The 71171-nt window shown below is 44.0% G+C and overlaps 5 protein-coding genes across 5 annotated transcripts; 3 read left to right on the top strand and 2 right to left on the bottom strand.

Annotated features, from left to right (window-relative positions):
* The first annotated feature begins 19129 nt into the window (after window positions 1-19129).
* Window positions 19130-22848, top strand: LOC125506410. The gene is made up of 3 exons (XM_048671227.1): window positions 19130-19346; window positions 22353-22450; window positions 22556-22848. The coding sequence occupies exons 1-3, from the start codon at window positions 19233-19235 to the stop codon at window positions 22656-22658; spliced, it is 315 nt and encodes a 104-aa protein (XP_048527184.1). The 5' UTR covers window positions 19130-19232; the 3' UTR covers window positions 22659-22848.
* A 5210-nt stretch (window positions 22849-28058) lies between these two features.
* Window positions 28059-29401, top strand: LOC125506409. The gene is made up of 3 exons (XM_048671226.1): window positions 28059-28299; window positions 28755-28867; window positions 29040-29401. The coding sequence occupies exons 1-3, from the start codon at window positions 28177-28179 to the stop codon at window positions 29179-29181; spliced, it is 378 nt and encodes a 125-aa protein (XP_048527183.1). The 5' UTR covers window positions 28059-28176; the 3' UTR covers window positions 29182-29401.
* Window positions 29402-45687: 16286 nt separating this feature from the next.
* LOC125511470 lies at window positions 45688-47704 on the top strand. Its single transcript, XM_048676858.1, has 4 exons — window positions 45688-45958; window positions 46332-46579; window positions 46664-46844; window positions 47336-47704. The coding sequence occupies exons 1-4, from the start codon at window positions 45743-45745 to the stop codon at window positions 47456-47458; spliced, it is 768 nt and encodes a 255-aa protein (XP_048532815.1). The 5' UTR covers window positions 45688-45742; the 3' UTR covers window positions 47459-47704.
* Window positions 47705-47977: 273 nt separating this feature from the next.
* Window positions 47978-51016, bottom strand: LOC125511468 (ataxin-10-like). The gene is made up of 4 exons (XM_048676856.1): window positions 50374-51016; window positions 48677-49581; window positions 48418-48488; window positions 47978-48307 (listed from the first exon to the last, which is right to left on the bottom strand). The coding sequence occupies exons 1-2, from the start codon at window positions 50903-50905 to the stop codon at window positions 48686-48688; spliced, it is 1428 nt and encodes a 475-aa protein (XP_048532813.1). The 5' UTR covers window positions 50906-51016; the 3' UTR covers window positions 47978-48307; window positions 48418-48488; window positions 48677-48685.
* A 6981-nt stretch (window positions 51017-57997) lies between these two features.
* On the bottom strand, window positions 57998-63861 carry LOC125511469 (hydroxymethylglutaryl-CoA synthase-like). Its single transcript, XM_048676857.1, has 13 exons — window positions 63617-63861; window positions 63451-63535; window positions 61467-61573; window positions 60717-60849; window positions 60346-60489; window positions 59800-59958; window positions 59591-59664; window positions 59433-59508; window positions 59237-59292; window positions 59040-59127; window positions 58811-58951; window positions 58574-58723; window positions 57998-58473 (listed from the first exon to the last, which is right to left on the bottom strand). Exons 2-13 carry the CDS (start codon window positions 63523-63525, stop codon window positions 58279-58281), a joined length of 1398 nt encoding a protein of 465 aa, XP_048532814.1. The 5' UTR covers window positions 63526-63535; window positions 63617-63861; the 3' UTR covers window positions 57998-58278.
* Between the last annotated feature and the right edge of the window lie 7310 nt (window positions 63862-71171).

Here is a 71171-nt window from a genome sequence, read left to right as displayed (position 1 = left end):
AACCCAAAGCTAAGCACTTCTCCCATTGCAAGAAAGATCAATTAGTAGGCCAAACCAAACTGATAATTCGAAGAGACTTGCAAAGATAACAAATCATACATAAAATATTTCAGAGAAGAATCAAATATTGTTCACAGATAATCTTGATCATAAACCCACTATTCATCGGATCTCGACAAACACACCGCAAAAAGAATTACATCGAATAGATCTCCAAGAAGATCGAGGAGAACTTTGTATTGAGATCCAAAGAGAGAGAGAGAAGAAGCCATCTAGTTAATAACTATGGACCCGAAGGTCTATGGTAAACTACTCACACATCATCGGAGAGGCTATGGTGTTGATGTAGAAGCCCTCAGTGATCGATTCCCCCTCCGGCGGAGCTCCGGAAAAGGCCCCAAGATGGGATCTCTTGGGTACAGAAGGTTGCGGCGGTGGAAATAGAGTTTCGTGGTGCTCCTGGATGTTTTTGGGGTATATGGATATATATAGGAGGAAGAAGTAGGTCGGTGGAGCTGCAAGGGGCCCACGAGGGTGGGGGCGCGCCCCTGCCTCGTGGCCTCCTCGCTCCTTTCTTGACGTCTACTCCAAGTCCCCTGGATCACGTTTGTTCCAAAAATAACTCTCCCGAAGGTTTTATTCTGTTTGGATTCCGTTTGATATTCCTTTTCTGTGAAACACTGAAATAGGAAAAAAAACAATTTGCACTGGGCCTTGGGTTAGTAGGTTAGTCCCAAAAATAATATAAAAGCGTATAATAAAGCCCATTAAACATCCAAAACAGATAATATAATAGCATGGAACAATCAAAAATTATAGATATGTTGGAGACGTATCAAGCATCCCCAAGCTTAATTCCTGCTCGTCCTCGAGTAGGTAAATGATAAAAACAGAATTTTGATGTGGAATGCTACCTAGCATAATTCTCAATGTAATTTTCTTTATTGTGGCATGAATATTCAGATCCGAGAGATTCAAGACAAAAGTTTAATATTGACATAAAAATAATAATACTTCAAGCATACTAACTAAGCAATCATGTCTTCTCAAAATAACATGGCCAAAGAAAGTTCATCCCTACAAAATCATATAGTTTGGTCATGCTCCATTTTCGTCACACAAGAATGCTCTCATCATGCACAACCCCGATGACAAGCCAAGCAATTCTTTCGTACTTTAGTAATCTCAAAAAAAATTCAATTTTCACGCAATACATGAGTGTGAGCCATGGATATAGCACTATGGCTGGAATAGAATATAATGATGGGGGTTATGTGGAGAAGACTAAAAAGGAGAAAGTCTCACATCGACGCGGCTAATCAACGAGCTAGGGAGATGCCCATTGTCGGTGTCAAAACCGGCGGATCTCGGGTAGGGGGTCCCGAACTGTGCGTCTAGGCCGGATGGTAACAGGAGGCAAGGGACACGAAGTTCTACCCAGGTTCGGGCCCTCTTGATGGAGGTAAAACCCTACGTCCTGCTTGATTAATATTGATGATATGGGTAGTACAAGAGTAGATCTACCACGAGATCGGAGAGGCTAAACCCTAGAAGCTAGCCTAGCCTATGGTATGATTGTTGTTGTATGTTGTCCTACGGACTAAAACCCTCGTTTATATAGACACCAGAGAGGGTTAGGGTTACACAAAGTCGGTTACAATGGTAGGAGATTACCATATCCGTATCGCCAAGCTTGCCTTCCACGCCAAGGAAAGTCCCTTCCGGACACGGGACGAAGTCTTCAATCTTGTATCTTCATAGTCCAGGAGTCCGGCTGAAGGTATAGTCCAGCTATCGAACACCCCCTAATCCAGGACTCCCTCACTCAGTAGCCCCTGAACCAGGCTTCAATGACGACGAGTCCGTCACGCAGATTGTCTTCGGCATTGCAAGGCGGGTTCCTCCTCCAAGTACTTCCTAGAAGATTTTGAACACAAAGATAGTGTCCGTCTTTGCAAAATAAGTTTCCACATATTTCCATAGAGAGAATAATATTTACACAAATCTAATCTGCTAATGTATTCCGTAGTGTGACACACCACGGCCGAGCCTTTATCCGAGTCGTTTTATTATCCCACCTCAGCGCGTCATGCGAGGCGGTTTCCTTGGCACATCTTGTTAAAGCAGAGATCGTGTCCCCCTATTCCGGGATTCTCATCAATACGGGCGTGGGTAACCCAACCGCTTCTAGGACTCCTAGATTATAGGCAAGTTCAAACGGACACGGAGAGGACGCTTGATATTCACCCTCTTTATAAAGGGACAAGGCTTTTATTTTTCCCTCCCGTGCTCAATCGAATCCTTCCCCCACCTCAAGCTCAAACGCCCAAAGTTCAGGTCAGGTGCTCCGAACCTTCAGTCATGTCCAGATCTAGCCTTCAAGGCCGATGGGTGCCTTCCTCCGTCACGGAAGAAGACATCAAAAAGTTGAGGGAGGCCAGATATCTGACCGCCGAGATTTTGCATCGGCTGCCTCCCCGAGGGCAGGCCGTCCCCTCCCCCGAACCCAACGAGAGCGTCATGTTCGTCTCTCACTTCCTCCGAGGTCTAGGCCTTGCTCTGGATCCTTTTGTCAGGGGCTTGATGTTTTATTACGGGCTAGATTTCCATGATCTAGCTCCGGACTCCTTTCTTCATATCACGACATTTATTGTCGTCTATGAGGCCTTCCTCCGGGTTACCCTCACTTTGGCCTGTGGCTCAAGACCTTTGAAGTAAAGCCGAAGATGATCGAGGGGCAACATGCAGCGTGTGGAGGTGCCTCAATACGCAAGATGACGGGAGCTCCGTGGCCCAAAGGTTCCATCCCAGAGGTGTCTGAATTGTGGCAACAGGAGTGGTTCTACATCATGGCTCCTAGAAGTGCCAAGTGGGCGGCCGCCCCTATTTTCCGCTCGGGCCCTCCACCACAACTGATGTCATGGATCAGCAGAGGTCTGAGCTGGGGTCCAGCCAAGGACGTGCCTATACTGCAAAGCCGCATTCGAGATCTCTTCAATGGAGATTTCAGTTTGGTTGCGGTAATACAAGTTATGCTGGTTCGTCAAGTCCAGCCTTGCAAACGCCGGCCCCTTCACTTGTGGGAGTTCAATCCCGAGGGACCGCGTGTCATTCAAAATTTTCTCGGCCTGACGCACGAGGAGATGTAGAAGTCATTCTTCGGACCTCAGGTAGAGTGTCCGGAAATCACCGAGGACGTGGGCTTGAGTAGTAACCGCGCCGCCAAACAGGTAAGGAATCTTCCGGCTGAACATACTATCTCTCCTTTGTTATGAAGTTATTTCTGAGAGTTTGCTTTTTGACCAGGACTGGCTAACAAAGGCGAAGTTGATTCGGTGTTCGGCCCCCCTCCCTGAGGGTTTGGAAAATCCGGTATTGGAAAAGATGCTCCAGACCGCACCTTGTCCGGAGCCCTTGAAGGAAGATACTGTGGAGGATAATACGAGCGGACGCGGGCCCCCAACGCTGCCCATTCTAACCGAGGGAGCGAGCGTCTCCATGAAGGAAGATGACCAGAAGAGGAAAAGGACTGTGCCCGGGGATTCGGAAGCCGAAGCTTCCAAACGGGAGAAGAAGTCTCCCACAGAGGGTCCTACCTTGGGGGGTGCTGCTGCCGCACAAAGTCCACGAGGGGGATCAATTCTCCCGCGAGTCGTAAGTGACCCGAAATACTTTAATAGTGTAGATATGCCATCTTTTTCTTCTGAGAAAATAACCACCGCATATATCTTTGCAGTTCGGGCCTTAGCCCCTCTCAAATGAGCTCGTCTTCGGGGGATCTTCTTCCAGAGATGATGGAGAGCGAAACGCCTCCTCCGGACTCCTCCGCTTCGGAAGCGGGCGACCCCGAAGTGTCGTCGCGGAGGGCCTCTCCGAGTTCGGTGAGGCCAGAATATAATCCCATTGACCCCCGAAGCTCCCAGTGTCCAGCTCCCGAAGAGAGCAGACAAAAGAGTCCGGCACCGTCTAGTGTGCGATCGTATGTTCTGAGGGAGTTGGTGGGGCGAGCGGCCATCTCAGATGAACACTGTGTGCTGATGAATACGGTGATGAAGAGAATCTCGTCCGCCGAAAGCGGATTGCATGAAGCTTTTATGAGTCTACTGACAGGCTTTGAGGTACGTAAAAGAATGTATGATAGTCCTGCACATGCTAGGTGTGCCCTGTGTAGATAGTAGCCCCTGAGACTCTGGTTGTCGTCGGAAACGACGACGAACAGAGGATCATATTCCCAGGTAATAACCATACTGCCTCTATGTGCAGGTGATGGAAGCTCAGGTGGCTAGCCGGACTAGCGAGTTTGCCCATTTAGAATGGCAGTTGGATGCGGCAGACGCCGACACCGAGCTTGTTAACAAAAGGCTTGACGAGGCACAGGGTAAGTGTCATTATCTGGTAAACGCCACATAGGAAGAGCAGCATGATGCCAGTATCTTTAATATGTTGTGACTGCAGATGGAGCTGCCACTGTTGAAGCCTTGCGGGCAGAACTTGCCCGAGCCAAGGAACAAGCAAGGTTGGGTAATGCGGCTGCTTTGAAGGCGGCCAAAGAGTTGCAAGCCAAGAAGACCGCGCATGGCGAGAGCCAAGATAAGATGGCCAAGATGGCCATAGAATTAAAAGCTGCCGCCGACCGTTTCCGGGTTCTTGAAAAGGAAAACCAAGCGAAGGCATCGGACCTTGAGAAGGCTGCTACGACGAGAAAAGACCTCCGCTCTGCTATGAGGGCAAATAAGGAGGAGCTGCGGGAAGCCGGGGATATTGTAGCTGGGAAATCCTTTATGCTGCAGAGGAAGTTTGGAGATCCACGGTATGCCCCTCTGGATCGGCTATGGAGTTCGGAGGATGTGTATATGGATTTGGCGGCGAGCGTTGCCGATGCGGCCAAGTACTTCCAGGGTCAGACGGACCGTGAAGTAGACCAACTATTTTGGAGACAATTCCATTCTCCCGCACGTCCGCTTTCATTGACTAACCAATTAGCCGAATGGGCCGAACTGAATAGGTTGTCCGGACTCGCCATGAGGTCTGTTGTGGATCAACTATGGCCGGAAAGGCCAAAACCGAACAGCTATTTCAGCTTGGTGCAGCAGTTCCTTGACGTGGTGCCGCGCATTAATGCGATGAAGAGGTCGGCGTGCATAGAGGGCTCACGGATGGCCTTTGCCCGTGTTAAAGCATACTGGGCGGAGATGGATGCTACCACTGTTGCAGCGCGGGATTCGGCCATAGGTCGAATGGCTGCTGAGCACTACTTTGAAGAAGTTCTTGAGGGTGCTCGTTTGATAGAGACCCAGTGCTCAAAAAATATTATGTTTGAGTGATATGTAATCTCATTGTAAGCGAAATGCTTGTATAAATTTTTATAAGGCTATTTTTATACTTTTGCCTGAAAGTAATATGATGCCTCATGGGCGGCCGTTTATGTATACATGTGTATAACCTGAAAGATTGCAGTCTTCGGCTTCAACCCCCACGCATATAATGCGGAGGTGTTCGCAAAAACACGTGTTCACACTTAACCCAACGTCTTGGTCCTATTAAGGAGGTGATAGCGGAGCGAGCGAGGCAACTGGACTATAATGCTTTAGCACTTTCACTTAGCCATAGGAGTTTGACAGTGGGGCTACTAGATAGCCCCTGGTGGCTCCGCACTCTCCTGATCCCGGGGTGCGTACATGCCTGGCTGGAAAATGGCCCTTCGTTAAGGCGGAGGAATTCTAACATTCCAACAGGTCATCGAGTGGTTGACCAGTCTCACGCTATATCATGACAGTCAGTTTTTGGCTTTCTCTACTGAGGTGCTCGTCCGGATGAACCAGGGCACAATCACAGTAGTTCTCCTAGTGCTACCTTAGCCGGTAAAGCGGAACGTAAGGCACCAAAACACAGGAGCCGGGAAAACCCAACATTTGACCAAAGACAATGATTCGGAGCTGATGCATATAAGACCAAACTCGCGACGCCAAACACACCCTAAGGTATTCGGTCTTTGTGGTATAAACCGGGCCTAAATAATGGCCTTTGTAAGAAGCCCCTTGTGTCCAGGTACGTGCATTGTTCTGGCGTGGCCACATGCCAAGACGTCAGCATCCTTCTCAACGGTGGATATGTATCAACAAGAGACAGTAAAAAAGGTTTACGCAGGGTCTTAATCTAAAAAGAATCCTTGGAGCGGGTCCCTGCTGCACGTCTGCGCCTGTGTCTCCGTTGTGCCGTTTCCTGGACGGGTGTAGCACGATGATCGTCTGTAAAAGAGAGGAATTTAGGTGAAAAAGTTGTCGTGCAAAAAGATAGTTTTTAAAGAAACCATGTATAATTCAAGATGAGAAGAAATTGCCACTTGTCTGCGCGCGTTGAGCCCCTTGTATTGACAAATAGGGGTGTGACCGTTTATTCGGTATAAATAGCGGCGTCGGACTTGATTAGTTGTGTCTGAGGTCTTGACGACCTATTGGATGCTTTCACTGGTCCGGGCGCCTTTAGTGTGCGGCTACCAAGGCAGCCGCACTCTCTTCGGCGCGCAGAGATCGCTTGATATTTCCGTTCACTGAAATGATGTCGCGTGGACCGGGCATCTTGAGTGTGAGGGAGGCGTAGTGTGGTATTGCATTAAAGCGAGCGAAAGCTTCGCGTCCGAGCAGTGCTTGATAGCCACTTTGGAACGGAGCGATGTGGAAGGTTAAATGCTCGCGACAGAAGTTATCGGGGGAGCCGAATATAACTTGTAGTAGGAGGGAGCCCGTACAACAAGCCCCTGGGCCTGGCGTTACTCCTTTAAAGGTAGTATTGATGTGGCGAATTTTTGTTGGGTCTAGCCCCATCTCGCGGATTGTATCCCGACATATTAGGTTTAGATTGTTGCCACCATCCATCAAGACTCGTGTGAAGTGATATCCGTCAATTACTAGGTCTAATACCAGGGCAGCCCATCCTGTGTGTCGGATACTAGCTGAGTAATCGCGATGGTCGAAAGTGATCGCTTGAGACGACCAGTGGCAGGACTTCGTGGTGACAGGCACTTGGGTATGTTTTCCTTGGAGTGCCGCGTTGTTTTTTCCCTTGATCACGTGTAACGCGTTTACTGTTTTGACTTCTGGTGGAAATTTCTTTTGTTCCCCATTGTCTTGCTTGGGAGGCTCGTCCTCTTCTTCACTTGGTGTATCCTCCCCCTTGTGTACGGCGTTGAGCTAGCCGGACTGCTTGAAGACCCAACATTCTCTGTGGGTATGATTAGCGGGTTTACCAGGGGTACTATGGATCTGACATACCTGGTCCAGAATTTTGTTGAGGCTGGACAGTTCATCCCTGGTGCCTTTAGAGGGCGGCTTTTGACCTGGCCGAGAGCTTTTGAATCCGGCATGTACTGTCGTGCTCTTCGTGTTGTCTTCTTTACTCCGGCGTTTGTTATTGTTGTTGCGCCATGATTTCCCGTTTCCATCTCTAACTTCAGATGTACTGGGGTCGCTGGTGCTGAATCTAGCTAGCCAGCTGTCCTCGCCCGCGCAAAAGCGGGTCATGAGGCTTGTTAATGCGGCCATCGTTCTCGGCTTGGTTTGGCCGAGGTGTCTGGCGAGCCATTCATCACGGACGCTATGCTTAAAAGCTGCCAAGGCTTTGGCGTCCGAACAGTCGACAATTTGGCTCTTTTTAGTAAGAAACTTGTTCCAAAGCTTTCGGGCTGACTCTCCGGGCTGTTGAGTTATATGACTCAAATCGTCCGCATCCGGAGGTCGGACATAAGTCCCTTGAAAATTTTCCCGAAAGGCGTCTTCGAGCTCTTCCCAACTTCCAATGGAGCTTTCGGGGAGGCCTTTAAGCCAGTGACGAGCTGTCCCTTTGAGCTTGAGGGGTAAGTACTTAATGGTGTGGAGATCGTCTCCTCGAGCCATATGGATATGAAGGATGTAGTCCTCAATCCAGACCCCAGGGTCTGTGGTTTCGTCGTATGTCTCTATGTTTACGGGTTTGAATCCCTCTGGAAATTCATGGTCCAGCACCTCATCGGTGAAACATAGAGGGTGTGCGGCGCCCCTGTAGCTGGGTGTACCGCGTTGTTCGGATGTTTGTTGTGTTGCATTGTATGCTGGGGCGCGCTTGCGTGGTCCATAGATGGATCTTGTTGCGCCGTCCTTTGGGTGCGAGCCCTCGCATGGGTCGCGTGTTGTATTGTGAGTGGCGTTGTAGCCGCTCTGTGTTGGTAGAGGGGTCGTCTATCCGGCCAGGTGGCTGCTTTGATATTTGGTTGTGGGGGGTCTGAGGCCTCCTCATCGAATTCAGGTAGCAGTTTCTGCTTTGGGTAGCTCTTGGAGGGGCGATTGTTGCCGTACCTCGCTGCTGTGTTGAGTATTTTACTCCATCTGATTTGGAGTGTGTCTTGCGCAGCCTTGAGCCTTTGCTTCTGCTTTTTAAGACTCCTCGCGGTGGCAACAAGCCTTTTACAGGCATTCTGCTGCTCCGGGTGCCTGTCCGACCTTATGTCGTCCGGACCATTATCCTTGATAGAATTTGTTTGTTTGGTTTGATTATCCGGATTGCCGTTGTCCGGCAGCGGTTCGCCTTGCTCCAGCGCTGGGTCTGTGTGATCGTTATTTCTGTTGAGGCGGGATTTGGGGCGGCGCTTGCATCGCCGCTTTGACTGCTTCTCGAGGGAACAAGCCTTCGGTGCGTCCTTCCGCTCCTCGTCGTCATCTTTTGGTGCGTCCACCATGTATACGTCATATGACGAGGTGGCTTTCTAGGGCCTAATAGGCGCTGGTTCTTCATCCTCTCCTTCATCGGCATCCATACCGTCGATGTCTTCGGAGTCGAAGTCGAGCATGTCGGTTAAATCGTTGACAATGGCTACAAAGTGGGTGGTGGGTGGGCTTTGAATTTCTTCATCGTCAGTATCCCAACCTTGTTGACCGTAGTCCGACCAGGGCTCTCCTGATAAAGAGAGAGACTTTAGTGTCTTCAGAATATCGCCGAAAGGCGAGTGCTGAAAGATGTCTGCGGCAGTAAACTCCATGATCGGCGCCCAATCGGATTCGATCGGCAGGGGTGCGGAGGGTTCAGAGTCCGGAGAGGAGTCCGGCTCCTTGGAGTCACGAGTCTCGCGGAGTGCGGGGCTGGTGTTCAGCTCGATTGCCGTTGGGATCGCAGCCCCCGAGGCGGCGTCCAACCACCCGTCCTCGATCGGCGCAGTTGGCTCCGAATTAAGGGTCGAAGCCGATGCAGGTGCGGCCTCCAGGGCACTGTTCAGCGGCAGAGCTAGATCATGCTCGTCGTGACAGTGCGGCGCGCTCGGCAGTGGCTCGAACCCGTCGAAGATCAAGTCCCCGCGGATGTCGGCCGTGTAGTTTAAACTTCCAAATCTGACCTGACGACCAGGGGCATAGATTTTGATCTACTCCAGATGGCCAAGTGAATTGGCCCACAGTGCGAAGCCGCCAAAGACGAAGATCTGTCCGGGGAGGAAGGTCTCACCCTGGACTGCATCGCTATTGATGATCGTAGGAGCCATCAAGCCTGACGGCGACGACACAAAGGAACTCTCAATGGAAGAACCAATGTCGGTGTCAAAACCGGCGGATCTCGGGTAGGGGGTCTCGAACTGTGCGTCTAGGCCGGATGGTAACAGGAGGCAAGGGACACGAAGTTTTGCCCAGGTTCGGGCCCTCTTGATGGAGGTAAAACCCTACGTCCTGCTTGATTAATATTGATGATATGGGTAGTACAAGAGTAGATCTACCACGAGATCGGAGAGGCTAAACCCTAGAAGCTAGCCTATGGTATGATTGTTGTTTTGTATGTTGTCCTACGGACTAAAACCCTCCGGTTTATATAGACGCCGGAGAGGGTTAGGGTTACACAAAGTTGGTTACAATGGTAGGAGATCTACATATCCGTATCGCCAAGCTTGCCTTCCACGCCAAGGAAAGTCCCTTCCGGACACGGGACGAAGTCTTAAATCTTGTATCTTCATAGTCTAGGAGTCCGGCTGAAGGTATAGTCCGGCCATCTAGACACCCCCTAATCCAGGACTCCCTCACCCATCAATTGATGTCAATGCAAGGAGTAGGGGTTGCCATGCAACAGATGCACTAGAGCTATAAATGTATGAAAGCTCAAAAAAAGAAACAAAGTGGGTGTGCATCCAACTTGCTTGCTCGCGAAGACCTAGGGCATTTGAGGAAGCCCATTGTTGGAATATACAAGCCAAGTTCTATAATGAAAAATTCCCACTAGTATATGAAAGTGACAAAACAAGAGACTCTCTATCATAAAGATCATGGTGCTACTTTGAAGCACAAGTGTGGGAAAAAAGGATAGTACCATTGTCCCTTTTTATTTCTCTTTTTTTGGGGACTTTTTTTTACCTTTCCCCTTTTTTATTTGGGATAATGCTCTATTAATGATTATCATCACACTTCTATTTATTTACAACTCAATGATTACAACTCGATACTAGAACAAAATATGACTCTATATGAATGCCTCCGGTGGTGTACCGGGAAGGGCAATGAATCAAGAGTGACATGTATGATAAATTATGCATGGTGGCTTTGCCACAAATACGATGTCAACTACATGATCATGCAAGGCAATATGACAATGATGAAGCGTGTCATAGATGAAACAGTGGAAAGTTGCATGGCAATATATCTCGGAATGGCTATGGAAATGCCATAATAGGTAGGTATGGTGGCTGTTTTGAGGAAGATATAAGGAGGTTTATGTGTGATAGAGCGTATCATATCACGGGGTTTGGATGCACCGGCGAAGTTTGCACCAACTCTCAAGGTGAGAAAGGGCAATGCACGGTACCGAAGAGGCTAGCAATGATGGAAAGGTGAGAGTGTGTATAATCCATGGACTCAACATTAATCATAAAGAACTCACATACTTGTTGCAAAAATCTACAAGTCATCAAAAATCAAGCATTACGCGCATGCTCCTAGGGGGTAGATTGGTAGGAAAAGACCATCGCTCGTCCCCGACCGCCACTCATAAGGAAGACAATCAAAGAACACCTCATGTTTCAAATTTGTTACACAACGGTTACCATACGTGCATGCTACGGGACTTGCAATCTTCAACACAAGTATTTCTAAAATTCACAGCTACTCAGCTAGCACAACTCTAATATCACCATCTTTATATCTCAAAATAATTATCAAGTATCAAACTTCTCATAGTATTCAATGCACCTTTTTATGAAAGTTTTTATTATACCAACCATGGATTCCTATCATATTAGGACCAATTTTATAACCAAAGCAAATTACCATGCTGTTCTAAAGGACTTTCAAAATAATATAAGTGAAGCATGAGAGATCAATAATTTCTATAAAATAAAACCACCACCGTGCTCTAAAAGATATAAGTGAAGCACTAGAGCAAAATTATCTAGCTCAAAAGATATAAGTGAAGCACATAGAGTATTCTAATAAATTCCGATTCATGTGTGTCTCTCCCAAAAGGTGTGTACAGCAAGGATGATTGTGGTAAACTAAAAAGCAAAGACTCAAATCATACAAGACGCTCCAAGCAAAACACATATCATGTGGTGAATAAAAATATAGCCTCAAGTAAAGTTACCGATGGACGAAGACGAAAGAGGGGATGCCTTCCGGGGCATCCCCAAGCTTAGGATTTTGTTTGTCCTTGAATTTTACCTTGGGGTGCCTTGGGAATCCCCAAGATTAGGCTCTTGCCACTCCTTATTCCATAATCCATCAAATCTTTACCCAAAACTTGAAAACTTCACAACACAAAACTCAACAAAAAACCTCATGAGCTCCGTTAGTATAAGAAAAAAAACCACCACTTAAGTTACTGTAATGAACTCATTATTTATTTATATTGGTGTTAAACCTACTTTATTCCAATTTCTCTATGGTTCATACCCTCTGATACTAGCCATAGATTCATCAAAATAAGCAAACAACACACGAAGAACAGAATTTGTCAAAAACAGAACAGTCTATAGTAATCTGTAGGTTTTGAATACTTCTGTAACCCAAAAATTCTGAAATAAATTGGTGGACGTGAGGAATTTTTCTATTAATCATCTTCAAAAAGAATCAACCTAATCACACTCTCCAGTAAAAAAATGGCAGCAAATCTCGTGAGCGCTAAAGTTTCTGTTTTTTACAGCAAGATCGCAAAAACTTCCCCCAAGTCTTCCCAAAGGTTCTACTTGGCACAAACACTAACTAAAAGCATAAAACTACATCTAAACAGAGTCTAGATGAATTATTTATTACTAAACAGAACCAAAAAGCAAGAAACAAAAATAAAATTGGGTTGCCTCCCAACAAGCGCTATCGTTTAACGCCCCTAGCTAGGCATAAAAGCAAGAATAGATCTAGGTATTATCATCTTTAGTATGCAATCCATAGGTGGCTCTCATAATAGATTCATAAGGTAATTTAATTTTCTTTCTAGTAAAGTGTTCCATGCCTTTCCTTAACGGAAATTGGAATCCAATATTCCCTTCTTTCATATCAATGATTGCACCAATCGTTCTAAGGAAAGGTCTACCAAGAATAATGGGACATGTAGGATTGCAATCAATGTCAAGAACAATGAAATCTACGGGCACATAATTCCTATTTGCAAAAATAAGAGCATCATTAATCCTTCCCATAGGTTTCTTAATAGTGGAATCCGCAAGATGCAAATTTAAAGAAAAATCATCAAATTCACGGAAACCTAACACATCACACAAAGATTTTGGAATCGTGGAAACGCTAGCACTCAAATCACATAAAACATAGCATTCATGATCTTTAATTTTAATTTTAATAGTAGGTTCCCACTCATCATGAAGTTTTCTAGGTATAGAAACTTCTAATTCAATCTTTTCTTCATAAGATTGCAGTAAAGCATCAACGATATGTTTGGTAAAAGCTTTATTTTGACTATAAGCATGCGGAGAATTTAGCACGGATTATAACAAGGAAATACAATCTATCAAAGAGAAATTATCATAATTAAATCCCTTAAAATCCAAAATAGTGGGTTCATTGCTATGTAAAGTTTTGACCTCTCCAATCCCACTTTTATTAGTTTTTGCATCAAGATCTAAAAACTCCAAATCATTGGGACGCCTTTAACTAAAGTTGACTCATCTCCAGTCCCATCATTATCAAGATTCATATTGCAAAACAAATATTTAATAGGAGACACATCAATTACTTTTAGATCTTCATCCTTATTATCATCAAAACTAGAAGAACACGCTTTTATAAAGCAATCCTTTTTTGCACGCACCCTAGCGGTTCTTTCCTTGCACTCATCAATGAAAATTCTCATGGCTTTGAGAGACTCATTGATATCATGCTTAGGTGGAATAGATCTAAGTTTCAAAGAATCAACATCAAGAGAAATTATATCCACGTTCCTAGCCAACTCATCAATCTTAGACAATTTTTCTTCAATCAAAGCATTGAAACTCTTTTGCGAACTAATAAATTCTTTAATACTAGATTCAAAATCAGAGGGAATCTTATTATAATTTCCATAAGAATTGTTGTAGGAATTACCATAATTATTAGAGGAATTACTTGGATACGGCCTAGGATTAAAGTTTCCTCTATACGCGTTGTTACAAAAATTGTTCCTACCAAAAAAATTCACATCCATAGATTCATTATTATTCTAAATCAAAGTAGACAAAGGCATATCATTAGGATCAGAAGAAACACTATTACTAGCAAACAATTTCATAAGTTCATCCATCTTTCCACTCAAAACATTAATTTCTTCTATAGCATGAACATTTTTACTAGTAGATCTTTCGGTGTGCCATTGAGAATAATTAACCATAATATTATCTAGGAGTTTGGTAGCTTCTCCTAAAGTGATTCAATCCAGCATAAAAAATTTGTATGATCATCCATAAATTCAAACCATGAGTAGGGCAATTGCGAATCATTAATTGCATCCTCTCCCAAGATTCTGCAACATGCTCATGATCTAGTTGCTTAAAGTTCATAATATTGTTTCTAAGAGAGATGATCTTAGCGGGAGGAAAATACTTAGATATAAAAGCATCTTTGCACTTATTCCATGAATCAATACTATTTTTAGGCAAAGAAGAAAACCAAGTTTTAGCACAATCTCTAAGCGAAAACGAGAATAGCTTCAATTTAACAATATCATTATCCACATCTTTCTTCTTTTGCATATCACACAAATCAACAAAGCTGTTTAGATGGGTAGCGGCATCTTGACTAGGAAGGCCAGAAAACGGATCTTTCATGACAAGATTCAGCAAAGCAGTATTAATTCCACAAGATTCAGCATCGGTAAGGGGAGCAATCGGAGTGCTAATAAAATCATTATTGTTGGTATTGGAAAAATCACACAATTTAGTATTATCTTGAGCCATCATGACAAACAATCCAACACAAAAGCACACAAGAAGCAAGCGAAAAAGAGGCGAACAGAAAAAGAGGGCGAATAAAACGGCAGGGGCGAAGTGGGGGAGAGGAAAACGAGAGGCAAATGGTAAATAATGTAATGCGAGGGATAAGAGTTTGTGATGGGTACTTGGTATGTCTTGACTTGTGCGTAGATCTCCCTAGCAACGGCGCCAAAAATCCTTCTTGCTACCTCTTGAGCACTGCGTTGGTTTTCCCTTAAAGAGGAAAGGGTGATGCAGCAAAGTAGCGTAAGTATTTCCCTTAGTTTTTGAGAACCAAGGTATCAATCCAGTAGGAGACTACACGCAAGTCACCTCGTACCTACATAAACAAATAAGAACCTCGCAACCAACGCGATAAAGGGGTTGTCAATCCCTTCACGGTCACTTACGAGAGTGAGATCTGATAGAGATAATAAGATAAATATTTTTGGTATTTTTATGATATTGATTGGAAAATAAAGATTGCAAAATAAAATAGATTGGAAACTTATATGATGGAAAATAGACCCGGGGGCCATAGGTTTCACTAGTGGCTTCTCTCAAGATAGCATAAGTATTACGGTGGGTAAACAAATTACTGTTGATCAATTGATAAAAAAGTGCATAATTATGAGAATATCTAGGCATGATCATGTATATAGGCATCACGTCCGCGACAAGTAGATTGAAACGATTCTGCATCTACTACTATTACTCCACACATCGACTGCTATCCAGCATGCATCTAGAGTATTAAGTTCATAAGAATAGAGTAACGCATTAGCCAAGATGACATGATGTAGAGGGATAAACTCAAGCAATATGATATAAACCCCATCTTTTTATCCTCGATGGCAACAATACAATACGTGCCTTGCTACCCCTGCTGTCACTGGGAAAGGACACCGCAAGATTGAACCCAAAGCTAAGCACTTCTCCCATTGCAAGAAAGATCAATTAGTAGGCCAAACCAAACTGATAATTCGAAGAGACTTGCAAAGATAACAAATCATACATAAAATATTTCAGAGAAGAATCAAATATTGTTCATAGATAATCTTGATCATAAACCCACAATTCATCGGATCTCGACAAACACACCGCAAAAAGAATTACATCGAATAGATCTCCAAGAAGATCGAGGAGAACTTTGTATTGAGATCCAAAGAGAGAGAAGAAGCCATCTAGTTAATAACTATGGACCCAAAGGTCTATGGTAAACTACTCACACATCATCGGAGAGGCTATGGTGTTGATGTAGAAGCCCTCCGTGATCGATTCCCCCTCCGGTGGAGCTCCGGAAAAGGCCCCAAGATGGGATCTCTTGGGTACAGAAGGTTGCGGCAGTGGAAATAGGGTTTCATGGTGCTCCTGGATGTTTTTGGGATATATGGATATATATAGGAGGAAGAAGTAGGTCGGTGGAGCTACGAGGGGCCCACGAGGGTGGGGGCGCGCCTAGGGGGCAGGCGCCCCCCTGCCTCATGGCCTCCTCGCTCCTTTCTTGACGTTTACTCCAAATGCCCTAGATCACGTTTGTTCCAAAAATAACTCTTCCGAAGGTTTTATTTCGTTTGGATTCCATTTGATATTCCTTTTCTACGAAACACTGAAATAGGCAAAAAAACAGCAATTTGCATTGGGCCTTGGGTTAGTAGGTTAGTCCAAAAAATAATATAAAAGTGTATAATAAAGCCCATTAAACATCCAAAACAGATAATATAATAGCATGGAACAATCAAAAATTATAGATACATTGGAGACGTATCAGCTAGCCCTACTAGCAAATGCATCCATGCCACTAAAATTTTGGGATGAAGGATTCTTGACTGCCACATATCTTATAAACTTACTTCCTAGCAGAGTCATCAAGTTTGAAACTCCTATCACACAACTTTTTGGCATCACTCCTGATTACAAATCACTTCGTGTATTTGGTTGTGCATGTTGGCCCAACCTTAGACCATACAATGCACATAAACTTGCCTTTCGTTCAAAGCAATGCGCTTTTCTTGGATATAATCCAATTCACAAAGGGGTCAAATGTCTAGATATCTCAAAGGGGTCAAATGTCTAGATATCTCCACTGGTAGGGTCTACATATCTCGTGATGTTATTTTTGATGAGTCTGTCTTTCCCTTTGCATCTCTTCATCCTAATGCCGGAGCCCTCCTTAAAAAGGAAATTCTTCTTCCGTTTAATCTTCGTGATTTTGATCATGGGGGCGACAATTGTACTAACCAAAATGATGATTCTACTAGTACTTGTCCTGTGTCTATACCTGTGTAGGCTCATGGAGAAGACACAGAAGAAAACACTGCAGAAAACGGTGAAGAAAATGATCAAAATTTCATTGAAAATGATGTTATATTTCATGCACAGGAAGGAGATGGAATAGGCGCTGGACACGAGGAGGATCCCGCATCACCTGGAACTCCTGTGCGTCAGGATCCCATGGATCGCGTGCGGGGATCTGCACGGGATCACGTGCCTGGCAGAGCCCAGTCCAGCCAGCGGGCGGGCGCCACATCATCTGCTGCAACGGCTGGCCCACGACCCACGTGCCTGCATGCGCCAGCGGCCGGCTCGGGATCGCCGCAATCCACGTGCGAGCGAGAGGCCGTGACAGCGACTGGCTCAGGATTCTCTGTGGCTGCTGATTCAGGAACAGGGGCCACAACGCATGCTACAATGTCCAACTCCAGATCTGTTGTGCAAAGTGGATATGATGTTTCTCTAGGATCAGGATCTTCTGCGGCTAAATCTGCATTGCCCCCTACACAACAAATGACACTTCCTGTTGAACCGGTCATCTCGTGTGTTTCAACTCGATTACAAAAAGGTATAAGAAATCCAAAAATCTGAACTGATGGAACTATACCATATGGCATGTTGTGTATTGCAGGGGAACCAACAAGGTTAGAAGATGCACTCAGAGATCTGAGGTGGAAAAATGCAATGGATGAAGAATACTCTGCACTTATAAGAAACAAAACTTGGCATCTTGTACCTGAACAAAGAGGTAAAAATATCATTGATTGTAAATGGGTTTATAGAATAAAAAAGGGCAGATGGCTCGATTGACATATATAAGGCACGACTAGTTGCAAAAGGTTTTAAGCAACGGTATGGTTTGGATTATGAAGATACTTTCAGTCCTGACGTCAAAGCTGCAACTATTCGGCTTGTGGTAGCTATTGCTGTGTCTAGGGGTGGAGCTTGAGACGGCTAGATGTTCAGAGTGTGTTTTTGCATGGTGTTCTGGAAGAGGAGATTTACATGAGACAACCACCTGGGTATGAGAATAAAAAAATACCCCACTATGTGTGCAAGCTTGATAAGGCTCTTTATGGCTTGAAACAAGCACCGAGAGCATGGTACTCAAGGTTGAGCTCTCAGTTGAGGCGTCTTGGTTTTATTGCATCCAAGGCTGACACATCACTCTTCATTTATAACAAGGGAAAATAGTTATATTTGTGCTGATATATGTTGATGATATTATAGTTGCAAGTTTTTCACAAAGTGCTACTAATGCTCTTCTGCATGATCTAAGTTCAGAATTTGCTCTCAAAGATCTGGTGATCTACACTTCTTCCTAGGCATTGAAGCTAAGAAGGTTCAAGATGGCATAGTACTGAATCAGGAAAAATATGCTACTGAACTTTTAATTTGTATGGGGATGAAGGACTGTAAGCCTTCACCCTCTCCATTGTCCTCTTCAGAAAAAACTTTCAGCATTTGAAGGTGAGCCACTCAAGGAAGAAGAAAGCACAAAATATAGGAGTGTTGTGGGAGCTTTGCAATACTTGACGTTGACATGACCAGATATATCCTTTGCAGTTAACAAGGTTTGTCAGTATTTGCATGCACCTACTACTGCACACTGGACAGCTGTTAAAAGAATTATAAGATACATAAAGCATACTGCAAGTTTGGGTCTCCAGTTCAGACGTTCTAGTTCTACTCTTGTTAGTGCATTTTCTGATATTGACTGGGCAGGATGCGGTGATGACAGAAAATCAACTGGAAGCTTTGCAGTATTTTTTGGCTCTAATCTTATCTCCTGAAGTATCAGAAAACAAGCCACGGTGTCGAGATCAAGTACAGAAGTTGAGTACAAATCCTTAGCAAATGCCATTGCTGAGATTATTTGGTTGGAATCACTTCTTCATGAGCTAGGAATTAAGCAACATTATATATTTTGTTTATGGTGTGACAATTTAGGAGCAACCTATCTTTCTGCTAATCCAGTTTTTCATGGTAGAACCAAACATATTGAAATTGACTTTTATTTTGTGAGAGAAAGGATTGCAGAGAAGAAGTTGGACATACGGTTTATTCCTTTCAAAGATCAAGTGGCAGACAGGTTCACCAAAGCCCTTCCAGCAAGACCGTTTGAGGAGTTCAAGAGAAACTTAAATATAGGATAGTTTACATTAAGGGAGAGTGTTAAGATTCAGTTTAAACCACGTTGTAATCTCAAACTCTCCTTATCTCTATTCCCTCTCGTGTTCCTCTTGTTCTCTATATGTACCACTGTATCCTAGCGATCGGCCTCAACTTGTACGCCACGAACAGGGGCTCTTCCTGTCACATATAAATAAAGATCACGCGGCTCCTTACGAGGAGTAGGAATGTTTCCAAAGTTTACAAGGTAAGGAGGCTTTAAAAAAATAAAAAAAAGCAAGGCGATGGATTCTGATTGTATCCCATTAAGGTGTGGAAAGGCCTCGAAAACATAGCGAGCAGAGAGAAAAAAAAAAGGAGCGGAACGAGGCTTGGAGAGAGAAGAGACCAAACCCGATCGATCGATCGATCGATCGCCGCATCTCACCTCATGGCGCTGCGTAACCTTGTGACCAGGATGGGGACCCCGGCCGCCGCCGCTCTCCGGCCGCCGTCGGTATCCCGCGGGGCGCAGGCGGCGCGCTCTCGGCCCTTCTCCCGTCAGGTTCGTTCCCCGCTCCCTGTGCCCGCTCGGAGAATTCGCATTGCGTATGTGTCGATATGCTCGTCCAGTCAATCCGGATCGAGGTCTCTTGATTTTGGCGGCGCTCCTCGCCTGCCGCGTAAAATACACCGTGCTCTGAAGCGTTAGATGTACACAACACCCTCTTTGGATGGATCCTCAGTCTAAGGCCATGTTCGTCTCCTGGGAATCAATGCCTCTTGCCACCCTTTTCCCATAGCCTGTTCATCCAATTCGATCTGGCAGTGATATAGTCGCTGATCATCTTAAAAAGTATACTTTTCGTCCCTCAACTCTTGGTGAAGTCTAGATTTGGTCTCTCAACTCCGAAATCGGACAACTTGCACCCCCAACTAACGAAACCGGACAAGGTTTGTCCCTGGTCTCGATTTTGACCGGTTTTGGTGCTGACTGACCCCGGTTTTGACCGGTGCCGACTAAAATTCGCGTAATTTTTTCATATCCTTGAACTTTTTAAAATTCACATACTCTTTTCAAATCCACATAGTTTTTCAAGGTCGTGCAATTTTTTCAAAAATAAACATACCTTTTTCAAATCTGTGAACTATTTTGAAATTTGTGTACTTTTCCAAATCCATGATTTTTTAATTTGCGTAATTTTCTCAAATCAGTGTATTTTTTCAACTTCGTGTAATTTTATCGAATCCAAGTATTTTTTTTTCAAATCCATCTGTTTTTAAAATTCGCGTACTTGTTTCAAATCCGCATACTTTTTAAAGTTCGTGTATTTTTTTCAAATCCGTGTTCCTTTCCAATCCATGAACTTTGTTTGAAATTCACATACTTGTTTCAAGTTGACATAAATTTTCAAATCCACACATTTTTTTCTAATTCGCGAAGATATTCAAATCCGCACACGTTTTCAATTTCACATAAAATTTTCAAACCCAAAAAAATATACGTGAATAGGAATAAGTATGTCAATTTTTAAAAATTACATGAATTTAAAAAAAACCACAGGAACTTTAAAGAAGTACGTGGATTTAAAAAAAAGTACGTGAACTTGGAAAAAGTACGCAGATTTGGAGAAGTACACAAATTTTTAAAAAGTTCACGTATTTGAAAAAAATACCCGAATTTGAAAACATTAAACGGACTTGGAAAAGGTATGCGAATTTGAGTCGGCACGGTCAAAACCGGGTTGGGACAGCACCAAAACCGGTCAAAACCGTGACCAGGGATGAATCTTGGCCGGTTTCAGTAGTTAAGGGCGCAAGTTGTCCGGTTTTGAAGTTGAGGGACCAAATCTAGACTTCGCCAAGAATTAAGGATGAAAAGTATACTTTTCTCTAAATTTTCTAAAAAAAAGTTGCAGTAATGGAATGAACCATAACATTCTTATGGTCTGTCAGACAGGATAATGAAATTTCAGTTAGTTCATTATTACTACATCCAAATTCATTGTTAGGTATTAACATCAGATCAATACGGTACTAACTAACAAAAAGATTTATGAATGGGTGTGTCTTGATTGTATCTGAAGAAGCACTGTGGATTAAGGGCTTGTCTTCCAGACAATAAAACTGCTATCATCACCACATCCAAGCAGTTTCATGTGGAAACTTTTCTGAAATATACGAAAACAGAAGCATAATAAAGCGAACACCTTCCCTTTATAAATGATGCAGATCGGGATGGGTCAGATTTATTTATCCTGCAAGTTAGGATAATATACTGCTTGAGAAAACGATTTAATAGTATAAGATTTCGACTGATATATGGTGTGCTCCTTGAATGACTGCAGTCATAGTTAATGCTGTTGGAAATTCTAATTAATAGATTCGATAATGAATTACTATGCAACACATGATATCTACAAGTCATAAATCTGTAAACTTGAATAAACAGAAGAACATAATGCATTGAAAATTACCCTCAGGTAGCACAGATTATCAGTGAACACCAGATTACGTAAGACTCGTCACACATCATTTTTTTTTGTCCTTGCAAAAAGGAGCTAAAGGCTACCGAGGAACAGTACACCCGCTGTAGACTATATCATCCTTGAGTGCAAAAGTAGGTGTTTCAAAACAAGGGAGGGGGGAGAATATTTCCATCACAAAAACAGGCCTGTGCTCTCTCTTGGATTGTCCTTTTAACCTGCATCCGTATCTTTACGAGGGGCATCTTTAGAACTGAGTGGCAACTCAAGTTAGACCATGTTGTAATTGATGTTAGTTCTTACTCGCTTGAATGCCTTTCTGAAGCAGTGAAGCATCTAGGTTAGTTTGTGAGATGAATGGGTACTTGGATAGGCTGACAAAGTTGCTATTAAAGATGTCAGAAAAGGTTAAATGTTGATTAATCCCCTTCTTCTGTCCACTGAGATACCATACCATTTGCTGTGTATTGTTGCAAAACAGTACCAAATCAGCAATACATAGGAAGGCAAATACTACTTGAGCCACCTTTTAACATGATTGCAACATCCTGTGATTACCTTGGCATAGTATGGTTAATGATAAAAGCATCTTGGTAGTTTTTCAGAAAAATGGGTACTTGAGTAGAGTCAATAGACTGACAAAGCTGCAATTATATAAAGATGTGAGATGCGGTCAAGTGGTGATCAGTGCTTTTTTTTTTCTACTGACTTGGAAGCCTTCTGCATGATTGCAAATTCATACACAAAGGATAAAGAATAGAATTAAAACAGATACAGGTTAAACTGAGTATATTAGGTATAACAAGCATTTCATTCTTGTAGAATAAATAATTGATTTTGATTAAGTTATTTTTGAAGGGAAAGAAGGTACTACCTTTGAGAATGTCTCAGCACCCTCTGTTGGTTTTAGCATACTACTGTTGTTGATGTACTTGCGTGATATAAGCAGATTCAAGATAACACTATTGAATGATATATTTCGTGGGACTTGAGCAAATTCAAGACGGCATTGCTTGCAAAATTTTGTCATCATTTACACTGCACGTTGACATCCGAGCTTATATCGTGTTATCACTGAATTGTAGGTTGAACACGAGGATATTTCCAAGATACGTGCTAAAAAGAAGTATGAGTTCAGTCTGTTCCTCCTTGAACGGTCAGAAAAACAGCTGGAGTCTGCGAAGTATGCGACCATAATTTATTCGTCAGATGCTTTTGGCTACAATTAGTATTAGATGATTTGAACTGAGACCCTAATGCTATGGTTTCTGCACTCTTTTTCTTGAAGGGTCTGGGCTCAGAGGTTTCAAAGGGCAGACAAGTACCTGGGTTGGACTCTCAAGGTGGTCATGCCTGCTTCTCTTGTGGCTGTGATAGCAGGGTCCAAGTAGGCGATCAAATGTCCATTCGCTGTTTTGTTTATTGATGATGGCATGTGTTATGTACGGGCGCTCTACTTATGGCTCTTGTGCACTTTGTCTATAGCATGTTATGTAAGTCTCGGCTTATGGCGGTTCGAATATGATCACTATGATGATGATAACATTACCTGGTGAAAGATGAGCCGGGCAGTTTTATTAATGCAGCAGAACATATTGTTGTCCTGAAAATAAATCATATGAGACTTGGGTTAAAATCAGATTAGACAGATCCTCTTGTGCACATGACATGGTCTATTGAAATTAGAGAACATATTTAAATTGCTAGGACATGATCTAGAAGAGCAGGGTGGGACTATTAATCACAAAAGTAGTATCTAATTTTAGCACATGGAGCGATTTTTTTAGTAGCGGCCCATAACAGAAATATAAATTCTGGCCCATCTAATCTCCAAACCACACGTACGAAACCGAACGGCAACGTACGAAACTTTACGGACCGAAAACGAACGAAATTACGGTGGCAAGAAGCAATAGCTCTTTCTTTTATTAGTAGGTATAGATATAGATTAGAGGGAGAACTAACGATAGGACAGGTATGGGCGTGCTCACCCAGGCCTCCATGGGCCACGCACATCAAGGTGGCGGATGAAGTTTTATTTTGTTTTGTTATTTTTTTCCTTTTCCTTTTTTTCCTTATATATTTTATGAAATATTCGATATATTCTATATGTATCATAAAATTATTAATTTAACGATTGTATAAAACCGGATAAAAACATTAAAAAGTGCCAATTTTGTTTATGTGACTGAGAGAAATGTTCTTACATTCTAGAAAAATCATTTAAATAGAAAAAATACACACACATTATGTAATTTAAATTCTTTGCGCATAAAAATAAATGTTGATGTAATTCAAAGTGTTCACACATTTTAAAACGTGTGATTTTTAAAAGATTCACAAAATTTAGATTTTTTGTACTCGCGTTTCAAAAATGTGCATGGCATTTTAAATATTGTCCATGTTTTTTATATTTATTATAATAATTAAAAGGAAAAAGGAAAAAAGAAATATGATTGAAAATAGAAAATGAAAAGGAAAAGGAAAAGGAAAACTAATCCACTGTCGTTCCACACAGGAAAACCAATGGAAGAAGAAATGTTGTGCGTCGGAAAACCGAAAACACTGCTTGTATGCTCGCAACCAACAATATCTTCAAATTGCGATTTTTTCCTCGATGGTCATGGAAAAAAATACGAGGAAAAAGAACATCAATGTGCCAACCAACATTTGCTGGAAACTGATAGAATCCAGTACTAAACGATGTTTCAAAGTTTTGAAAAAAATCTAAGAAAAAGTGGGATATTAAGAGTGCTATGTTCTATTGTCTTGCGGAAGTTCAAGTTGAAACACATTATGGAATGCGAGCTATGAAAAAAATTAGCATTGAATTGTGTTGAATAGTAACATCACTGTTAATTTTTTATTTTTCTTTCATAGCTCGCATCCATGTGGTGTTTCAACTTGAAAATTCGGCATATTAATAATCATCATCATCATCATCTTAACATCTCGTACTTTTTCAGAGTTTCTAAAACTTTTAAACGTGGTTCCATGAAATTTCTTTGAATGTTGGTTTCCATGTGATATACTTCCTCCGTTCCTAAATATTTTTCTTTCTAGAGATTTTAACAAATAACTATATACGGAGCAAAATGAGCGAATCTATACTCTAAAATATGTCTATATATATTCGTATATGGTAGTTCATTTGAATTCTCTAAAAAGACAAATATTTAGAAATAGAGGGAGTATCTTAAAAAAGAGGATAAGATGCCTATGATTAATTATGCAAATTTATGAGCCTCAGAGTATCCTCGTCGGCTGGATCTCACCCGACTGAATGCACACACAATCAAAACACTCGCCCGCAGACCAGTTGATCGATCAAAACACATGCATGATGATTGGAACCGTGCGTGCGTGGGTTGTTTTTTGTAGGCGCAAGATCATAGGGGGTATTGGATTGCACGCGGGGAGGTTACTTTTATGCCGATGGGATGGGGAGGATGGGAGCTCGGTCCATGGTGAGTATTGCCGCCGGCAGGAGGGCTAGGGTTAGAAGGAAGAGAGAGGTGCGGTTATGTTGGCCGGTTAGGTCTGGTGTCGGGCTGTTGCTGCCCCCTTATCAGGAAACCGGATAAAAAGGTCAGGTTTTTTTTGTAACATGTCATGATTGACCAAATCTTTTTTAGTTAGTACTTCCTTCGTTCTGAATTACTTGTCACATGTATGGATGTATCTAGATGTTTTTTACTTTTAGATACATTCATTTTTGCGACGAGTAATTTCAAACGGATGGAGTAGATAAATAAATGTATAATTGCCGAGCGTTGCATTGTTGCCTATGGTTGTCCCCACTCACATTGATCCAATCCACTGCCCCACTGTCCGGTGAGAAGCACGGTCGTGGGCTTGCGGCGTCGAGAGGCGACAACCGTCGTAGAAGAAGTTTTTTTTTCTGAGGGGTCCGTTGTAGAAAAGGTTTTGTTTTGGGAGCCACTAGTTAACGAGCGCTTCTTCGGTGGCCTCGCAACGATCAGCGCCACTTGACACGCTCTCAGCCATTCGCCACGTGCCGCGCTCTGGGCGCTCTTTCTGGATTTTGTTTTTTTATTTTTCCGCACGCGTTTTCGGCTATTTAAACGGGTTTTTTCTAGGGTTTTTTTTTGAGGTTTTGGTTTTTCACCGGTCTTCCTTAGCTTTTCGACAAAAAAAATAAAAAAATGTTGCATGAAAAAATGTGTTTTCTTTTTTCTTTCCTTTCGCGAGAGGCACGGTTTTGCTTTCGAGACAATCACGGCCGTGCCTCTCGGAAACAAAAAAAAGAGGTTTTCTGTTTTTTCCTTTCGTAAGAGTCACGGCTTTGCTTCCGCGAGAGGCACGGTTATGCTTTCGCGAGAGTCACGGCCGTGCCTCTCGGAAACGGAAAAAAATGCGTTTTCTGTTTTTTTCTTTCACGAGAGTCACGGTTTTTACTTCCGCGAGAGTCGCGGCCGTGCCTCTCGGAAAGAAAAAAAACTCATTTTCTGTTTTTTTTTCCTTTCGCAAGAGTCACGGTTTCGCTTCGCGAGAGGCACGGATGTGCTTTTGCGAGAGTCACGGCCATGCCTCCTCGGAAACGGAAAAGGACGCATTTTCTCTTCTTCTTTTTCTTCCGCAAGAGTCACGGTTTTGCTTCCGCGATAGGCACGGTTGTGATTTCATAAAACGAAAAAAAACCAGTGCTTCCGGATCGGTTTTTTCATGAAAAAAAGTTCATCAAAATCTATCAACATGGGATCTAGTTTTGAAGATCTCGATACGAGGAATCCAACGATGAAAGCGGTTTAAGATTTGGATGCACGATTTGAGAGATAAAATGTTTTGAATAAACGAATCTATGAAAAAAGGAAAAACTTCCAAGTTGCAACAAATAATGCACTGCATGTGCATCATTTGTCGCAACATGGAAAGTTGGAGTGATCTTTGCAACAAGCACTCCTCGATTAGTGATTTCGTGTTTTAGGGCTCCGTCGTAAGTGATTTTCACCACCGGGCTGCGCTGAAATCCCTGGCCTGCCTTGCCACCAAACGGGCCGGGCTGCCAGCCCATGTGCCAAAGTCTGTTTAAGCCCGCGGGACGACGAGAAAAAAGAAGAGATAAATACACCGGGAATCTTCAAACTTGCACGCAACGGTCAGTTTGGTGCATAAACTTATAAAATACGTGATTCTGGTCATCTAACTTGTGCGGACGTGCAAATACGGTCACATATCCCGTACATGGGCGTATCCGATGCTTGGCTGCCTGCTGTCAGCAACAGATGGCGCTCAGCGCAGAGTGTTTTTGCACAAAACCCCATAGCCTTTTTTATTTGTGAAAAAATAACAATTGGTGGGTCTCACTTATCAGTATATAGCGAAATTTAAATACGAAGAAGTGTGTCGCCCAGTCTAGAACACATGCCTAAGGCGAGGACACAATCCGGCCAAGCCACTCCAACCCAATCCTGTGGACGTTTACGTAGTATAACTTTGCTTTACTGTACTATAACGAAGGAGCTCGTGTAGCAGAAATGGGTTCCATTTTGTGCGGCCTATTTTGCATCTGCTCTCCTTTTTTTTACAGATTAATAGATATGTAGTATGTAAATTATAATCTCAATAATAAAATGACTTTCAAATATTGTTCATTTATTATTTTAAAATAATATTTATGAATTATAAAAGATATTTGCATAATTATAATACAAATATTTTTTAAATATTCATAATTGTAAAAACATTGTTTTCAAAATTTGTAGAATAACTTTAAAAATAAAAATAATAATTTTAAAAATAGTAATAATTAAAAAATGTATGTATAGTTGCACCTGTTCGTTTTTTTGAAATTTTTGAAGCAGAAAACTTTGTTCATGTATTATTTTAAGATAATATTGTTAATTAAAAAAATTGTGTCATAATAATATAAGTATTTTTATAATTACTATTCATAAATAGTATTTTAATTATACAAGAATTTCAATAATTATACACACGTTTTTAAAATCTTATGTTTGTATAAGTAAAATATTCATAATATAAAATCTAAAGTCTTGTTATGAATATTAATCGTGTCTAATATGTAAATTATATATTCTTTTTGAATATAAATCATGATTAAAAATTATACACAAGTGAATATTCATAAATATTTAATAAATATTGTATTCATCATTCTGTATAATTTAAATATAAGCCACGAGTGTATAATTCTTTTTGTATTCATCATTTTTTTATTTAATAACATTTTAAATGTCTGTATTAAATAAATATATTTTATGTAATACACAAGTTTATATTTCATAAACTGTTGACTCTACATTTTACGCAAGAACATGTGTCGAACATCATATGAAGTCACGTCATGTGCACGACACATATTTAGTTGATAATCCCGGACGTTTTCGGTATAAGTGAAATTGTATCTCATGTTAGACACGTAAATGTTCCTGTTACAATGATTGGGTCTTTTTTGTGCGTACCTGAACTAGCTAGACCGAAGACCCACCACTCGCGCTTCTGTATTTCGCTCCTCGCTGGAACGTGTTTTTGATACCAATGATGATTGTTTTTCTGCAAATAAACAAAGACGAGGCTGTTTTAAGCAAGAACATGTCGCACCGAGTGCCATCTTGTCATTGACAGTGGGCCTTGCACCCTCTGACCTGCCAAGCAAGTATCGGATACGTCTGCGTACTGGATATGTGACCGTATTTGCACGCTCACGCAAGTTCGATAACCAAAATCACGTATTTTATAAGTTTGTGCACTAAACTGACCGTTACGTGCAAGTTCTAAGACTCCCAATGTATTTACCTCAAAAAGGAAAGAAAGAAAGTAAAGGAGCAGGAAGAAGAAACTTGGAGAGAGAAGAAAACCGAGATCGAACCCTAGCCGCCGTCTCCAAGCTCGATCGATCTCGGCCATCTCATCCCATCCCATCCCATGGCGCTGCGTAACCTGGTCACCAAGGTGCGGGCCCCGCTCTCCGCCGCTCTCCGGCCGCCGTCGGTATCCCGCGGGTCGCCGGCGGTCCGCTCCTGGCCCTTCTCCGCAGCCCCCCGTCAGGTTCCTTCGCTCCCCACCTCCCTTGCCCGCCCGCTTGCTTGAAGAACTGGAATTCCTCACCGGCACAGCAAGCCTCAGCCGCGTGATTTCGCCGCGTAAAATACATGGTCATCTGGTGCGTTAGACGGATGCCATGCCCCTCTGGTCTGGCCTGGTGGATCCTCCTTTGTAGGCCTTGTTTGGCACACCGGGGTTTCAAGCCCCAAAGCGGCTGGGCTGGGGATTATGGGGGGATTTGGTGAATCCCTTCCATTCACCAATCACCGACTTCCCCTCCCACCCCAAATCCCTGTATATGAAATTGTTTCTTGTCTGGCATAGACCGGCAGAGCTGCATTTTCTATGAAGATGTTTGGATTTAGACGTATCTTTCTTTTGCAATATTAATTATCAACACTTGAACAGCAAGTTTGCATTTCGCATTGCCTGCTTATGTTGGTTTACTTGGCTTGTAGGGTGAACAGCATGGGAAAAGAATTTTAGATTTTGAGTCAGCCACTGAAGAGGAGGTCATTCGGGAGGCAAGATTGCTAGACAAACAGATTAACAAAAATTTGTCACATATCAGGTAAGATCATTACAGTTTGTTGCTTTATTTTACACAAATGACGATCCTGAGTACATGAAGTCCTTTTTGGAAATGTGGAATGTCCAAGATGGCATTTTACCCTTTGTAGTTATTATTTAGTGTAACTTCAGCATCTCTCTGACTTAACAATTTGTCCTCTTTTCTTTTGAAGGGAGTACAACGAGAATGTCATGCCAAGAGTTTTGCAGGGTATATATGGAAAAGTGAAGTGGTTCTTTGGTGCTGGCGCCGTTGTCGAGCTTGTACGTCTGGGGATTTCGGCACGTCAGGCTAGTGTTGGACATTCAGAGTGAGGGCACTCTGTAGTTGATGTTGTTGGATGTCTCATGATGGAGCTCTCTGTTTATCCCCTAGTCTCTGTTATCTGTCTCTGATGTGTCGATTATTACTATGCTTATATATGGCCTGACTACCAACCAGCCTTCTGTGTCTTATATACCAGCACTCTGCTAAGCAACTCAGTTTATATGGTCTGACTACCAGCTTTGCGTGCTTGATGTTTCAGCACTCTCATGTGTCAACTGTCAAGTATTACTACTCATTCTTTATGGCATTCTTAGCCCCTCTCTGGGAGGGCTGGAATATATACAGAATTGAGTTTCTGCTCCCGGATGAACAGTAGAACATGCCGAAATAGTAAAAAAGGAAAATCGTTTTTAGATTAAAATTGAGGAGAGTTTCACATGTGCCAAATCTCATGATGGAACCACATTTGTGAAGGTTTGGATAAGGAAAAAAATCGATGCCCTAAAAAGAATAATATTGAAAGTATTTGGTTTTTTACCACACATCCATGAATGTCGTGTCTTCACGGAAAATTGCACGCAGATGGAAAGCTATGCAATGTTTGTTGTAAAGAAAAAATTAGGTATGTTTTGATTTTCATTATATTCTTCAAAAATTACTGCTATACCATGTGCATGTGAGCTTGCTACTCGAAGCACACTTCAATTTTACTGGGCACTATAATGTGTTCGTACTTGTTCCTGGTTGTAAATTTGTTTTTGGTTGTTGTATTTTGGTCACGGAAATGAGAAGAGCTTGTTCGGAACCTCTCCAATCCAAAAAAAAACCGCTCTGCGCTGTAGAGGAAATGAGCAGCTCGGTTTAAGCCATTCCCTGAAATTGGGAACCGCAGTTGTGGAGCGGAGAGGATCCAAAATTTGCACGGCATCTGTCGCTGCCGTTAGGGCATGGGCCACCCAATGCAGCGCAACTGCTGCAGCAGAGCTTCAATACTTCGTGGTATGCCGTTTCCCCCCTTTGCAAGCATGTCCATAGTTCTCCTTTTACGTGTGGTATGAACCACGTTGTCGCGGCAATGAAGTGACCCCCTTCTCATCATGAGGGCGTGAACCTGGGTAAATCGTTCTCTCATGTGTACCCGATCTGATCCTCTATGCATGCCGACCCATGATTATAATTCGTTGTATGCAAGTCGGCAGATTGTAGGAATTTGTACTACCCGCTACACTTAATTGAGACTATTCAATCACAGTTAGATTCACCTATAAATAATAAAGTGTCGAGAGGGTGATTCTCCAATAAATAAAGGGAAACGTTTAGCCCCCGCGTGCCGGCCGAAGCGTTAGCACCGGAGACGCGCCGCGCGTTCGATCGGTCCCAATTCTGCGGACGCACGTTTCCGGTGGCCCCACCCCACGTCCCTTTCCCCGCAACCTTCGTCTTCTCTCTCTCTTTTTCTGCCCCCTCCCCTCCCGACCTTTTATGCCATGGAATAGCATAAGCTGCATGCTACCGGCCACGTGATGCTCGCTTGTACTCCTCCCGCGCGCCCCCGCAGCACCGCCATTGAATCCGCTCCCTCCATCCATCTACCTCCACTCCGACGAGCGAACATCCATCACTGGGAGCTGCAACCATCCATGAATTTTGCTAGTAACGGCGATGGATTTGCTACATCCGTCACGGCGGAGCTGCGACCTACTACGTGTTGGAAATATGCCCTAGAGGCAATAATAAATTGGTTATTATTATATTTCCTTGTTCATGATAATCGTTTATTATCCATGCTATAATTGTATTGATAGGAAACTCAGATACATGTGTGGATACATAGACAACACCATGTCCCTAGTAAGCCTCTAGTTGACTAGCTCGTTGATCAATAGATGGTTACGGTTTCCTGACCATGGACATTGGATGTCGTTGATAACGGGATCACATCATTAGGAGAATGATGTGATGGACAAGACCCAATCCTAAGCATAGCACTAGATCGTGTAGTTCGTATGCTAAAGCTTTTCTAATGTCAAGTATCATTTCCTTAGACCATGAGATTGTGCAACTCCCGGATACCGTAGGAGTGCTTTGGGTGTGCCAAACGTCACAACGTAACTGGGTGGCTATAAAGGTACATTACAGGTATCTCCGAAAGTGTCTGTTGGGTTGGCACGAATCGAGACTGGGATTTGTCACTCCGTGTAAACGGAGAGGTATCTCTGGGCCCACTCGGTAGGACATCATCATATGCGCAATGTGACCAAGGAGTTGATCACGGGATGATGTGTTACGGAACGAGTAAAGAGACTTGCTGGTAACGAGATTGAACAAGGTATAGGGATACCGACGATCGAATCTCGGGCAAGTACAATACCGCTAGACAAAGGGAATTGTATACGGGATTGATTAAGTCCTTGACATCGTGGTTCATCCGATGAGATCATCGTGGAACATGTGGGAGCCAACATGGGTATCCAGATCCCGCTGTTGGTTATTGACCGGAGAACATCTCGGTCATGTCTGCATGTCTCCCGAACCCGTAGGGTCTACACACTTAAGGTTCGATGACGCTAGGGTTATAAAGGAAGCTTGTATGTGGTTATCGAATGTTGTTCGGAGTCCCGGATGAGATCCCGGACGTCACCGAGGAGTTCCGGAATGGTCCGGAGGTAAAGATTTATATATAGGAAGTCCTGTTTCGGCCATCGGGACAAGTTTCGGGGTCATCGGTATTGTATCGGGACCACCGGAAGGGTCCCGGGGGCCCACCGGGTGGGGCCACCTATCCCGGGGGGGGCACATGGGCTGAAATAGGAGGGAACCCAGCCCATAGTGGGCTGGGGCGCCACCCCCTATAGGCCCATGCGCCTAGGGTTCCACCATGGAAGAGTCCATGTGGTGGAAGGCACCTCTAGGTGCCTTGGGGGGAAGGGAAACCTCCCTTGGGCAGCCGCACCTAGGAGATTGGATCTCCTAGGCTGGCGCACCACCCCCCTTGGCCCTCCTATATATAGTGGGGGAGAGGAGGAACTTCATAGACCAGCCCCTGGCGCCTCCCTCTCTCCCCGTTACGTCTCTCTCTCGTAGTCTTAGGCGAAGCCCTGCTAGGATTGCCACGCTCCTCCCACCACCACGCCGTTGTGCTGCTGCTGGATGGAGTCTTCCTCAACCTCTCCCTCTCTCCTTGCTGGATCAAGGCATGGGAGACGTCATCGGGCTGTACGTGTGTTGAACGCGGAGGTGCCGTCCGTTCGGCACTAGGATCATCGGTGATCTGAATCACGACGAGTACGACTCCATCAACCCCGTTCACTTGAACGCTTCCGCTTAGTGATCTACAAGGGTATGTAGATGCACTCTCCTTCCCCTCGTTGCTAGTTTCTCCATAGATAGATCTTGGTGATACGTAGGAAATTTTTTGAATTTATGCTACGTTCCCCAACAGTGGCATCATGAGCTAGGTCTATTGCGTAGATTCTATGCACGAGTAGAACACAAAGTAGTTGTGGGCGTTGATTTTGTTCAATATGCTTGCCGTTACTAGTCTTATCTTGATTCGGCGGCATCGTGGGATGAAGCGGCCCGGACCAACCTTACACGTATTCTTACGTGAGACCGGTTCCACCGACAAACATGCACTAGTTGCATAAGGTGGCTAGCGGGTGTCTGTCTCTCCTACTTTAGTCGGATCGGATTTGATGAAAAGGGTCCTTATGAAGGGTAAATAGAAATTGGCATATCACATTGTGGTTTTGCGTAGGTAAGAAACGTTCTTGCTAGAAACCCATAGCAGCCACGTAAAACATGCAAACAACAATTAGAGGACGTCTAACTTGTTTTTGCAGGGTATGCTATGTGATGTGATATGGCCAAAAGGATGTGATGAATGATATATGTGATGTATGAGATTGATCATGTTCTTGTCAAGGGAATCACGACTTGCATGTCGATGACGAGACAACTTCAAGAAGACACGATGATGGAGATCATGGTGTCATACCGGTGACAAGATGATCATGGAGCCCCAAGATGGAGATCAAAGGAGCTATATGATATTGGCCATATCATGTCACTATTATTTGATTGCATGTGATGTTTATCATGTTTTGCATCTTGTTTACTTAGAACGACGGTAGTAAATAAGATGATCCCTCATAATAATTTCAAGAAAGTGTTCCCCCTAACTGTGCACCGTTGCGACAGTTCGTTGTTTCAAAGCACCACGTGATGATCGGGTGTTTTATTCAGACGTTCACATACAACGGGTGTAAGACAGATTTACACATGCAAACACTTAGGTTGACTTGACGAGCCTAGCATGTACAGACATGGCCTCGGAACACAGAAGACCGAAAGGTCGAGCATGAGTCGTATAGAAGATACGATCAACATGAAGATGTTCACCGATGTTGACTAGTCCGTCTCACGTGATGATTGGACACGGCCTAGTTGACTCGGATCATGTAATCACTTAGATGACTAGAGGGATGTCTATCTGAGTGGGAGTTCATAAGATGAACTTAATTATCCTGAACATAGTCAAAAGGATTTTGCAAATTATGTCGTAGCTCACGCTATAGTTCTACTGTTTAGATATGTTCCTAGAGAAAAATTAGTTGAAAGTTGATAGTAGCTATTATGCGGACTAGGTCCGTAAACTGAGGATTGTCCTCATTGCTTCATAGAAGGCTTATGTCCTTAATGCACCGCTCAGTGTGCTGAACCTCGAACGTCGTCTGTGGATGTTGCGAACATCTGACATACACGTTTTGATAACTACGTGATAGTTCAGTTAAATGGTTTAGAGTTGAGGCACCAAAGACATTTTGAAACGTCGCGAAACATATGAGATGTTTTGAGGGCTGAAATTGGGATTTCAGGCTCGTGCCCACGTCAAGAGGTATAAGACCTCCGACGATTTTCTTAGCCTGCAAACTAAGGGAGAAAAGCTCAATTGTTGAGCTTGTGCTTAGATTGTCTGAGTACAACAATCATTCGAATCAAGTGGGAGTTGATCTTCCAGATGAGACAGTGATGTTTCTCCGAAGTCATTACCACCAAGCTGCTAGAGCTTCGTGATGAACTATAATATATCAGGGACATATATGATGATCCTTGAGATATTCGCGATGTTTGACACCACAAAAAGTAGAAATCAAGAAGGAGCATCAATTGTTGATGGTTGGTGAAACCACTAGTTTCAAGAAGGGCAAGGGCAAGAAGGGATACTTCATGAAACGGCAATTCAGCTGCTGCTCTAGTGAAAAAACCCGAGGTTGAACCCAAACCCGAGACTAAGTGCTTCTGTAATAAGAGGAACAGCCACTAGAGTAGAATTACCCGAGATACTTGGTAGATGAGAAGGCTGGCAAGGTCGATAGAAGTATATTGGATATGCATTGTGTTGATGTGTACTTTACTAGTACTCCTAGTAGCACCAGGGTATTAGATACCGGTTCGGTTGCTAAGTGTTAGTAACTCGAAATAAAAGCTATGGAATAAATGGAGACTAGCTAAAGGTGAGCTGACGATATGTGTTGGAAGTGTTTCCAATGTTGATATGATCAAGCATCGCACGCTCCCTCTACCATCGAGATTGGTGTTAAACCTAAATAATGGTTATTTGGTGTTTGCGTTGAGCATAGACATGATTGGATTATGCCTATCGCAATACGGTTGTTCATTTAAGGAGAATAATCGCTACTCTGTTTATTTGAATAATACCTTCAATGGTCTTACGCCTAAAATGAATGGTTTATTGAATCTCGATCGTAGTGATACACATGTTCATGCCAAAAGATATAAGATAGTAATGATAGTACCACCTACTTGTGGCACTACCACGTAAGTCATATCGGTACAAAACGCATGAAGAAGCTCCATGTTGATGGATCTTTGGACTCACTCATTTTTGAAAAGTTTGAGACATGCGAACCATGTCTATTGGTGTATATGCATGAAGAAACTCCATGCAAATGGACCATTTGGACTCACTTGATTTTGAATCATTTGAGACATGCAAATCATACCACATGGGCAAGATGACTGAAAGCCTCGGTTTCAGTAAAATGGAACCAGAAAGCAACTTGTTGGAAGTAATACATTTTGATGTGTGCAGTCCAATGAGTGCTGAGGCATGTAGTGGATATCATTATGTTCTTACTTCACAGATGATTTGAGTAGATGTTGAGTATATTTACTTGATGAATCACGAGTCTGAATTATTGAAAGGTTCAAGTAATTTCAGGGTGAAGTTGAAAGATCATCGTGACAAGAGGATAAAATATCTATGATATGATCATAGAGATGAATATCTGAATTACGAGTTTGGCACATAATTAAGACATTGTGGAAATTGTTTCACAACTAATACGGCCTGGAACACCATAGTGTGATGGTGTGTCCGAACATCATAACTGCACCCTATTGGATATGATGCATACCATGATGTCTCTTATCGAATTACCACGATAGTTTATGGGTCAGGCATTAGAGACAACCACATTCACTTTAAATAGGGCACCACGTAATTCCGATGAGATGACACCGTATGAACTATGGTTTAAAGAAACCTAAGCTGTCATTGCTTAAAAGTTTGGGGCTGCGACGCTTATGTGAAAAAGTTTCAGGCTGATAAGCTCAAACCCAAAGCGGATAAATGCATCTTCATAGGACACCCAAAATAGTTGGGTATACCTCCTGTCTCAGATCCAAAAGCAATAAGGGATTGTTTCTAGAATCGGGTCCTTTCTCGAGGAAAAGTTTCTCTTGAAAGAATTGAGTGGGAGGATGGTGGAGACTTGATGAGGTTATTGAACCGTCACTACAACTAGTGTATAGTAGGGCACAAAGAGTTGTTCCTGTGGCACCTACACCAATTGAAGTGGAAGCTTATGATATTGATCATGAAACTTCAGATCAAGTCACTACCAAACCTCGTGGGATGACAAGGATGCACACTACTTCAGAGTGGTACGTAATCCTGTCTTGGAAGTCATGTTGCTAGACAACAATGAACCTACGAGCTATGGAGAAGCGATGGTGGGCCCGGATTCTGATAAATGGCTCGAGGCCATATAATCCGAGAGAGGATCCATATATGAAAACAAAGTGTAGACTTGGGAAGAACTACTTGATGGTCGTAAGGCTATTGAGTACAGATGGATTTTAAAAGGAAGACGGACAATGATGGTAAGTGTCACCATTAAGAAAGCTCGACTTGTCGTTAAGATGTTTTCCGACAAGTTCAAGGAGTTGACTACGATGAGACTTTCTCACTCGTAGCGATGCTAAGAGTCTGTTGGAATTATATTAGCGATTACTGCATTATTTATGAAATCTTGCAGATAGGATGTCAAAACATTGTTTCCTCGACGAAAGGTTGTATGTGATACAACCGGAAGGTTTTGTCAATCCTAAAAGATGCTAATAAGTATGCAAAGCTCCAGCAATCCTTCTGAGGACTGGAGTAAGCATCTCGGAGTTGGAATGTACGCTTTGATGAGATGATCAAAGATTTTGGGTGTATACAAAGTTTATGAGAAACTGGTATTTCCAAAGAAGTGAGTGGGAGCACTATAGAATTTCTGATGAGTATATGTTGTTGACATATTGTTAATCAGAAATGACGTAGAATTTCTGGAAAGCATATAGGGTTATTTGAAAAGTGTTTTTCAATGGAAAAGCCTGGATTAAGCTACTTGAACATTGAGCATCAAGATCTATAAGGATAGATCAAAACGCTTAATGGTACTTTCAAATGAGCACATACCTTGACGTGATCTTGAAGGTGTTCAAGATGGATCAGTCAAAGAAGGAGTTCTTGGCTGAGTTATAAGGTATGAAGTTAAGACTTAAAGCTCGACCACGGCAGAATAGAGAGAAAGGACGAAGGTCGTCCCCTATGCTTAAGACATAGGCTCTACAGTATGCTATATTGTGTACCGCACCTGAAGTGTGCCTTGCCATGAGTCAGTCAAGGGGTACAAGAGTGATCCAGGAATGAATCACAGGACAGCGGTCAAAGTTATCCTTAGTAACTAGTGGACTAAGGAATTTTCTCGATTATGGAGGTGGTAAAAGAGTTCGTCGTAAAGGGTTACGCCGATGCAAACTTTGGCACTAATCCAGATTATTCGGGTAGTAAACTAGATTCGTATAGTAGAACAGTTATTTGGAATAGTTCCAAATAGAGCATGGTAGCTACATCTAGGAGATGACATAGAGATTTGTAAAGCACACACGGATCTGAAAGGTTCAGACCCGTTGACTAAAACCTCTCTCACAAGCAACATGATCAAACCTAGAACTCATTGAGTGTTAATCACTTAGTGATGTGAGCTAGACTGCTGACTCTAGTAAACTCTTGGGTGTTAGTCACATGGTGATGTGACCTGTGAATGTTAATCACATGGCGATGTGAACTAGATTATTGACTCTAGTGCAAGTGGGAGACTGTTGGAAATATACCCTAGAGGCAATAATAAATTGGTTATTATTATATTTCCTTGTTCATGATAATCGTTTATTATCCATGCTATAATTGTATTGATAGGAAACTCAGATACATGTGTGGATACATAGACAACACCATGTCCCTAGTAAGCCTCTAGTTGACTAGCTCGTTGATCAATAGATGGTTACGGTTTCCTGACCATGGACATTGGATGTCGTTGATAATGGGATCACATCATTAGGAGAATGATGTGATGGACAAGACCCAATCCTAAGCATAGCACTAGATCGTGTAGGTTCGTATGCTAAAGCTTTTCTAATGTCAAGTATCATTTCCTTAGACCATGAGATTGTGCAACTCCCGGATACCGTAGGAGTGCTTTGGGTGTGCCAAACGTCACAACGTAACTGGGTGGCTATAAAGGTATTACAGGTATCTCCGAAAGTGTCTGTTGGGTTGGCACGAATCGAGACTGGGATTTGTCACTCCGTGTAAACGGAGAGGTATCTCTGGGCCCACTCGGTAGGACATCATCATAATGTGCACAATGTGACCAAGGAGTTGATCACGGGATGATGTGTTACGGAACGAGTAAAGAGACTTGCCGGTAACGAGATTGAACAAGGTATCGGGATACCGACGATCGAATCTCGGGCAAGTATCGTACCGCTAGACAAAGGGAATTGTATACGGGATTGATTAAGTCCTTGACATCGTGGTTCATCCGATGAGATCATCGTGGAACATGTGGGAGCCAACATGGGTATCCAGATCCCGCTGTTGGTTATTGACCGGAGAACGTCTCGGTCATGTCTGCATGTCTCCCGAACCCGTAGGGTCTACACACTTAAGGTTCGATGACGCTAGGGTTATAAAGGAAGTTGTATGTGGTTACTGAATGTTGTTCGGAGTCCCGATGAGATCCCGGACGTCACGAGGAGTTCCGGAATGGTCCGGAGGTAAAGATTTATATATAGGAAGTCCTATTTCGGCCATCGGGACAAGTTTCGGGGTCATCGGTATTGTACCGGGACCACCGGAAGGGTCCCGGGGGCCCACCGGGTGGGGCCACCTATCCCGGAGGGTCCCATGGGCTGAAGTGGGAAGGGATCCAGCCCAAAGTGGGCTGGGGCGCCACTTCCCTTATGGCCCATGCGCCTAGGGTGAAGGGGGAACCCTAAGGAAGAGTCCCAAGGAGGGAAGGCACCTCCTAGGTGCCTTGGGGGGGAGGGAAACCTCCCCTGGCCGCCGCCCCCTAGGAGATTGGATCTCCTAGGGCTGGCGCACCCCCCCTTGGGCTCCCTATATATAGTGAGGGTAGGAGGGCCTCTTGAGACACCCCTTATGCCTTTGGTGCAGCCCTTCTCTCTAAGTTCTTCTCCTCTCCCGTGGTGCTTGGCGAAGCCCTGCAGGATTGCCACGCTCCTCCACCACCACCACGCCGTTGTGCTGCTGCTGGATGGAGTCTTCCTCAACCTCTCCCTCTCTCCTTGCTGGATCAAGGCATGGGAGACGTCACCGGGCTGTACGTGTGTTGAACGCGGAGGTGCCGTCCGTTCGGCACTTGGTCATCGGTGATTTGAATCACGACGAGTACGACTCCATCAACCCCGTTCCTCTTGAACGCTTCCGCGCGATCTACAAGGGTATGTAGATGCCACTCTCCTCCCTCGTTGCTAGATGACTCCATAGATAGATCTTGGTGACACGTAGGAAAATTTTGAATTTTCTACTAGTTCCCCAACGTCGCTTTTAGGTTTTGTTGTTGCAACGTCTTAGTTTTTTGTACTACGGCGAGGATTTTTCTACAACCAACTAAGCATGTTTGTTGCCACCTCTGACGCCGTAGCTGCCAGCAGTTGTTTTTGCTACAACCCGTGAGCCTTGAGCTGGAATAGCATATGTTTTTGCTACATCGAGTAGAGCAATTCCTGCGGCAGCAACGCCGGAGACTTTATTTGTTTCAACCGCAACAGGAAAGCTATCCATCGACAATAGATATATAATTAGATCATGTTGGAAATATGAGCAAGTTACTACGAGATTTAATCCGAATAATTAGAAGATAAATCATGACTACAGTAGCAGAGATTAAACTAATCATGCGAACTAGCATAGCAGATGAACAGATCATATCTAGGGCACATACTAGAAACATGAATTCTACCACGATCTCGAACAGGAAGGATAGAATCACATACGGTGCAGCGGGAGCAGCACCGCCGGCGTTGACGTTGTCGCCCATGTCGTCGAGGATGAGGTTGCCGAGGTCGGGGAAGAAGTCGTCGTTCGCGAAGTCGTCGCTGCCAGCAGTCGCGCGAGTGCGCTCCCCAAAAACCTGATCGCCCCTCTCCCGTACAGGATCACGAGAGGCGGGGTTCCGGAGGCCTGCTGTCCCTTCTCCCGGTGCACGCCGAAAGGAGGGATGGAGAAGACTTGCTTGGCGGCGCAATGATCTGGAACGGTGGTGAGAAACCATACGAAACGGCGAGTAAGCGTCCGTTAATTATTAATTAATGACTCATTAATTTTCTGTAGCAGCAAAAATATAGACAACGTGCATAGCTCTGTCCTCGGCTCGGCTCAATCCGCGCACGCGGGCGTGGCGAGGCGTGGCGTGGCGAGGCGAGCGAGGAGGAGGAGCGCGCGTGTAGGTCTCCTCTTCTCATGCTCATACAAGTGGTAGAAGAGCTCACCTTATAAAGAGGTGCAACTCTCTCTCAACTTCCGGGGTGGGACTAAACTTTAGCCTCACTCACTTCACTCACATGTGTGTATGAATGGGCCAAGAGAATTTCAGAATTTTAGTTGGGCTTTGGACCAAAGGCCTACTAGCAAAATTCTAACAATCCCCCACAAAGTCTCATTGGCACATCTCATCATTAAGTTTCAAAACATTGTTTATATACCGGTGCTTAGTGGAGACTGTGAAGTTGAACTTTCACTTAGAGATTTATGCTACACTAGATCACAACTTAAATAGTGGACTATGCCTTGAACTACAAGTTTTCTACGAGACTAGTTTCACACAATTTCTTGACTGATACTGGGCTGCCGCAAGGCTTCCCCGCAGGTGGAGCGTATACGTCGTACTCCAGGGCCTCTTCATGAATTTATTAGAGAACACCCAATTCTCACAGACTGCGACGTTAACAGTCAAATTCATATAGGTGTGTTCCTCGGAAGATGTTCTGCAGGACAACATCTCTGCTTACCCGAATAAGCCACTTGAAACACATTAAGATAAGTATCACATGCAGATCAGGAGAGTATTGCATCTTCATGGAGTGGGATAGTTAATATAGGGATACTCTCCTCCCAGCTGACCAACAGCTTGTCTCCCACTTCTACTTCACGGGATCTCCGATCACATAGAGTGGGTTACCACTATGGACAACTCATGCGGTGGGTCTCAAGCCCATCTCCATCGATGCATTATCTATCACGTTACGTGATAGACCCTTTGTGAAGGGATCTGCCAAGTTTTTCGATGTTTGGATATAACCCAACGTAATAACTCCGGAGTTTCTCAATTTTCTGACAGATTTTAGTCTCCTCTTCACATGTCTTGAGGACTTCATATTGTCCTTTGAACTGTTTATCTTGACGATCACAGTTCATCAGGATAGGGGGTATTGGTTTTTCAACCATAGGTAAGTCCATCAAGAGTTCACGAAGCCACTCTGCTTCAACAGTGGCAGTGTCTAATGCTGTGAGTTCTGCTTTCATAGTTGACCTCGTTAAGATTGTCAGCTTGCAAGACTTCCAGGAAACAGCGCCATCACCAAGTGTAAAAACATAACCACTTGTGGCCTTAATCTCATCAGCATTAGATATCCAGTTTGAGTCACTATAACCCTCTAGTACCCTTGGATACCCGGTGTAGTGAATCCCATAGCTCGCGGTGCCTTTCAAATAGCACATAACTCTCTCAAGCGCATGCCAATGATCATCTCCCGGTTTTGACACAAACTGACTCAGCTTGCTCGCAGCAAAAGAGATGTCAGGCCTTGTGGCACTCGCCAAATACATAAGCGAGCCAATAAGCTGAGAATACCTTAGTTGATCTCTAGCAATCCGTTGGTTCTTTCGAAGCAACACACTAGCATCATATGGAGTTGGAGAAGGCGTGCTGTCGCTATACCCAAAACGACTCGAGACATTTTCCACATAGTGAGACTGAAGCAGTGTGATCCCATCATTCTCATCTCTCAACAGCTTGATGTTTAAGATAACATCAGCTACTCCTAGATCCTTCATCTCAAAACAGCGAGATAAGAAATCCTTAACCTCCTTGATTAAATCAAGTTTGGTTCCAAAGATCAGTATGTCGTCGACATACAGACAAAGAATAACTCCTTCGCCCCCACCATAGCGATAGTACACGCACTTATCATCATCGTTTACTACAAAGCCGGCAGCAGTTAATGTTCTTTCGAACTTCTCATGCCACTCCTTAGGAGCTTGTTTAAGGCCATATAAAGACTTTAATAAATTGCACACCTTTCCTTCCTGACCAGGTACTACAAAACCATCTGGCTGATCCATGTAAATTTCCTCCTTCAACTCTCCATTGAGGAAAACTGTCTTAACGTCCATTTGATGAACGAGAAGACCATGTGAGACAGCCAGTGATAATAGCACCCGAATTGTGGTCAGTCTAGCCACAGGTGAGTAAGTATCAAAGAAGTCTTCACCTTCTTTCTGGGTATAACCCTTGGCCACAAGTCGTGTCTTGTACTTTTCAATCGTACCATCAGGTCTAAGCTTCTTCTTGAACATCCACTTACATCCTACAGGTTTGCACCCATAAGGATGGTCAGTGATCTCCCAGGTACCGTTAGCTAAGATGGAATCCATCTCGCTACGAACAGCTTCCTTCCAGTAGTCAGCATCAGGAGATGCATAGGATTTTGAAATAGTTTTGGGTGTGTCATCCACAAGGTACACAATGAAATCATCACCAAAAGACTTTGCAGTCCTTTGTCTCTTTCTCCTCACAAGAGTTCCATTGTCACCCTCAACAGGATTCTCAATGTGTTCCATCGCAATGGTGGGTTTAGGGATTACAGCGAATTCCTCACTAGATGGAGTAGGTATCTCCTGATTTGATGAACTCGATATATCCTTCATAGGAAATATGTCCTCAAAGAAAGTTGCATCATTCGACTCCATAATCGTACCAACATGCATGTCGGATACCTCTGATTTTATTATAAAAAATCTATAGCCAATGCTATGAAAAGCATAGCCCATAAAAATACAATCCACGGTTTTTGGTCCAAGTTTGCGCTTCTTGGGAATTGGTATATTGACTTTCGCCAAACAACCCCAAGTACGTAGGTAAGAGAGTTTCGATCTTTTCCTTTCCCATTCCTCAAACGGAGTCATGGTCTTATGCTTTGTGGGAACTCGGTTTAGGACATGACACGCATTCATTAGCGTCTCCCCCCACCATTCCTTGGAAAGACCCTATGTGTCTAACATGGTGTTAACCATATCAGTTAGAGTTCGGTTCTTTCTTTCGGCTATCCCATTTGACTGAGGTGAGTAGGGAGGCGTCCTCTCATGGATTATACCATGTTCTGCACAAAACAGATCAAATTCATTGGAAAAATACTCTCCACCATGATCAGACTTAAGCCGTTTAATTTTTCGATCAAGTTGGTTCTCTGCCTCAGCTTTATAGTTTTTGAAGAAAGTTAAAGCCTCATCTTTTGATTTCAGAAGATACACACAACAATATCTAGTGGAGTCATCAATCAACGTCATGAATTATCTCTTTCCACTTTTTGTCAACACGCTATTCATTTCACAAAGATCAGAATGTATAATCTCTAGTGGCGCCAAGTCTCTTGCCTCTGCAGTCTTATGGGACTTGTGAGGTTGCTTAGCTTGCACACATACTTGGCACTTAGAGCCTTTGACAGTAGAGATTTTCGGAGTTAAATTCATATTAGTTAGCCGTGTCATGCAACCAAAGTTAATGTGACAAAGTCGTGAATGCCAAATATCAGACTCATTGTTGTGGCAAACATTATTAATAACTTTAGTGCAAATATCTGACAAAGACAGGCGGAACAAGCCTCCGCTCTCATAGCCTTTTCCAACAAATTGTCCATACTTAGAAATTACAACTTTATTGGATTTGAAAACCAACTTAAAACCATCTCGACATAAACGGGAACCGCTAACGAGATTTTTATTTATGGACGACACATGATGAACATTCTTCAGACGCACAGTCTTCCCCGAAGTAAACTTCAGATCGACCGTACCAACACCTCGAACAATGGCATGTGACCCGTTCCTCATTAGCACGGGTGAAGTCCCTGTTGTCTGGTAAGAAGAAAACATGGAGGCATCAGCACAAACATGTACATTGACACCGGTGTCAATTAACCAATCAGGGGATTGAAAAACTGAAAGGATGGTAGGAAAAATACCGTATCCTAATTCCTTCATATCAATATCACCGATGACAACATTAGCGGACTTGCCGCTCTTCTCATGTTCGCGCTCCTCAAAGCGGTTAGGACACTTCGGAGCCCAGTGATTAGGATCACCGCAGACATGACAAAGTCCCTTCCCTTTCTTATGAGAATTTTTCTTGAAGTTGGTAGAATGTGATGGCTTGTTCTTTGTATCAAACTTGCCTTTGCCTTGAGTTTTGTTCTTGTTGTTTTTGAACTTGTTGGGATGGGAGTTCTTCTTCTGTACCATGTGGGCACTAGAAGCTCCCTCAGCAACTCGAGCACGTGTGTCCTTTGCTCTCGCCTTCTTTTCAACATCAAGAGTACCAATGAGATCCGCAACGGAAAACTCTTGTCTCTTGTGTTTCAGGGAAGTAGCAAAATTGTTCCACGAAGGTGGAAGTTTGGCAATGATGCCTCCGGCAACAAATTTGTCCGGCAACACACACTTGAAGTACTCAAGTTCTTTTGTGAGCGACTGTCTCTCATGAGCCCATTGTACAACAGAGCGCTCATCAGTCATCTTGTAGTCATAGAATTGCTCCATGACATACAACTCGCTGCCGGCGTCCGAGGCACCAAACTTGGCCTCGAGCGCAGCCCACATGTCATTGCCGTTTTCAAACGACATGTACGAATCCACAATGGAATCATTTAGAACACTCAGAAGAGCGCTTTTAAAGAGAGTATCGATCTTCTCAAAAGCTTCCAGTTGTGCTGGATTAAGATCGCCCTCAGGCTTGCCCTTGGTGGCGTCATAACAGCCCATGGTCTGAAACCAGTAGACTGCTCTCGTGCGCCACCTCTTATATTGCGCCCCCTTAAAGGCGGGCGGCTTCAGATGCGCAGCAAAACCACTCGGAGTAAATTGCCTATAATCAGGTTTTTGAATTGTTGGAAATATGAGCAAATTACTACGAGATTTAATCTGAATAAATAGAAGATAAATCATGATTACAGTAGCAGAGATTAAACTAATCATGCGAACTAGCATAGCAGATGAACAAATCGCATCTAGGGCACATACTAGAAACATGAATTCTAGAAACATAAATCATGACTACAGTAACAGATGTTCCGCACAAAATAGATCAAATTCATGGGAAAAATACTCTCCATCACGATCGGACATAAGCCGTTTAATTTTTCGATCAAGTTCTATCCTTCCTGTTCGAGATCGTGGTAGAATTCATGTTTCTAGTACGTGGTCCTCTCCCGTTGCACAGATCAAATTATATTCTTCCTATTCGAGATCGTAGTAGAATTCATGTTTCTAGTATGTAGGGAGACGTCCTCTCATGAATTATACCAAATTTGTCTACAACACGTCAAAGCTGTTTTTCATCTCTCTCGATCCGATTTGAGACGAAGCGGGGATGGAAAAGATGACGTGGGGGGTTCTAATCTACAGACACCAATGAAGTAATCCAGCGGCTGGCATGCGACCGGCCGAAACTTTCGGCCGGCACACCGACGCTGAGTAGTCGCCATAAATAAAATATATGCCATCAGGATGGCAACTTTTTTTTTCATTCTCAAAGAACGAAGGATGGTTTTATCAAAATGGCAATTGCGTATTATGTTTAAAAACTAAATAAAGAAATAACTGAAGACCTGACGAGTCGAACAGCGACCCAACCGGCCCGGGTCCAACCCGGTCGGCCGCCTCAACAACCCGATGCTATGCCACCACCGGCGCCGGACCGGAAGAGGCGACCACCCATGGAGCAACCCGAGGCAGGAGACGGCGCCCCGCAGCAGCGCCACAAGAAATCCTCCGCCGCCAAGAAGGCGAAGAAGGGCGGCGCCACCGGCAGCGGCAGCGGCGGGGCATGGCCGGCGGTAAAGCCCAAGAAGGACCTCCTGGTCAATCGCCTCAAGGGCACCCAGCTCCTCACCGTAAGCCAATCAATCAATCCCCCCTTTTAAATCTGACGCAATTACCATAGGGACCTTGTCACACGCCCGCATCTAAGGCATCAGGTAGCTCGATCTGATTCCGCTAGGAGGGGAAGGGGATTACCATCTAGGGCTGATGTCTGACGATGTTGCTGAGCATCTAGGGGAGACTCAGCCTGCACCAATTTTTTGTCACGCCACTTGTGGAAAAATATTACCTAGCGAGTATGAAGGGGACGATGTTTTGTGATGATGTGCTGTCTGATCAAACTGAAAGAATGATACTAGGAAATTCCTGAATTGATATGATAGTTTGTTGAATTTACCTTTACCTGATTGTGTTGCTCATGGACAAATGCCACACTTGATATAGGTCCCTGACTTCCTCACTTCCGCTGAGGCGAAGGCTTTCGTCGACGTCGCTGAATCCATGGGCTTCACGCACCAGGGCAGCCTTGGGCCACTCAAGGGGGAGGCTTACAGAGACAATGACCGGATATCTGTCACGGACCCCTTGCTCGCTCAAACGCTCTGGGAATCAGGGATTAACAGGGTATTCATGGACATCAACATCTCCGGCAAAGTGGCAACTGGCTTGAACCCAAATATCAGGCTTTACAGGTATGTACCGATTTATAACTTCAGATGTGTTGTGTTAGTATCGTGCTGTTGGACAGGTTCGGTCACTGATGTTGTTGCTTGTAGGTACGTTGAAGGTCAGCGCTTCGGCAGGCATATCGATGAGAGCGTCAACCTTGGGGACGGTTCTAGGACGCAGTATACATTGCTGGTATACCTTTCTGGCAAGGGAAGCGCGAAAGATTCGCAGGCTCTTGTTGGAGGGGAGACTGTCTTTTATGATCACCGAGGAGGAATCGTTGCTGAGGTACTTTCTGATTCCAAAACCCATCTGTTTGATAAAATCTTTTGCCTCGTTGCTTTGTCAGCCAATTCCTCTGTTGTGGAAAACCAGTGCTAGTAGTAAAGGTCGGATTCGGATATACATTATGTCATTGGTTTCGTTTGTCACACACATTAGAATTGCTAATCCGGTGGCTAAGATTGATATTGATGTGTGCCCATATGAGCATCCGATCTAGCTATAGAGGAGGGGGAACTGGAGAATTATGTCTGCTGAGAAATCAGAAAAAAGGAGTATGAGATGCGCATGTTCTCTGTATTACGAGTCTGCCCTTGGATTGTTAACTACTGTCAGATTATGAAAACCAAGAGGGTCTCATACATGGTTAGCCTTGTGAAATATCCTGGTGCTGTGTGAAGGCGATGAAATCATCCTTTTCGTTCTTACATACAGTTAGTAACACTGTCACTGCCAAGCTAGCTGGCCTTGATGTGAAGTTATCTACATGTATGTAGGTTGCTCCCGTGCAAGGAATGGCTCTACTCCATCTACATGGCGCCAGGTGCATGCTGCATGAAGCTCGCGTCGTGAAAAAGAACGTCAAGTACGTGCTCCGTTCAGACGTCGTGTTTGCTTAGCTGAATTTCTTCGAAGCCAGTTTCAGACCAAGGGCCAATGGGTTTAGCTTTTTGTGATATGTGTGAAAAACAGAAGCCCCAGAGGTAAAATCGAGAAGTAGTTGTTGCAACATTGGAAATGCCGGCCTGCCTAATCAAAAATTGTGTTCCATCATGCACCGCTGTATAAGAGTTTTGTAACTGCTGTAATGCTGGAAATGCTCAAAAACATTCTACCGTTTGTCATCATGGATATGTTTTACTCTACTTTGTCCTCCACATCATATGACTGTAACCTGCAAAAGTTGAATCCTGACTCTAGTTTGGAGCTTCTACCGCCTCCATCCTTTCCTGGATCAGGACTGAGCGTCCAGAAGCAGGTCGAGCTTTTTACCGAGCAAAATTAAAATCTAGTAAAAGAGAAGTTACAAATGTCCAACACCAAAGTAGCCAAACAAAACAAGCAGTGACTGTCAATGCATACACAAATTAAAGACAGTTCATGTTGTTTTACTGCACACTGACTTCAGAAACAAAACATGAAACGGCAATCAAACCATATGCCTATTCCCACATCACTGTTTGTGCGACAGCACATAACGGTTCGGATCCAAAAACATTTCAAGTGTCTACACTACATAAAATGTTTGAATCTGTAATCATAGCCCAGCACAAGAGTTCAAAATGACAGACGTTGCATCTGGTAGTCATAGCCAGAACTAGAAGTACTTAATGAGAATATAACCCCTATTTCCCCTGGGGCGGCAGCATCCGACATTTACATTTCTCCCACTGATGTCTAGAAGAACCATGACCAGTGGAAGTTTCTACTGGTTTTCGTCTCAAACAGGGCAGGCCAAAGCGAAAAATCTGCAAAATCAAACAGTCTCTCAGATAACGCAAATGTGACCAGTTCACATTTCAAAGCATAAGCATTCAAGATTGCTGCAAAGATTTATAGCGTTACTAAAGAGCAGTACCTTCATCATGTGCTGAAGTTAAATATGCATCCAGATAGTAAGTCCAGGCATTGCCAATCACAAGATAGGAGCTGCAGAAATAGGACAAGCACAAATTTAGACAGCAGATGTACGAATAAGATTTCAAAAGAGCCAGAAATGCTCTGCGCTAAGCACTTTGGAAACTGTATGTGAACCAAATATGAATAAATAACAAGTGTAGAAGGAGCACAGGATGTGGGGCACAGGCAGATTTATTAGACATCAGATTCTAACTTACGTTTTTACATCAGGAGGAATTGACCAGTTTTGGATGACCCGTTTTCTTGTCGATCTCCACTCTTAGGCCTAACTCTGCGACCTCTGGAGTTAGAATAGGTTCTTGCATCTGAAGCTCAGATACCTCCTTCTGATTTTCCTCGTTTTCTTCAAGCAAATATTTCACAGTTAGCAGACCCCACTCCCTCAAGTATGCATTTCCTTCATCAATGACACACTGCTGCAACAGCAACATAATCCCATTTAGTTGCCTAACCTCATCCTGCACCTGTTTCCTTCCATGCAAACAATTGGCAATGACAGCCACCAAATCTCTCCTGTAACCATTGTATGGGCAGACCTTTGCAGTTGCAAAAGCTGGCTGTTGATCTCCTTGTTCCTTTGCCATCGCTTTCCTGATTGTACTTGGGGGCTCAAGCTCACCGAGGTATTTTAAGAGGCGTTTTACAAGACCAGCCTGCAACAGTGAGTCAACAGGTGCTTCAGTCCCCGATGAAGAGGGCTCAGCCTGCAACGGTGAGTCAACTGGTGCTTCAGTCTCTGATGAAGAGGGTTCCCAAGCACATATGTCCTTCAAGAGCACTAATGAATATCCAAGGACATCAATTCCAGGGAGACCAGTTGGAAGCTCAGAGCTACCTCGGCAAGTAAAATCCAGAGTCTCAGCAGCATGCTTCAGTATATTGAATACATGAAGAGCAAAACTGTTTGAGATACTAACTTCTTCAGGTCGTTCAGTCAAACACTTTGACAATGTACCCATAAGAAATGCATGCTTAGCACTGAACTCATTTCCAGATTCACCACCATCAGTTGAACCTAGGGCCGCAAACAAGGTTTTGAACTTCTCCTCCTCAACACAGATTTTGAAGAGAAGCCACTCCAACCATTCTTCCTTGTGCCCCACTGCATTTCATAATTTATATTAGCATCATGTGCAAAGTAACCAAGGAGAAAATGGGAGAATCAAATAAATTAACCAGAGAACAATATGTGACCAACTACATCCTAAGAAGCAAAAAAAAAAACTAACTATAACATTCGATTAGTCACCAATAAGAAAAAATTGCCTTCAACAAGTCAGATATGGTTCTATGATCTAACGTCACATGTAAGCTCGCACTCTACACTAAAACACATAGTAACAGTTCCAACTATCAAGCAACTGACCAATACTTCAGCAACATGTCAAACATATGACACCACTTTTTTTTTCTTGCTAAGAAGTTGCAACAGGTCGAGCAGTCATGCTAACATGCTTCAGAAAAATGAACCAAACAAACAGGTGATATAAACCAAAGTTGTCCAAAACCGCATTTCACTAAATAGCAAATGACCATAATCTAACTGTGAACTCATTACAACCACTGAGCAAGGCTGAGTCCATGGTTAAAATTTCTTGGCAATGTCACAGAAGCATTAAATATCTGACATCCAATTGGTCCAAATTCCTGTCTACAGTTGCTGATCTATTTAACACTTTGCCAAATCTTTCAATTGCTGAAATAATAACCTACACAGTATGATCATCATAACAAGGATTCATAAAAACAAACAGCTCAATCAACCCACACTTCTACTACAGCTGCAAAGCAAATGCAGCTATGAAACAGTTGCACATCTAGGCATCTAGCAGCAGACATGGGTGAACACGCAAAAGCAATAAACCAATACTAGCAGCGGCGGGCGTGGGCTCACATCGGGAGGCGGTGGCGACGAGTTCGACGAGCACGGGCAGGCCCAGGTCCTCATGGCACAGCTCCTCGACCCTCCCGCGGCCGCCGTCGCCGGAGCAGCAGGTGTCGAGCACCATGCAGAGCGGGTCGAGGACGCCGGCGTCCCGGACGCGCGCGAACTCCCGCAGCGCCCCCGGGAAGAGCGCGTCCCAGACGGCCTCGCGGTGCCGGTCCCCGCCGAGCGCGGCGTTGCCCAGGGCCTGCAGCGCGGCGCGGGCGAGGTCGGGGGAGAGGGCGGGGATGGAGAGGGCGGCGGAGACGACGGCCGCGGGGCCCGAGAGGAGCACGAAGGTGCCCTGGTTGAGCGCGTCGCCGGCGAGGAGGTTGCGGAGGAGGCGGAGGCGCAGGAGGAGGAGCGGCGCCGGGGAGGCCGGCAGGAGGTGGAGCGTGTCGGCGAGCGCGTCGGAGAGCGCCGCCCGGCCCTCCCGCGTCCTGGAGGCCTCCAGGAACGCGCTCAGGGTCTCCTCGTCCTCGATCCCCTCGTCTCGCCACATGGCGGTGGAGGACGCGGCGGCGGCGGCGGTCGGGCGATGGGGGTGGAGACTGGAGAGGGAGGAGGAGGCGCTGGAAGGTAGCGGAGGGTTTGCTCAAGTCGGTTGCCTACTTTAACCCAACACGCACGGTTCTCTCTCAAAAAAACAAAAACGCACGGAAATGCACAGGGCAAAAAAAAAAACAAAAAACAAAAACGCACGGAAATGCACAGGGCAATTTTTTTTTACTTCAGCGACTTTATTTTTCAAATAATAACATATCATTTATTTATTGGACTGTCGTAACTGGCAACCGTGTGACAGATTGCAAAAGTACCATACCACCCCCTCCCTTCGACCCCGCCTCCTCTCTCGAGAGGACCCCTCCTGATTTTTTGGGCATCCCGCCTCAGGAACCACTCACTTCGATCCCACCCCTCTCGATTTTCTGTCGAACGAACCCCTCCCTTCGACCCTGCACCTCTGGAACGAACCCCCTCCTGATTTTCTAGGCCGTCAGCAGTTAAAAAATAGACAAAAACAATGGGACATCAGAGGATCGAACCCAGACCCTCCCATACTAAATTGGATGAAATTTCCAGCTGAGCTAGCAAACATTAGTGATTAGACACAATGTACATGCTGAAGGAAATATGCCCTAGAGGCAATAATAAAGTTATTATTTATTTCCTTATAATCATGATAAATGTTTATTATTCATGCTAGAATTGTATTAACCGGGAACATAATACATGTGTGAATACATAGACAAACAAAGTGTCACTGGTATGCCTCTACTTGACTAGCTCGTTAATCAAAGATGGTTATGTTTCCTAACCATGAACAATGAGTTGTTATTTGATTAACGAGGTCACATCATTAGTTGAATGATATGATTGACATGACCCATTCCATTAGCTTAGCACACGATCGTTTAATATGTTGCTACTGCTTTTCTTCATGACTTATACATGTTCCTATGACTATGAGATTATGCAACTCCCGTTTGCCGGAGGAACACTTTGGGTGCTACCAAACGTCACAACGTAACTGGGTGATTATAAAGGAGCATTACAGGTGTCTCTAAAGGTAGATGTTGGGTTGGCGTATTTCGAGATTAGGATTTGTCACTCCGATTGTCGGAGAGGTATCTCTGGGCCCTCTCGGTAATACACATCACATAAGCCTTGCAAGCATTACAACTAATATGTTAGTTGTGAGATGATGTATTACGGAACGAGTAAAGAGACTTGCCGGTAACGAGATTGAACTAGGTATTGGATACCGACGATCGAATCTCGGGCAAGTAACATACCGATGACAAAGGAAACGACGTATGTTGTTATGCGGTCTGACCGATAAAGATCTTCGTAGAATATGTAGGAGCCAATATGGGCATCCAGGTCCCGCTATTGGTTATTGACCGGAGACGTGGCTCGGTCATGTCTACATTGTTCTCGAACCCGTAGGGTCCGCACGCTTAAGGTTACGATGACAGTTACATTATGAGTTTATGCATTTTGATGTACCGAAGGTTGTTCGGAGTCCCGGATGTGATCACGGACATGACGAGGAGTCTCGAAATGGTTGAGACGTAAAGATTGATATATTGGAAGCCTATGTTTGGACATCGGAAGTGTTCCGGGTGAAATCGGGATTTTACCGGGTTACTGGGAGGTTACCGGAACCCCCCGGGAGCCATATGGGCCTTCATGGGCCTTAGTGGAAAGGAGAAAGGGGCAGCCAAAGGGGGCTGCGCACCTTCCCCCCTCCCCTAGTCCTATTAGGACTAGGAGAGGTGGCCGGCCACCCCTCTCCCTCTTTCCCCTCGGGGAATCCTAGTTGGAATAGGATTGGAGGGGAGTCCTACTCCCGGAAGGAGTAGGACTCCTCCTGCGCCTCTCTCCCTGGCCGGCGCCCCTCTCCCCCATTGGCTCCTTTATATACTGAGGTAAAGGCACCCTAGAACACACAAGTTGATCCACATGATCTATTCCTTAGCCGTGTGCGGTGCCCCCTGCCACCATATACCTCGATAATACGGTAGCGGAGTTTAGGCGAAGCCCTGCTGCTGTAGTACATCAAGATCGTCACCACGCCGTCGTGCTGACGAAACTCTTCCCCGACACTTTGCTGGATCGGAGTCCGGGGATCGTCATCGAGCTGAACGTGTGCTCGAACTCGGAGGTGCCGTAGTTTCGGTGCTTGATCGGTTGGATCGTGAAGACGTACGACTACTTCCTCTACGTCGTGTCATCGCTTCCGCAGTCGGTCTGCGTTGGGTACGTAGACAATACTCTCCCTTCTCGTTGCTATGCATCACATGATCTTGCGTGTGCGTAGGAAATTTTTTGAAATTACTACGAAACCCAACACATGCTACTTGTACCTTCCTGAGACAAGATTGAACAAAAATAAAAGATTGTGATCATTGAAAATCCAAACTGGTAGCCTTACCAAAAAATTACCGTGGTGTCTGAACTTATGTTATCAGGTATGGATTTCGTATATTATCAGTTATTGGATATGTGGTTCGTATATTACTATATTATTTTCACATAAGTTACCGGCGTATGTTTTTAAACAATATTTCCTCTTTTTGGTAAAAAATTACCGCAATGTTTGGATGTAAGTAATCAGGGATGTTGTTCGTATGTTAGCATTCTATTTTCACATAAATTATCGAGGTATGTTTTTGACAACTTCTTTTCCCCCTTGGTTAAAATTAACGCAGTGTCTGTATGCAAGTTATCGGGTATGCGATTCGTGTATTACGATATTATTTTCACATAAATTATCAGGGTTATGTTTTTCAACAAATTTCCTTCAGTTAAAGTTATCGCGCTGTTTGTATGTAAATTATCGAGTATGTAGTTTGTATATTATCGTGCTATTTTCACGTAAGTTTTTGGGGGTGTTTTTCCCAAATTTACCATGTTGTTGCACGTAATTTATGAGGCGTGTGGTGCATAAAATATCATATTATACACATAATAGTTATCAGATATGTTTTAGTTAAAGAAAATCTAAGTTCAAAAGGTAATCAAGCATGGGTGATGTAAGTTACCGCTCGTGCGGTATCTAACTTACTGCACATGCGACACGTAAATTACCATGGTGTTTACACATATGTTACCAGGACATGAAAATCTGAACTTTTTTCAAAGTTATCAACCTTTTGTTGGGGTCGAAAGTTATCGTCCGATACTAACAGAAGTCACCAATATTTTTCATTTGTTGTTAGCAACAAAAATGTATAGCTAAAATGCTCCCATTTCATCAGTAGTTACCAAATGAGCAACAATTGTAACATCATATACAGCTAAACAAAACTCTCATTTCTTATGCCTTCAAAAACAAAACCAATCGGTTTCTTTGTAGCAGCGATGCAAAATTCAGCAGAACAAGGCCAACAAAGATCATCCTTTCTATAGAATAGAGGAACATAAGGTACTACTGTACTTTTTTTATACGTATATTATTGGGTATGCGGGTCATACATTACCGTGCTATTTTCACATAAGTTATTGGGGTGTGTTTTTCAACAACTATTTTCCCCTTGGTCAAAGTTACTGCGCTGCTTTTACGTAAGTTATCGGGTATGCAGTTCATACATTACCGTGCTATTTTCACGTAAGTTGCCGCGGTATAGTTTTCAACAACCTTTTCCCCTCGTTGGTCAAAGTTACTGCACAAGTTATTGGGTATGCGGTTCGTATATTACCGCTATTTTCAAATAAATTTAGGGGGGTATGTTTCAACAATTTTTCTACTCGGGTTCAAATTTCCCTGATGTTATCATCTAAGTTATTAGGTTTGCGGTGCGTATATTATCATGCTATTTACACTTAATTTACCAGGTGTATCTTTTTTATAATTTTCTTTCTCATGGTCAAAGTTAACATGATGTTCGTACGTAGATTATCATGTCTGTGATGCCTATATTATCATGCTATTTACACAAAAATTACCGGGGTATATTTTCAACAATCCTCTCATGGTCATAGTTACTACGGTGTTTATACATAAATTATCAGGTATATGGTGCATATATACCATACTACTTACAAAGAATTTACAATGGGTATGTTTTCAATAACCTTTTCTTCGGGTCTAAAAATATCCCGGTGTTTGCGCCTACATTACAGGTCTGCAATGCACATATTACCGTGTTATTTACACAAAAGTTACCCTGGTTATTTTTTCAACAAATAGAAATAGAATATGGATATGGTTAATATGAGCAACATATGTTCATGACACGTCAAGCAGAAATGAAATAAAATGTAATTTTGCTTGTTTAGATTGTCATGCTAAGATGCTAACCCAGGTCAAGTACTCTCACAACAAACATTCTCATGTGAGCATGTTACTTTATAGAAGGCTAATGGAGTTTCTGCATATGTACTAGATGAAAAATCTCACGAGGCATCATTATATGGTTCCTTGAACTAGCAGCAGGATGGTCTAAGAAGGTCACATCCAGAATAGAGCTTGGACTTTTAGTTTCTTGTTCACAACATACATATAACCCACCATATAAACTATGAGCTAATCATGTGCGCGTCGAAGACAATCAAAACAGTCAAGTATCGTATGAATGGCTCATGGCTGAACTGAATCATGTCCAGATGTGGAGAAGAAATCATACTCAATCAGACGAAACTATAAAATTTTGGAAAAAGAACAACGACAAATAATCTTGATTATGTTCTGTTCTGTCAAGGCAGATTAGCAATACATCATAATAATGTGGTTATGCCACTGATACATGTGCTACATCTGTGCATATATATCAATCATTTTTGCACACCGGGATCCAGCACACTCAGGCGGCTTATTCTCTACTAGCTACTGTGCTAGTACATCAGAATTCAGAAAAGCACCCATCTAGAATTAGTTACTCTGCTAGTACAACAAAATCCAGAAAACTCACCTACCTAGAATTCAGATCTTACCTAGAATTTATACCTTACGGTTGATGTAATGGAGGGTTGCAGCCGGCACCCAGACCTATCAGTCCATGAAGGTGTTGTCTAGCTTCCGCACCTGCACCTTCAGACGAATGCTGCTATTGTGTGGGACGAGCATGGCAAGGACGAGCTCGGACGTGTTTACAAGGAGGAGTTTCCTCGCTCACCTCAAAAGGAACAAGCAAAACAGGGACGAGCACAGATGGGAACAAGAATAGCGACGATCTCGGAGGTCAGCTCAGACGGGGAAACCGGCCAAGCCGGCGGTGTACGAGCGGAGCGACTGTGAGGTCGAGGACGAGCGGCGGAGTTGAGATCGAAGTCGAACGACTGGGCGTTGATGGAGAAGTCTACAGGGACGACCGGACCGACCGGCAGTGAGATTGAGGACGAGCTATGGGATCGAGGTGGAGGAATACAGAGTATTGACGACCGCGGCGAACAGGAGTTCCATCTTATCGCGGCATGGTGAGAGAGGAAAGGAACCGCTTGACTTTGGTCGAACGAATCGGTACGCGTTCACTTCGCGGTGGCATGCATGCGTAAATATGTCTCTACTCCATCTTCTCCGTTTCCAGCAACCCAGTGCCAAGATCGCGACCGTACGATAAAAAAACTGATGGCATCCAGCTCGTGCGTCGGATTTGAAATGGACGGCATCCAGGTGGTGTGGCATTTTTGCAATCTGTCACAGGGTTGCCAAATACATATTTCGTTATTTATTTATACAATAGAAAAAGGGAGGAGAAATTCCGGGGGTTTATCATGCCACACCTCCATAAACTTCCCCTCAAAACAAACGCGAGCAAGCTCATATGTAGCGAGCGCCATTAGCTTCTCGCTTACAATGCTCGATAGCAGTGGCGGAGCCAGAAAATTTGGATTGGGGGCCCGATTGCTCTCAAAATAGGTTGGGGAGGGCCAAAGTATAGAGAATTAACACTTTAAACAGCAAATAATTGCTAATTACGCACCGTTAATTAGTGAATTAGCAGCAAATTCCTAATTGGGGGAGGAGGGGGGGGGGGGGGGGTCGTCTCCGCCACTACTCGATAGTCGCTCTGCCCAAAGACTTCAACAGCTCCGACAACCGTCCCCTACGCCCGTTAATCAGACGAACTAAAAATGGATTAGACAATCTCCAACGAGTCCGATTGGGACAAAAGAAAGTATTGAGAGTTAAAAATGTCAGCCTCCATATGCTAAATCTTTATTTAGGATCACATTATAGCACATTCCGTTGTGCATGATACTTCCTCCGTTCCAAAATAAATGTCATGGTTTCAGCTCTGCTATTTATGTACCAACTGTAAATAAATAGAGGTGTTATAGAATCTGCATATGACCTGTCCAAGTTCAGCTGACAAAAACTAAATAGTGACCACCAACAAACATGTCGCCTGCAAAGTTCAAATTCGCATGATCTTTCAGCTAAAAACGTTCCGAAAATTTATGCCTTCATTTTGATCTCTTTTTGTTTTAACACATTCATTTTCATCTCAACCTGGCACACAGAAGCCATCAATCATGCCTCTTGTCACAACTCACGTAGCTTAAACCTGCCGGTAATTCGGTGGATTATTCTGTTATTCAGAACTTACAACTTTACAACCGTCCCCTACGCCCGTCTCCGCCACTACCCGATAGTCGCTCTGCCCAAAGACTTCAACAGCTCCGACAACCGTCCCCTACGCCCATTAATCAGATGAACTAAAAATGGATTAGACAATCTCCAACGAGTCCGATTGGGACAAAAGAAAGTATTGAGAGTTAAAAATGTCAGCCTCCATATGCTAAATCTTTATTTAGGATCACATTATAGCACATTTCGTTGCGCATGATACTTCCTCCGTTTTAAAATAAGTGTCATGGTTTTAGCTCTGCTATTTATGTACCAACTGCAAATAAATAGAGGTGTTATAGAATCTGCATATGACCTGTCCAAGTTCAGCTGACAAAAACTAAATAGTGACCACCAACAAACATGTCGCCTGCAAAGTTCAAATTCGCATGATCTTTCAGCTAAAAACGTTCCGAAAATTTATGCCTTCATTTTGATCTCTTTTTGTTTTAACACATTCATTTTCATCTCAACCTGGCACACAGAAGCCATCAATCATGCCTCTTGTCACAACTCACGTAGCTTAAACCTGCCGGTAATTCGGTGGATTATTCTGTTATTCAGAACTTACAACTTTACAACCAAGCAGAGCACGAACGTTCCACTACAGAGCCAAGAATTCTCACTGACAAGGCAATACGGACAATGACAGCTCTATCTAACTTTACAAACTTAGAACAAGTTTACAGATAGATTAATCTGGGCAAGCTCCACCCTTCCCTTTCCCTTCCCTACCAGATAAATAATCTAAGAGCGCTTGCGGCGCTTATTGCAGCTTCAGGCTGGGTGGAGTCAATCAATCAATGGCCATTGGTTACCGGAGTGGCCGCGGTGTCGCCTTTCACGGCATAGAACCGGCGGTACATGGAGTCAACATGGGTGAGGTAGTAGGTGCCTGGAACGAGCAAGCGCGTGTCCTGGCTGGTGACGAAGTCCTTGGCGCCGTAGCGGTGCTCCATCAGCTTCAGCGCCTCGACAAATTTCTTCGGTGGAACCTGCGTGGAAGATGCACAGTGAGACAGAGCCAAGTTTAAGGTTTGCAATGAGTAAGATACTCTGGTGCTAGATGGGGAAGTTCATGAAAGGACGACTTACCACATGCCTAGACTCCAATTTGTTGGAGATATCCAGTATGCTTGCAATGTTCGTTAGGCTGAACGGATGCTGGCCTTCATTGATTTTGAAGGAGAACATTGTCGATGTCATGCCACTGCCGTAAGAGAACATCACAATCCTCTGGCCCACCTGGAACATTTTGGAAGATCAAAAAAGAGAAAATTTAGTTCAACGGTGATAATGACCGAAGAAAACACAGTATAGTGTGATTTATACCAGAGCATCGTGTTTGTTGTGGACAACTGATGCAAAAGCAGCATAGAGTGACGCCGTATACATATTCCCGAGTTGTTTCGGGATCAATGTTGTTGGTTGAACCTTGGTGTCATACAGGGGCTTCGCAACTTGCTGACAAACCTGCATATTTAAGGGAGCACGGATCAACTTACAATCATGAGTTATTACACAGAGAAGTAATTTTGTATAATTTAACTGTTATTGATACCTTCTCAAGGTCTCGACTCTGATAGCTTTCCTCGGATGACAGGCCCAAGTAGGGCTCCAATTTTTCTCTTGAGTCTTTGTCAACAATGCTATTTGACACAACAGTAATTTCAGTTAGTAAACAATTCGGGACCGAGGGAGTACTAAATAACATACAGGCACAGAGTTCCTAATACACTAGCTGTCTAGCTGACCAACCTGCAGTTTCTCAAGAAGTCATTGTAGTATAAACGAGCAAAACTTTTCTGTACAAGCTGCACATGGAACAAATCATGGAGAACTTGTAAATATATAAAAACAAACAGATGATTATACACAAAGTGTATCTGGAGAGCAAGGCATGTGATGTCCAACCAAGATTGCAGTGAGAAAATAATATGGGGTTATATGATACCTTGTTGTATGGAGAATGAAATACAAAAGAATCTGCGTCGACGATTGAAAATGGCTTCCCTTCAATCTTTTCGTACCTGAAAGATCAAAGCAATGGGATCTGGTTAAATCAACTGGTCAACTTGATTGACCTGTTCAAGTAAAACGATGACAACTTACCTTTTGCAAAAGGTCTTGTAGCAGGAATCCAGTGCCATGAGATAGCAAGTCTGCGATAGCTTCCCATCGACCACCTGCATGCAATTTTGCTATCTTGTCAAAAGGGATGTTCACATTGGCAGATCTAGTAAATTCATTTCCAGTGTATCTCAAGCTTGCTCTGCCTAAACAGAATTTGGGTGCATAAATTGTATGGAATGGTGATGTACCGGATATTCGCTCGCAAGATCAGGCTTGTAAAAGTCATAAACATGTGCCATATGAGACCCTCTAAATTTGCTTTCCAATGAAATAGGAGCATTTGGTCCAATCAGCATTGCAATAGCAGCTGCACCGCCAGTAGGACGAGCCGGCCCTTCAGCATAAACCTGATAAGGTGTCAACATGGATCTAAGATGTCAGCTTGAGTTATACTCTTTACCATGGTCAGTAATACAATCCTGTGTCCCATTCACGAAATTCGTATTTCATGTTCGGATCAGTATGGGTGTCAAACATCAAATATAAGAAAACAGATTATAGAGCAGGCAAATATGCTTGCCTGAACATGAGGGAACCTGAAGCTAATGAGAGAAATAAAAAAAATTAATACCAGAACTTTTTTTTCGAGAAACGGATACCAAAACATGGCGACATCGACATGAATGTATATACCTAGGGTCTGAGTTATATAAAATGCTCAAGGTTGTAAAATAGTCTGAGAAGCCGTGCAGTATGAAATTGGATACTGAAAAATGAAACAATATATTACATACCGCACTGTCTGTGCAAACAACGAGCCCATAACGTCCATCCCATGAGTTGCTCTCAGCCCAATTAACACAATTAAACAAAGCAGCTGTTCCACCATAACATGCGTTTGAGGAATCAACTCCTTCAATATCAGTATTGCCACACTCCTGCAATTAAGGAACATTGTTACAAAAAGAGCATCACCAAAAGGAATTGTCTGGCAGTGAATTGAATTACTGGTACTACAAAAATCTCAAAAATGCTCAAGAGTGATGATGAGAATTCAAATACAATTCTTTTAATTTTTACATATGTAAGGTACGCTAGACAAAATTACACCAAGAAACTAAAGGTGAACGAACTTATTAGCATGTTCTTGCTGAAAGGAACAAACCTCAAATATTTGCATCAACCATGTCTTTATAGACTTGCTCTTGTCTATTACAGTTTCACTGCCAACTTCCAAACGTCCAATACACTTTGGATCGATGTTATAATTTTTCAGGAGAGTCTTCACCACTGTCAAGCTGAGACAAAATCTTAATCAAATGAGATAAACTGAACTAAAATGGTAAATAAGACACTGTTCATATGTTTAAAACATAAAATGGTTCATGTCTGGACATTTGAAACGTTATATATTTGGACTTCAGAGACAAATATAAGGCATCTCGAATGGCACAACACTGTGCTGTTATATTCACAGCCATCTACATTGTACTGTTTCTCTAACATCATAGGTAGTCAATAGAGCACTGGTGTCAAATAGTACTCCATCCGTTCCTAAATATATGTCTTTTTAGAGATTTCAATATAGACTACATACGGATGTATATAGACGTATTTTAGAGTGTAGATTCACTCACTTTGCTCCGTATGTAGTCCATATTGGAATCTCTAAAAGATTCATATTTAGGAACAGAGGGAGTATAACTTAAAACAAGCATGGCATAATGTTCTATTTAGATTGTAAAATTGGCCCTCATCATCATAGGTTGCACAAATCTGTTGGTGTTAACTATCTGGATACTTTGTACTATCCTCACATTTCAAACGAATACGGAGGAGAATAAATGCTTTCAAGGAAAAGAAAGAAAAACGATAGGAGAATGAGAGTACTTTGTACTTGAGGAAATAATCGCACCTCATTGAAATGACATCCTCCACTTCAGTGCAAAAGGCCATGCTATCCTGCCCAAGCCCAATGGTGTACTTCCCTTTGCTCACGCCATCATGAGTTTCCAGTTCTTCCTGCAACCAGCATCATGTAAATTTTCCAGCTAGTAAAGAAACTACTTCTTGGAAAATGGTAAAGAGGATATGAAATAAAACATTGATCTGCAAGTGAGATCAGCAAAAACAAAAATGAAAGAGATACTGCAAGAGATCTCGTAAGTTTCCCAAATGAAAACCGTACAAGTCTGAAGACGACATTGGGTAGTGATGGGCTGTTGTACAGTGGCCTGTAAATTCCTTATTTTATTTAAAATTCATGGATTCATTTATGGTGAACAGAATCTTATAAAATAAGACATATCAGTACTTTAACAGAACAATTTTCAAAGAGGACGACAACAGTTAAAGCCTGAAGATACCTATCTCTTATTTCCAAGACAGCACTGCATATTTCAGAACACCTTGCCTTATGTGGACAAAAGAAGTTCAGACATATCGCTGACATCAACAGATCATCATTCTTACTAACTTGTTAGGGTCAACCTTGTCCAACCTCCACCTAATATATATGATTATACTAATAATATATATCAAGCCTCCCTTTTCAGAACGCATTTTGTACGGCCAAAAAGATCGGCAGATCCACGTGGACAGCAACGCTTCCGAATTCGATGACTGCACTCGCACGAGAGACCTACTTGGTTTACAAGCCCAGGAAAGGAAAGAGACAGTTTGACAGCCATCAACATCAGCCTCAGCTGATTAATCGTCCACACAGACTTAATCAAAGTATCAAACAGAAGAGTTGGGTCCTACTACTCCCAGCAAGCTCTTTCAGCTGGCATGTTCTAGGTCTTGGCATATTAATTTTCCTTTCCACAAAGTGTGCCAACATTCCTCGTGTAAGCAAATACGTCTCTTTGGAATCTTTCATCACACTCTGAAAGCACCCTACATGGTTCCTTCCGCTAGTATTAATCAGCCCAGCTGGAATTGTACTAGTATTAATTACAGAGGGTAACAGATTAAGTAGTAACTGCTTGCATAGTACTCCCTCCGTCCGGAAATACTTGTCATCAAAATAAATAAAAGGGGATGTATTTAGATGTATTTTAGTTCTAGATACATCGCTTTTTGTCCATTTTAATGACAAGTATTTTCGGACGGAGGTAGTACCTGATAATCACACATGGCCTTTACCCTTGCCACCCATACACAGCTAGAATTCTTTTGTAGTTTTAGCAGGAGAGTAATTAGTAGGACTAATAATCGCCTATCGTTATTAATTAGCTAATACTAACTCTGTTCCTTAACATAACATGTTCTACTAGCCTTTTTTCTGAATCAAATGTATATAGACGTGTTTTAGTGTGTCTGTTCACTTATATCAGTCTGTATCTAGTGTCCATACTGAAATATCACAAACGTCTTATACTAATTGGGAACAGAGGTGACAGTGGTATTCCCTGAATCTGGGCAGCCGTAGAATAGGCTGAATGGTGACCTGTCTCCACTCCAGAGGACACAGAAGCTATCAACAGATAATGTTCAGATAACATCGGCCTCTTGTCTCAATCTCAAAGGGCTCGCTCGGTCTGCATCGCAGCTGTGAACAGGCAACTCTGCTCTGCTCTGCACAACGCAGGCCCGAGAAACATAAACTCGTAGTCGCGGTGAACAACTGATCCCGGGAAAAACAGAGGATAAAAACCACCAACCACACACAAAGAGCGTGCGTGCGTGCGTGCCCCTTGACTGGTACTGGTAGTGGTATGTTTTTTTTTATCATGGCGTTTCAGGGAAACGGCTAGTGAAACGCAAGGCTCTTTTTCTTTTTTTTTCTTTTACAGCAACAGGAACCTAAAAAGGATTACAGCAGCAGGAGAGCACGGGCGGCGCTGTGATGAGATTCAGAGAGGGAGAGGATGGCGTGGGTGGATGTATGATGTAACCTGGAGGACGCAGTTGGGCGGGAAGTAGATGTCCATGGCGAGGATGCCGACGTCCTTGACCCTCTCCGCCGCCATCTGGCTTCACCTGAAACCCAACCGAATGAACAGCCATGGCGGCAGGAGAATCGAACCGCGGACTGGGGAGACGGGGGCGCACTGTACGTACCAGTGAGGGAGGAAGAAGAAGAAGAAGAAGAAGAAGAAGAAGAAGCGAGAGGTCGGGTCGGAGACGGCCGGGACGGGGGAGGAGGAGGAGCGGATCGCGGGGAGGGAGGGAGGGATGGATGCGGGGCTCGACACTCCCACCCAGCTCTGCCCCGCGCCGTATATATACGCTGCTCGCCGCTGGCCTTTTTCCTTTACCCCTTTTCTTGCCTTGGCTGCGGCTCGGCTCGGAACCTGGCCGTATCCTGGAGGAAAAGGGAGGGTGGGGAGCGGTAGGTGGTGGTGGTAATTGCGGGCGGGGTGACCTCGGTAGTATCGACCGGCTGTCGCCTCGGGCATCCGGGCACGTTCTCATCTCATCGTGCGCCTCTCGCCCACAAGGAGGCGGCGGTCGTGGGCTCGTCTCGCTGGCGGCTTTGGCGCTGCCTGCCCGCGGGCGCCACTGCGCTCAGTCCTCGTCCTCGTCCGGTCCTCGTGGAGTTTCCCGTGTCCACGAGCGCAACACGGCAGATCGGATCCGGACAGGGGATGAGCGGCATCAAATCTTGTTTTACGGCCGCCATCCATTACTGGACCATATATGAAAAATCTTTGACAAGCGTATACTACTGTGCATTTGATGCAAACTCTAATGATACTAATTTGGTTTTGCAGACATTGATGTTTTCAACAACAAACTAGCCCAGTGACGGCTCTCTAAAAAAAACCAGGCCAGTCAAAAAGATGTTTGACTTTTCATCAACAAACTAATGCACCTTGTATTTTTTGAAACGGAAGGACCCTTTTCTGGCTTTGTTCGAGCATCCGAATAACTCTTCGGTGCTAACACTTTTCTGATAGGTCTAACAGGTATCGGTGTACTATGTTTTGTTTCCGGAGACAATCTCAAGGCAGTAACGTTGGAATAAAGTCTTTTTGGAATCCCCCTATCTCGACAACATCAATCCGGCGCCGACAAGGGCATGTGAGGGTAGGTGTTGTCAAACTATTGGCTTTCTTCAGACCTTGGCGCTCTGCTATGAATCAAGGGATGCAGCTGGCTACCTCTTGGTGTGCCGACTTTGACCACCTGTTTTATTTTGTTCCTCAACATGGGTTGGTTTCTCCATCCCAAACCCCGTGAATTGGTGGTGAGGATTACACACTTGCGAGGCGTGGGGGTGATGCCTAATGATCATTAGATTTCTTTTTAGCGATGTGTGACTATATCGGTGTTAAAACCTAGTATAGTGAGGGACCTTTCGGTTGTCTCTTTCCCTTAATGCCGATTCAGTGCAATTTTCAAGCTCCATCGGGCAATGTACAACCAAAGGAATAAGACATTGTCTAGATACGCTACTATTGGGGAACATCTATTCAAAACCCACTCAGACACGACGAAACAAGAAACGGTGCCAAAAAGAAGGCAACGGGTGGTTTCTACGGGACTATAACAATGTAGTATAACAACTCTTGTCGGAAACTAGCACGCAGAAAGGAAATATCGATGCAACTCGCGTAGAAAAAAAGATACTAACCCCAAAAAGGTAAGAACGAGGGAAGGGGGAACACTACCAAATACTGAAAAATCACATGGTCAGAAAACAACTAGGACAGCCAGCGGGTGCCGAGCGGGTGACCGCTAGTTAGCTTCCCCATTTAAAATTATGCTCTCATAACTCTACCACCCGACATCTTGAGAGTATTGTACGAGCCATCTTTCTTTAGTCCGTCGGCGATATAGTACTCTCAGACGACCACCCATATGGTACCACTGTATTTGCTCGGACGCTACCACAAGAAAGACAAGAAATTTGGTACCACTTTATTTACCATGATATATAGGTCACTACAAGAATGACAACCCATTAGGTACCATCATTGATTATATTTGTCCGGGTGATCCGTAACCCGTCCGAACACGTTAGAAGAAGAATGTTCCAAAAGAGAGGTTACATGTTGTTTCTGTGGGATCATAGCGTGCGCAAAAACTATAGTAGAAAAGTGAGCAAAACGGTGTCTCAGTACTTAGAAATAAGGTCTAGGGTTCATACTTTCACTAGTGTAATCTCTCAATATCATTAATATAATTGAATCACATGATAATCCCTTAGAAAGCGACAAAGAGTCACTCCAAAGTTTTTGTTTTATCAGAGAAAGTAGGATGAAATCGTGTAGGTAGCAAAACCACTCCAAAGTTGTCTTTCCAATCAATCTATTGAACCACCCCCACATTGTCACGAATAATCCTAAAGATCGTACATGGCAACACCATATGATACATATCAATTGATCTTTATGTCACCTAGAATACCCCAATATCACCACGGGCATTCGCAATTAAGACATGCATCAAGTGATCTCAAATACAAAATATTCAATCTAACGAAAAGAAACTTCAAAGAACAAGATTCAATTCACCACGAAAAAAAGAGACATGGGTGAACATCATAAGATCCAGCTATATTGATAAAGCTCATGATAGATCAAAATCGTGAAAAATCAAGAACATGAGAGAGAGAGATCAAACACATAACTACTGATACAAACCCTCAACCCCGAGGATGAACTACTCACACATCTCCATGGAGGTAGCAAGGTTTATGAAGGTGGCCTCCCTAATGGTTTCCCCCTCCGGCAAGGTGTCGGAGAAGGCCTCCAGATGAGATCGCTTCAGAACACAGGCTTGTGACGGTGAAGGAATTATTATAGGTTTCTTTCTGTGGGTTTCTCTATTTATAGGATTTTCCAGCGTTGGATTCACGCCAAAAGAGTGACGAGGGCCCCACAAAGCCAGGGCGAGACGACCCCCCCCCTTGGCATGCCATAGTGGCTTGTCGGCCCTTCAGCCCTCTTCTGGTTTCCTCCCGAAGCTTCTAGGGTCCTTCTCGGTCAATAAAAAATCACCGTAACTTTTCATCGCGTTTGGACCTTCCTAGATATGGGTTTTTTTGTGGAACAAAAAACATGCAAAAACAGGAACTGCCACTGGGTTACAAGCTTAAGGTAATCATGATCTGCTGAGTGTTCGTATGGCAGGAGTAATGAGGAAATATTTATCAAATAGTTTCATTAATATTCGAAATAGTTTTGAGAGGAACCAGAAGCGTTTCGGAGTTTACCGGGTAATAGCGATAAAGTATATATACACTAGTGCAGAACCGGGCTATAGGACCGGTTCGTAAGGCCCTTTAGTACCCCCCCTTTAGTACCGGTTCAGCATGAACCGCCGCTAAAGGGCCACCACGTGGCACGAGCCAGCGCCGAGGGCGGGGAGACCTTTAGTACCGGTTCGTAACACCAACCGGTACTAGAAGTTTTTGGGGGTTCTGGGTTCATGATTTCTTTTTCCTTTAATTTTGTGTTTTCCATTTAATTATTTTTCATTTGCTGGTATTTTACGATATTACATATTGTACATGTTATGCACATATATATCATCGAATGTCTCGCACCACCATTCACACATACACATGTATATATATACAATTTGGTATATACAATTTCTCCTACATGGAGGCATTACTGCGGTAGCGGGTAATGGTATTCTCCTTTGGGATCTATGACCTGGTCGAGCAAAAATCCTGCTATTTTCTCTCCAATTGCTCGTACGCGCTCCATTGGTAGGAGCTTCTCCGGCACCTCAGAAAACTTTTAAGAAGGAGATCAATATGCATGTATTAGTTGTGTGATTAGATATCGATAATGATGTAAAAATTGTGAATAGTATTCTGGCAAATGTACCCATCACTGTCTAGCATTTCTGGTCCTTTCGAACGCCAGCATGCGAATGTTCTCGCAAACGTAATATGCACATAAATCAGTCCCCGACGCCTGCTTCATGGCCTTTACGAGAATAGAATTCAATCTCTTACCCGCCGCGATATTCTTGGCCGCCTGGATTTCCTGAAGGGCGCTCTGGGCCTCGGCTCGAGCCTCTTGTGCGCTCTGGCGGGCCTTCGCAAGTTCGGACACTTGCGTCTTAGAATCACTGTCGGTGTCAAAACCGACGGATCTCGGGTAGGGGGTCCCGAACTGTGCGTCTAAGGAGGATGGTAACAGGAGGCAGGGGACATGATGTTTACCCAGGTTCGGGCCCTCTTGAAGGAGGTAATACCCTACGTCCTGCTTGATTGTTCTTGATGATATGAGTATTACAAGAGTTGATCTACCACGAGATCGTAGAGGCTAAACCCTAGAAGCTAGCCTATGGTATGATTGTATGTTGTCCTACGGACTAAACCCTCCGGTTTATATAGACGCCGGAGGGGGCTAGGGTTACACAGAGTCGGTTACAAGGGAGGAGATCTACATATCCGTATTGCCTAGCTTGCCTTCCACGCCAAGGAGAGTCCCATCCGGACACGGGAGGAAGTCTTCAATCTTGTATCTTCATAGCCCAACAGTCCGGCCAAAGGATATAGTCCGGCTGTCCGAAGACCCCCTAATCCAGGACTCCCCCAGTAGCCCCTGAACCAGGCTTCAATGACAATGAGTCCGGCGCGCAGTATTGTCTTCGGCATTGCAAGGCGGGTTCCTCCTCCGAATACTCCACAGAAGATTTTGGACCCAAGGATAGTGTCCGGCCCTACAAAATAATTTCCACATACCATCGTAGAGAGAATAATATTTCCACAAATCTAATCTGCTGACGTGTTTTGACAGCACGACGTTACGGCATGGCCCGGTCATTATTCGAACCGTTTTTCTCAACCAACACCGCACATATCGCGAGGCGGTTTTCTTGACACATCTTGTCGAAGCAGAGATCGTGTCCCCCTTATTACGGGATTCTCATCAATACGGACGTGGGTAACCCACTCGTGCCCGTTGGTATGACTCCTCGATTTTAGGCGAGTCCAAAACGGCCGCGAGGAGGACGCTTGACATTCACCCTCTTTATAAAGAGGCCAAGACATGTCCCTTTTTCCTCTCGCGCTCAATCGAATCCTTCCCCCGCCTCGAGTTCCAACACCCCAGGCTCAAGTCAGGCACTTCGGACCTTCAACCATGTCCGGATCCAACCTGCAAGGTCGGTGGATGCCTTCCTCTGTCACAGAGGAGGACATCAAGAAGCTGAGAGAGGCCAGATATCTGACCGCCGAAATTTCGCACAGGCTGCCCGCCCGAGGGCAGGTCATCCCCACTCCCGAACCCAACGAGAGTGTTGTGTTTGTCTCTCACTTTCTCCGAGGACTAGGCCTCGCTCTGGATCCCTTTGTTAGGGGACTCATGTTCTATTTCCACGATCTGGCCCCGGATTCCCTCCTTCACATCTTGTCGTTCATCGTCGTATGTGAGGCCTTCCTCCGCACTACCCCTCACTTTGGCCTGTGGCTCAAGACCTTCAATGTGAAGCCGAAGATGATCGAGGGGCGGCACGTAGAGTGCGGAGATGCCGTAATAAGCAAATGAGCTAATGCTCCATGGCCAGAGGGTTCCTTCCCAGAGGTATCCAGTTTGTGGCAGCGGGAGTGGTTTTATATCACAGCTCCCCGAAGTGCCAAGTGGGTAGCCATCCCTGCCTTTCGCTCGGGCCCCCCACCACAACTGGCGTCATGGATCAGCGAGGGGCTAAACTAGGGTCCAGTAAATGATGTGCCGATATTGCAGAGTCGCATCCGAGATCTCATTGAGAGAGACGCCAACCTGGTCACGGTGATGCAGGTCATGCTAGTTCGCCAGGTCCCGCCTTGCAAACGTAGACCTCTCCGTTTGTGGGAGCTCAACCCGGAGGGACCGTGAATCATTCAGCACTTCCTCGGCATGACGCTCGAGGAGATGTACAAGTTGTTCTTCGGATCACAAATAAAGTGTCCGGACACTATCGAGGATGCGGGTCTGAGCTGTAATCGCCCGGATACCCAAGTAAGTAATCCCATGGCCGAACACACCGTTTCTCTTATTCATCATAACATCATTCTGAGAAGTCGCTCTTTGACCAGGACTGGATAACAAAGGCAAAGATGATTAGGTGTCCGACCCCCTTCCCGAGGGCTTGGCCAATCCAGTACTAGACAGAGTGCTGGAGCCAGCGCCTTATCAAGTGCCCTCGAAGGAAGATAAAGGGGGAAATAAAGAGGCCGGAAGCGAGCCTCACTCACTACTCGCCCCAACCGGGGGAACGAGCGCCTCCGCGAAGGAGGACAACCAGGGAGAAGAATCTGACATTCCCTCTCCCCGGGGAAGGAAGAGGACCACCTCTGAAGATCCGGAAACAAAGGTTTCCAAACGAGGGAAGAAATCTTCGCCAGAGGGTCCTGCCCCGGGGGGTACCCTTGCCGCACAGTGTCCGCAAGGGAATCAGCCCTCTACCGAGCTGTAAGTAATCAAAGAGTACTTGGTAGTGAAAATATCCTACCTTACTTCTGAAGACAATAACCAAAGCTTATATCTTGTAGTTCAGATCGTAGCCCTTATCGATAGAGTTCGTCTTCGGGGGATCTTCTTCCGGAGATGATGGAGAGTGAAACACCTCCCCCTGCCACCCCGCCTCATGAGGCGGGCGACCCTGAAGTGTCGTCACGGAAGGTTTCTCCTGATCCGCCAAGGCCAGGGGGTAATCCCTTAGCCACCCGGAGTCCTCAGTATTCGGCTCCTAAAAAGAGCAACAACAAGAGTCCGGAACCGTATAGTGTGCGGTCGGACGCACTGAAGGATCTTCTGGAGCAAGCGGCCATCTCAGAAGCGCATCGTACGCTAATGAGTATGGTAGTTGAAAGGATTTCATCCGCTGAAAGCGGATTGCATGAAGCTTTTATGAGTCTGCTGAAAGGCTTTGAGGTACGTGACATAGTGTATGTTTTTGACAGTACTGCACACGTTAGGTGTGCCCTATGCAGATAGTAGCCCCCGAGACTCTGGTTGTCGTCGAAAACGGCGGCAAACAGAGGATCATAGTCCCAGGTAATAACTAGACCGCCTTTATGTGCAGGTGGCTGAAGCTCCGGTGGCTAGCCGGACTGATGGGTTTGCCGAGCTAAAGCGGCAACTTGATGCGGCAGATGCCGACATCGTGCTTGTCAACAAGCGGCTTGACGAGGCACAGGGTAAGTGATTTCTCCGGTGATCAACGCATAGTAAGAGGAGCAGGATGCCAATATCTTTAATATGTTGTGACTACAGATGGATCTATGATAACCCACAAGTATAGGGGATCACAACAGTTTTCGAGGGTAGAGTATTTAACCCAAATTTATTGATTCGACACAAGGGGAGCCAAAGAATATTCTCAAGTATTAGCAGCTGAGTTGTCAATTCAACCACACCTGGAAACTTAGTATCTGCAGCAAAGTGTTTAGTAGCACAGTAATATGATAGTGGTGGTAACGGCAACAAAAGTAAAGACAGCAAAAGTAATGTTTTTGGTATTTTGTAGTGATTGTAACAGTAGCAGCGGGAAAGTAAATAAGCGTAAACCAGTATATGGAAAACTCGTAGTCACCGGATCAGTGATGGATAATTATGCCGGATGCGGTTCATCATGTAACAGTCATAATATAGGGTGACACAGAACTAGCTCCAGCTCGTCAATGTAATGTAGGCATGTATTCCGTATATAGTCATACGTGCTTATG

The sequence above is a fragment of the Triticum urartu genome, chromosome 5 (assembly GCF_003073215.2).
Source record: "Triticum urartu cultivar G1812 chromosome 5, Tu2.1, whole genome shotgun sequence".
NCBI classification, from domain to species: domain Eukaryota; kingdom Viridiplantae; phylum Streptophyta; class Magnoliopsida; order Poales; family Poaceae; genus Triticum; species Triticum urartu.
The sequence above is the reverse complement of the archived record's forward strand: the minus strand, read 5'-3'. Positions and strand labels throughout refer to the sequence as shown.

Bases quoted from the DNA above. Each gene is read 5' to 3' on its own strand.
- LOC125506410 (XM_048671227.1), top strand. From the start codon at position 19,233: ATGGCGCTGCGTAACCTTGTGACCAGGATGGGGACCCCGGCCGCCGCC. The intron at 19,347-22,352 runs GTTCGTTCCCCG...ACTGAATTGTAG, and splicing joins CTCGGCCCTTCTCCCGTCAG to GTTGAACACGAGGATATTTC. The intron at 22,451-22,555 runs GTATGCGACCAT...TTTTTCTTGAAG, and splicing joins AAACAGCTGGAGTCTGCGAA to GGTCTGGGCTCAGAGGTTTC.
- LOC125506409 (XM_048671226.1), top strand. From the start codon at position 28,177: ATGGCGCTGCGTAACCTGGTCACCAAGGTGCGGGCCCCGCTCTCCGCC. The intron at 28,300-28,754 runs GTTCCTTCGCTC...CTTGGCTTGTAG, and splicing joins TCTCCGCAGCCCCCCGTCAG to GGTGAACAGCATGGGAAAAG. The intron at 28,868-29,039 runs GTAAGATCATTA...TTTCTTTTGAAG, and splicing joins AAAAATTTGTCACATATCAG to GGAGTACAACGAGAATGTCA.
- LOC125511470 (XM_048676858.1), top strand. From the start codon at position 45,743: ATGCCACCACCGGCGCCGGACCGGAAGAGGCGACCACCCATGGAGCAA. The intron at 46,580-46,663 runs GTATGTACCGAT...TGTTGCTTGTAG, and splicing joins CCAAATATCAGGCTTTACAG to GTACGTTGAAGGTCAGCGCT. The intron at 46,845-47,335 runs GTACTTTCTGAT...ACATGTATGTAG, and splicing joins GAGGAGGAATCGTTGCTGAG to GTTGCTCCCGTGCAAGGAAT.
- LOC125511468 (XM_048676856.1), bottom strand. From the start codon at position 50,905: ATGTGGCGAGACGAGGGGATCGAGGACGAGGAGACCCTGAGCGCGTTC. The intron at 49,582-50,373 runs GTGAGCCCACGC...TATGAAATGCAG, and splicing joins CGTCGCCACCGCCTCCCGAT to TGGGGCACAAGGAAGAATGG.
- LOC125511469 (XM_048676857.1), bottom strand. From the start codon at position 63,525: ATGGCGGCGGAGAGGGTCAAGGACGTCGGCATCCTCGCCATGGACATC. The intron at 61,574-63,450 runs GTTACATCATAC...TGCTGGTTGCAG, and splicing joins CGCCCAACTGCGTCCTCCAG to GAAGAACTGGAAACTCATGA. The intron at 59,128-59,236 runs GTTGGTCAGCTA...TGTGTCAAATAG, and splicing joins GACTTCTTGAGAAACTGCAG to CATTGTTGACAAAGACTCAA.